Genomic DNA, 72,089 nt, shown 5'->3' on the forward strand with positions numbered 1-72,089 from the left:
CCCCGAGATACTTGAACTCCCTCACTGGGGGCACAGACTCAGATTAACGTCATACACATTCTAAATATACAGAATAAACAGATGTATCTGGGGACTTTGTAAACTTCACACCAGTAAATGTCGGACCCAGTTCTGGGTTTTAACTCTGTCATGGTGTTGAAAAGGTTCAGTAAGGATGTCGCCTCGCTGCTTCTCTCCATCAGACGTCGTTCATGTTGAAATGTTTTGTCTACAAGCTGGTGGTTGGGGGGGGGGGGCATGTTGGTGTTGGATTGTCTCTCCACCTCAGCAGAGGTCTGGCTCAGCACCTGCTCTCCTCCCTGGGGGAGGGGGAGGCTGCTAGTGATAGTGACGGAGGAGGGGGGGGCTGCGAGGCCAAAGGGTGTCTCTTTGTGTAGTGATGGGGGGGGGAGGACCGTCTGTATGAATGTGTGAGGAGATGTGACTGTACAGGCTGCTGATGCAGGAACAGACAAAAGCACTCAAAGTGGTTTAGATATACTGATTATAAGCATGACCCTCCCCCCCCCCTCGTATGTCTGTGTACTGATGCTGGTTTCTTTTGTGCTGACGGAGCGTCAGAGAGGACGATGTTAGAGGGACACAAACTCATAAAAAAGGCAATTTGTGCAAAAATAATCAAATAAATAAATGCCTGGAATTACTAGTTTTGTGAAACTCTTAAATATTAAAATGTATTAAATAAGGTAGGTTTCATTTTAACATTTGGGGGGTACACATGAAGCGGAGGTCGAGAGGTCCTCTCCCAGGAAAATGTGAGCGTCAAACTCTTCTTTTCCTGCGTTCTGATGGATTTGTATACGCACTGATTTGTGCCTTTTTTTTGCATCAATTTATGGAGGAAATATTTATGTTAAAGAAAGCACTAAAAGCAGGTGAGAGGTGAGAGGCCTTCTGGATATGTTACCTCTGTTGAGTCAACACATGGAGGCATGATTTATGAGTCTTCCCTCATCTATTGTGTCTTTTCTTTAAAAAATGTGATAATTGACCCTTCCTAAGTCCCGCCCCTTTTCATCCTGTGCTCCAATAACAGTTGAGCGAGCTCCGAACCCGGCAGAACCTCGGACTACTTTCCTCTTTCCCGTTATACTTAAAGGTAGGGTGGACGATGTTGTAAAGCTAGCATCATGTGAAAGTACCATCGCCTCAGGAGTGTAACTACTTCACAGACACAGAGCGGAGAGAGGAGACATTAAAATCTAATTTATCTATTCTACTATACCGGTTACATTAATAACACAAGTTTAAGCTGAGCCTCATTGTTGCTGTGCGAATTGGTCCAGAGCTGCAATCAGAGTTGAGAGTTTTCAGTGGCCAACAGTTTGTGTTTTTTAGGTGGAGTTATATGAGCTGAACAACGAGGTATTCATGAGTGTGTTCCAATCCACATACTTCCAGAAGTACACTTCAATGTAGTGCACTTTGTACTCACTTGAGTAGTGCGTACATTTCAGCGGGGTAGGGTCGTCTCAAATCGAATACTCTGTGGCGCACTGACCGGAAATGACGATCGCAACATTTGAGCGCGGCTCGCTACCCGCCAAAATATCTTCTGAAAAAAAATGAAAGCAAAGTGGAAATTACGTTTCCAACGTCGTCGCCTACGATGTGTCCTCCTGTTGGCTGAAAATGCACCGGTATGTTTACGTAATGTTTTTTTCTGTTATCAACGTCTGTTTGAATAGTGGGCCTGGCTCCGCCCCTTCCGCTACGTAGCCAAGATGGAGGCAGTTCAGTGTGGAAAGTGTCCAGCGTTCCACACTCAACGATCTGACCGTTAGAGTACAACATCCGGGTACTTTGAGTGCACTGCATTTGCCGTACTTCCCAATTGGAACGCACTATGCACTCAAAATAATGAGTATGTAGTACAGAAGTATGCGGATTGGAACACACCCCATGTTTCAGAAAGCTAGTTCAAGTTAGTTAACTCTGAGATGAGAGAAAGTCCCTCCTCAGGATCAGTCAACTCAGAGTTCAGGCTCGGAGTTTGTTAAACCTGCTCTCTGTACTTTTAAAGTGCAGCGTTACAGGTATTGGTCTCAGTACCGAGCCTACCTGCAGCTCTGCACGCTCTCTGCACCCAAGAGATAGTTCCAGCACACTCAGTAGCCGTCCTGCTCCTAAAACTCCAAACTGGTGTTTCCTGTTCCGTTTCAATTAAACAATCAAGATCCAACGTGTTAATGAGCCACAGAGCCGACCCGGCTGTTAACCCCGGCCTCTGGTCTTCATGCTAAACTAGACCTTCCTTAAAGATTCCTTGTTATTCGTTAGAGGTTCTGAGTGTTGCCAGATCTGATCACAGAACCTCCTCTCAGGATGGAGGCCCACTACAGTCTGTTATGTAAGAACTGGTGCTGGAACACGTGTGGGATCGGACCTCGCTGTACAGTTATAACGCTACAGATGGAACGGGGACTTGAATCTTCATCTTTATGAATTAATTCAGATGACTCCAGCCTCCTCCAGCTCTCTCCTCTCTCTCCTCTCTCCTCTCTCACTGATGCTCTGTTTCCAGAGCTGAGTGAAAATGGATGCATTGATTTTCTATGGCAGAGGGATGCTTGGTTACTGATGGTGGAGCTCTGCCATGAACAGCAGCTCTGAGCTGTGATTGGAGCAGGCTGCTCGCTGCTCCGCTCCCATTGGCTGCTTCCACTAAATACACCATCCTCATTACATACAGAGCTCCTCCCAGCTGGGCAAGAGGAGGGGGAGCCACAGGGCGTGTACCAGGGAGGGTGAGCCCTGTGCGCTGTCTTACAGGCTGGGTGTTTCACCCTATCTGTTGTTGTACCAGACCCAGGATGTTGGTGGTAGAGAACATGTAAAGTATGCATGCAGGTCAGAGACAGATAATGCTCAAGCCTTGTGGGTATTGAAATGGGGAGCATGGGAAACCTTTTATACATACATACATACATACATACATACATATGTATATGCATTATAAATACCGCTGGAGTACCTGTGGGCCACCATGTTCTGATGTATCACTCATTGTTTGATATCTCTACAGTTGATACTAGTACACAAGAATATTTACATATTGTACATCACTGTAACATTATATATATATATATATATATATATATATATATATATATATATATATAATTATTTGGACATATTATTTAGGACATATTAATTAATATAATATTAAATCATATTTTGTTAATATAACAAATATATTAATTAAATATATAATATATATATTTAATTAATATATTTGGATATATATTATTGGCAGCAGACTCCAGAAAACAAAGGCCTGCTTCTTTAAACAATAGTTATAATATATATATACATATATCTATATATATATATATATATATATATATATATATATATATATAGATATATGTATATATATTATAACTATTATTTATTTTCTGGAGTCTGCTGCCAAAATAATTATAGACTTTTACAGTGTTTAGTGATTAATTATAATAAATTCAAATATTGATCAATTCAAAAACGTTATGATACATCAATTCAATTTGCCTTTACATGCTGCATTAATACATTCAAAGTAAATAACAATAACAGAAATATCAATTAATTAGCCAGTAAATTAGCTAACAGGAGCTCTGATTGACCAGCTCAGGAGGTCCTGTTGGGACTCAATTTAATTAACTTACTTTATCATTAAGGTGGCACACTTCTTTTTTTTAAAGTCTATCAGTCTGAATTGATTATGATTAAACTACTACATCCAGACACATTTTGCAGTTTGTTTTTCTGGCTATTCTGACTCCTCTGCACAGCGGATATGGTCTTGGAAAAATAAAATATAATAGAATCTGAACCTATAACGTTCAATTACTGGCTTCTTTTCTGGTGCTTTCACGGTCTTCCTCCATCTGCTGAGGGGAACCGTGCACAGATAGCCTCCTGCTGTGTGTGTGTGTGTGTGTGTGTGTGTGTGTGTGTGTGTGTGTCTGTCAGACAGCGCTGAGGGCAGAGAAAGCCCTCCGTGCATCGCCTGCTGCTGGTTCCTCCACATTGTTAAAGCCTCCTGGTTCCGCTCAGGAACCTCCACTGGGTTGATCTGAGGCTCGGGTACCAACACAGACCGCTGAGCATCACCATCTGTTCTTCTGCTTCTTCTTCTTCTGCTCGGAACACAACACAGGGTGAGTGATGATGAGGAGGATGATGGTGATGGTGATGGTGATGGTGATGGTGATGGTGATGGTGATGGTGATGATGCTCATCACACTATTTGTTGACATATTTTCTCATTCAGCGCCATTTGCAGACAGGTATCTCACCGTTCCTCCTCCGGACTGTGTTATTGTTCCTGTGAGACGCTGCTCTCATTCTGACTGTTAGAATAAAGCGTTTCTGAGTCTTCATCATGTGAACCGAGCCGCTGCTGCTCATCTCTTTGTAAACAGACATATTATATATATATTTATATATCTTATTCTAACACAATGCATGCAGGATGTATTGAAACGATGCATTGTGGCTGTAACGTTGTAGATGATTCTGGTGTATTAGTCATAATAATCATCATAACGCGCTCCTCTAACGTGCAGTCAGCTCTGATGGAGCAGCAGCTGTTAGTCTGTTCATCTGTTTATCAGCTCAGCATCAGATAGAAGCATCTTCATATAGAAGCTTCATCATATAGAAGCTTCATCATATAGAAGCTTCATCATATAGAAGCAGCATCATATAGAAGCATCTTCATATAGAAGCTTCATCATATAGAAGTTTCATCAGATAGAAGCAGCATCATATAGAAGCAGCATCATATAGAAGCATCTTCATATAGAAGCTTCATCATATAGAAGCTTCATCATATAGAAGCTTCATCATATAGAAGCTTCATCATATAGAAGCTTCATCATATAGAAGCAGCATCATATAGAAGCAGCATCATATAGAAGCATCTTCATATAGAAGCTTCATCATATAGAAGCAGCATCATATAGAAGCAGCATCATATAGAAGCATCTTCATATAGAAGCTTCATCATATAGAAGCTTCATCATATAGAAGCTTCATCATATAGAAGCTTCATCATATAGAAGCAGCATCATATAGAAGCTTCATCATATAGAAGCTTCATCAAATAGAAGCTTCATCATATAGAAGCTTCATCAAATAGAAGCTTCATCATATAGAAGCAGCATCATATAGAAGCAGCATCATATAGAAGCTTCATCATATAGAAGCAGCATCATATAGAAGCTTCATCATATAGAAGCTTCATCATATAGAAGCAGCATCATATAGAAGCTTCATCATATAGAAGCTTCATCAAATAGAAGCTTCATCATATAGAAGCAGCATCATATAGAAGCAGCATCATATAGAAGCTTCATCATATAGAAGCAGCATCATATAGAAGCTTCATCATATAGAAGCTTCATCATATAGAAGCTTCATCATATAGAAGCATCATCATATAGAAGCTTCATCATATAGAAGCTTCATCATATAGAAGCTTCATCATATAGAAGCATCATCATATAGAAGCAGCATCATATAGAAGCATCATCATATAGAAGCTTCATCATATAGAAGCTTCATCATATAGAAGCAGCATCATATAGAAGCTTCATCATATAGAAGCTTCATCATATAGAAGCTTCATCATATAGAAGCAGCATCATATAGAAGCATCATCATATAGAAGCATCTTCATATAGAAGCTTCATCATATAGAAGCTTCATCATATAGAAGCATCATCATATAGAAGCAGCATCATATAGAAGCATCATCATATAGAAGCAGCATCATATAGAAGCTTCATCATATAGAAGCAGCATCATATAGAAGCTTCATCATATAGAAGCTTCATCATATAGAAGCATCTTCAGATAGAAGCAGCATCATATAGAAGCATCATCATATAGAAGCAGCATCATATAGAAGCTTCATCATATAGAAGCTTCATCATATAGAAGCTTCATCATATAGAAGCTTCATCAAATAGAAGCTTCATCATATAGAAGCAGCATCATATAGAAGCTTCATCATATAGAAGCAGCATCATATAGAAGCATCTTCATATAGAAGCATCATCATATAGAAGCTTTATCATATAGAAGCAGCATCATATAGAAGCTTCATCATATAGAAGCAGCATCATATAGAAGCATCATCATATAGAAGCATCTTCATATAGAAGCATCATCATATAGAAGCTTCATCATATAGAAGCTTCATCATATAGAAGCATCATCATATAGAAGCAGCATCATATAGAAGCTTCATCATATAGAAGCAGCATCATATAGAAGCTTCATCATATAGAAGCAGCATCATATAGAAGTATTATCATATAGAAGCTTCATCATATAGAAGCTTCATCATATAGAAGCTTCATCATTTAGAAGCATCATCATATAGAAGTTTCATCATATAGAAGCTTCATCATATAGAAGCATCTTCATATAGAAGCATCATCATATAGAAGCAGCATCATATAGAAGCAGCATTATATAGAAGCTTCATCATATAGAAGCATCATCATATAGAAGCAGCATCATATAGAAGCTTCATCATATAGAAGCAGCATCATATAGAAGCTTCATCATATAGAAGCAGCATCATATAGAAGTATTATCATATAGAAGCTTCATCATATAGAAGCTTCATCATATAGAAGCAGCATCATATAGAAGCTTCATCATATAGAAGCAGCATCATATAGAAGCTTCATCATATAGAAGCAGCATCATATAGAAGTATTATCATATAGAAGCTTCATCATATAGAAGCTTCATCAAATAGAAGCTTCATCATTTAGAAGCATCATCATATAGAAGTTTCATCATATAGAAGCTTCATCATATAGAAGCATCTTCATATAGAAGCATCATCATATAGAAGCAGCATCATATAGAAGCAGCATTATATAGAAGCTTCATCATATAGAAGCAGCATCATATAGAGGCTTCATCTTCATATAGAAGCAGCATCATATAGAAGCAGCATCATATAGAAGCTTCATCATATAGAAGCAGCATCATATAGAGGCTTCATCTTCATATAGAAGCAGCATCATATAGAAGCAGCATCATATAGAGGCTTCATCTTCATATAGAAGCAGCATCATATAGAAGCAGCATCATATAGAAGCTTCATCATATAGCAGATCTTTGTGCAGGTTTGAAATAGGAGGTGATAAATGAGCTGCCTGTGACTGAACGAGACTCAGGAGACGCTCGGAGACTTCCCCTGGTCTCTTTATTAACTGGCTTCTTTTAAATATAGATTTCATGACGTAGATTAGTCCCAGCCGGTCGACTCTATGTAGATCTGGCCTTGCTGAAGGTTCAGGCCTGATTTCAGACAGGAAGCTAGATAGTAAGTAAGAAATGTCAATAATAACTCCAGCGTTGATGTGTTTCATCACATCATTTACTGAATACCTCTTTAAAACGTAGCTTTGTGTTTACTATACTTGCTTTACTTGCTTGCATAAAGCATCACCGTGGATTTATCCATTAATGTGTGTTTTTGCTCTTATTTAAACTCTTTAACCTGCAGTTTGTTTTAACTCCTCTAAAATCATCTAATTCCTCTCCGTTTGACACTATTATATTTATATTATATTTATATTATATTTATACTATATTTATATTATATTTATACTATATCTTTATTATGTTTATATTATATTTATATTATATTTATATTATATTTATACTATATCTTTATTATGTTTATATTATATTTATATTATATTTATACTATATCTTTATTATGTTTATATTATATTTATATTATATTTATATTATATGTATATTATATTTATACGGCTCATTCTTCTCAGGCAGCAACATTTCTGTCCCCATCAATTACTTCTACTACTTATTTAAAATGTGTCAACGAATGAATTATGAATTATAGATTACAGACTTCTTTATCACATAAACATGGAATAATGCACATTAAAAGAAAAAACATGTTTCCAGTGCAAGCAAATCAAATTCCAGAAGAACTATGAGCTATAAAATACTATATATATATAATTGTTTTGTTTTTTACAACTGTACTGTGTGTCCCTGAAGTAGTTTGTTTCTCGCCTTCCAAAAAAAGGACTACTATTCCCTTGAGACCATTTTCAGGAAGAGACCTCATATTTTTGGAGGGAACTGAAAGGAGTAACGGAGGGCGAGCGTTTCATGATGTCAGAGGTCTTATTGACATTTTAATGTTTGTAATTAGAAAGGTGTCAAATAAAAAAATAATAATAATTAGGTATAAAAGAATGTTAAGATTGTGAATTAATAATTTAATAAATTTGACAGGTCCAAAATGAATGTCTTATCTCTGCAGAAGATATCTGACGATCGCTCCCCACTTCCACCAAGGCTCGTGAGCCGATAGTAAAACAACGTTGGTGTCTCTGGATCGTCAGTTAGTGCAGAAAAAAACGTATAAATGGCTGAGATTGACGATGCCTGGCAACGACTTGTTGTGAAGTGAATGCAATGGAACGGGGGGAGAATGTGACATCTAGTGGCTGAATGTGATCAATGTTATCAATAGCACCTTTAATCTGTTTGTCAGCCTGTTATTATGACGGAAGTTAGTCTGGAAAATGTGAAAACAACACATTTGATATCAAAGTTCTGCAGCTAGTTAAACCTGGATCACTCACAGAGCTGAGGCAAACTTATAGACCAACCTACCCATAACTATTATTATTATAATGCCTGAGATCGGACAGTTAAACACGTCACTCTTCTTAGTACAAAAAACCTGAAAATCAATCTTTTTCCCCCCAAAAGTTATGAGGCCCAAATGTTGCTGCGTACCAGGAATGAGCCTCCAATGATGTTCACATGATGTAATATTCAAACACAATAAGACTCCAGACTCTTATTGACGTATAACTTTCTTTTACATGGAAATACTCTCTATGTCTTGTGCATGGTTTTATTCCGGGGATCTTTCCTGGAGCTGAAGGGGAAATTGAGGGAAAACTATTGGAGACGTCCTTCCTACTGAGCGGTCGTGTCCCAGTAGCCTATTTATGTATTTTACAGCTGATCTAAGGCCAGTTAGTTCTGATATCCTTCAAGCAGACCTTCCTGAAACCCAGAGACAATAGCATGTTGGTTCAACATTCATATTTAGTTAAGAGACTTCATCTGGAAGCATTAATGCTTTTCTGTGTGTATGTACAGTACACTATGTCTTCACATCATGTATTACATAAATACTGTCTGTTGTATTGCACTTCTTGAAAGTATTTCCATACGTCTAAATTTACAAAATAAAGTAATTTCTGACATAAATATTCCTTCTCAGCCCTCAAATCCGAGAACCCACCGTCCAGCCTCTGTAGCCGTTTACTCCAAAAATCAAATATGGATTTTACTTGATCATCTTAAAGCTGCAGAAGGCTGTCAAATATGATTAAAATGATTAGTTGTTTTTATAAAACGATTACTATATCGTGACAGTAGTACATGAAACAAGCAATCTGAATAAAATCATGTTCCTCCGGTGTCTTCCGGTGTCCTCCGGTGTCCTCCGGTGTCCTCCGGTGTCTTCCGGTGTCCTCCGGTGTCCTCCGGTGTCCTCCGGTGCTCCTAATGTCCTAAAATACGGTCAAACTAGGCAGCACTGATCAAATATAAATCAATATTCTGTTACGTTAATGTCTATTTCTCTCCTCAGATGTTCTCAGAATCATCTTGTAGTGCACGGTTTAGCTGGAAAATGAGAACGTTTGTGACCCGACACCAAGCCCCGCCCACCAGCCGGAGCTCAGCCAATAGGAACGCTCTGTCTCTCTGAAATGACCTCTGATTGGTCAAAGTCTCCCGTCACGGGCTAGATGTTCTAAAGCCTGAAAACAGAGCCATGAGGAGGAGCAGAAGTCTAGTTTTCCCTCAGAACACTTGAATTACAATATGCTGAAAGGTTATTATGGGATGTTTGCCCAATGATGCCAAAAATATACTGACTACTGCAGGTTTAAATATGAAAAAGAGTCTTACTCAATTTCCTGTTGTGTCATGCTGGTCTCTGTTACCTGCCAGTAAGTCCAAACTGAAATACAACAAACTAAAGCTGTAACTGACTGTCGGATTATAACCAACAACGATCATACAGACGTAGACATTCTGGTGTAGAAGCTGATCTGAATGCCTCATTTCAATCAGTGAGGACTTTCTCATTGGTTTTGCATGTTTTAGTCTATTTACTATTTCACATATATATTTCATTACTGTTGACCCTTCACCATATTCATATGTTTATGAATGTGTTTTTGTGTTTCCATTCATTTAACAAAGACTTAAAATGAACCTGTGTGAGGTCACATGAGGACGATGCTGTTCCTTTAAGTCGTGCTGTTGTGTGGTGATACAGCACATATTGCTATGAGTGAGCACTTCAAGCAGCGTTCCTAGTAAACGGTTGTATCAGACGGATGTGACTGTCGGTTTGAATTAGAGGACAACGATGGTCTGATCTACATCTCTTGGACCTCTTACGCCTTCAGTGTGATGGCATCATGTGTGTCCCCTGAGGGGAGTGTGAAGATGATCTAATGTGAGATAGCAGAGGCCTACTGGGCTTCACTCTTCTTCTGGTGAAGCACTAATGTCCAACTCCTCAGTACACCGTACTCTCCTGCTGCGGTCCAATAGTCCTTTTCTCTCAGGAAGGTTCCTAACGGACTGAAATGACCCTCTCAGTATCTCAGTAGCAGCCGTGATGAGAGCTGTAAATGTTAAGGAAAGGAACTTCAATGCTTCCTTTACTATCTCCTTTAGGACATACTGGAGCATCCTTTACCAAAGGAAAGGAGCTTCAATGCTTCCTTTATTATCTCCTTTAGCAGAGGACACACTGGAGCATCCTTTACCAAAGGAAAGGAGAGAATAACATCCCACAATGCCTTGCAACCGCAGCATTTAAAGCGAAGCAGCCCGTCACTGAAGGAGCTATTTAAGAACACACGGAGGGAGCAGCACCTTTTGTAGTCCGTCTTCAGAACATTGTAGTTTCACCACGGCAGACTGACGTCACTAACATCCGCCGCCGTCGCATCATAATGACGGAGCTTCTAGTGAAAGAGCAGTCAGGTTCTCTGAACACCACGTTGTCTTTTTCTGAGTCCTTCTGAAGTCTCCTTCTCATCTTTCCTTGACCTCATGACGTTTTCCATCCAGGTTAGGACGTCAGTTATTGACTACTCGAACGCAGCCCCAGTCTTGTTTCACTATCGTTTGTTTGTATAGTTTTTATAGGAGTGACTGTGAAGTAAACACATCAGCTCTGAGCATGCCTGGAAATGACAGCGTGATGCATTTAAATGAGAGAATTGTGGTACTCTCCTCCTCTAACATGGCTGTTTGTGCACCGTGATATTTAGTTGCAGATTTAGTTTAAACATGGCAAATGTGATTACTTTAATATGTCAGAATGCAAACCGTTCCCTAAACCTGCCCAACCCTAAAACCTTTCAGTGTGTTTTGTCTTTAATTAGATACTATTAAGTGTCTCTGAGCTGTGTAGGTCTTGATATTGATCACTTCCATCACCGTCCCTGATTCCTCCGACCTCTTTAACCCCCGTAGGCCCTGAGGGGTGTGACCTCATACCGGCCTCTCCTGGGACTCAGCTGTTGTTGTTTTAGGGCTTTGTTTCTTCACTTTGTGTCTTTCATGAAACATTCCCACCTCTGAGTTGATGTAGGCCAGCTCACAGTTTTCTGGGTTGTTTCCTGAGCTCGTGCCAGCAGAGCGGTCCTGTGTGGATCCAGCGGTTGACTGATAGACATCCAGCTTCCTCCGTCCTCCACATCAGCACACACAGCAGCCTTTAATCCCACACAGGGCCCGATTAATTTTAAAGCCGCTTTCCGTCCTTAAGCTCACTTTCAGCACTCTGACACAAACAAGCTACCACGCAGCCAGAAATACAGATATACTGTACGCTTAAGTGTGCGTTTACTTTTTACAAATGCATTTTGTTTGCATTTTATTTGAACCTTTGAACCGAACCGTCTCCGAGAGTCTATCTGGAATCTTAGAACTGTTTGGCCTTCATCACATGATGTCATCACGTCACTGGTTGGATGTTTTGAGTTTCAGAACGTCGTCTGAATGTTAACTGAAAGAAACCAGAAGTGTGTCCCGTATGGTCTGTGGTGTGTTTGTATAGCAGCTGGGTAGCATCTCTGACCTCTGACCTCTGACCCCACCGCAGCTTTAGTGTAAAAACCATGTTTGACCTTTAGAACGTCCTCCAGCAGCCGAGCAGTGAACCTCTCCAGGCTATAAAATGCAGATGTTGACCTCTCATTGGTCGGGATCTGTGTGTGTCCACTAGCCACTTCAGTCAGCGTGTCTCTCTGTCCAGATATCGGGACAATGTCTTCAGATTGTCCTAGAGTAACGGTCCCCAGAGGAGAAGTACTTCTACTACCACTGATAAGCCTCATATATCCAGTGTGATGACGCTGCCTCCAGAGGTCACACATGTGTTCTTATGTTTGCGGTGGTCCGCACCTTATGGTGTGATGATGTGATGATGTGGGTTATGAATATTCTGCCTCTCTCCTCATCAGTAGAGCCTCTGGATAGGACTGACAGACCGTTCAATATTTTTGGATATCATATGAGAAAAATATGATAAAATCAACACTGAGTACAACAGAATCAGAAAAATGTCTGAAAAAATTCTGAAAAAAAATGTGAAAAAAAGTTTGTTACTATACGAAGCATCAAGTTGTAAGTCAAAGACTAGTGTGTAGGATAAAGGGGGATCTATTGGCAGAAATGAAATATCATATTTTTACCTCCTCTAATTTAATATTTTTGTTTTCACCGGCGTTGGTTTGTTTGTCGGTCTGTTAGTAGGATTACTCCTGTCCTCTCAAGTCGGTGATGGATTTGATTGAAAGGGGGGGCGGGGGGCGGGGGGCGGGGGGGGGGGGGGGGGGGGGGCACAATGAACAATCCATTAGATTTTAGTGACGATCCGGATCATGATCATGATCTGATTGCTATCAGCCTGAGCGTTAAGACCACAGAGTATAACACATGCACAGTGTAACTGATGACACGTTGATGACGCGTGACCCCGCCTCCTTCTAAGAGCAGAGAGATACACATATTCTAAGCTTCAAGTCTACTGTTTTATGTTTTATGTGCAGAACTACAGTGATTGTGTGTTGGGCTCTGAGCGCTGCCAAAACACAGGTGACCCACACTTAATACTGTACCTGAACGCATCCTGTGTAGACACTGCTGGGGGGGCCGTGTAGAGGAACTAGGAGTTCAGTGTGGGACAGCTTCTCTGCAGGGGTTCTGGACTGTAATATAACTTACTAACCCACGCTGAGTCCATTTTAACCTTGTGAATGTAGTGTGTTCTAGTTAAGGTGTAATAATGTGTTAAATAAAACAGGCCTTGAACTACAATGTTTCTGTGTTTCCCGCCTGTATGTGCAGTCTTCATGCAGTTCAGCTGAATAGTTGGTCACGTCCTCACAGTCTCTTGTTTGAAGGCAGAGGAACGACCCACACAGCTCATTGTTCTGAATTAGCTCCACCTTTTCCGTCTCTGTACGCCGGCACATCCAGAACACTGTACCACATCGCTGTGGAACTGGAGACATCTGAACTGACAGTCTTCGCTCCTGTCGTCTTGATTTAGAACGATATTAACCTGTCAGAAGTGTAAATGCTAAATGGACTTGTATTTATATCCTTTCTAGTCTTGTGACCACTCACTTTACACTACATGTCAGCATTCACTCACACATTCATACACTGAGCCGACCTGCCCGTCAGGATCTGATCTAAACACTCATTCACACACCGATGTGTTTTTGTATCACTTATATCTCTTCTACCTGCATTTGTTTTGTATATTTTCCTTTTGTCAATAGAAAGTCAGAAGAGTAGGGATGAATGTGTAGACTTTGTCACCGTGCTGGTTTTATTCTAACAGACGGGCTGGTTTCACTGCTGCGGTGCGTCTCAGGACTGAAAAGCTGCAGACTCTCTGGTTCTGTGAGACACCTGCTACTAACTGCTGAGTGGACCGTCAGCAGAGAACCTGAACTATACCTGTCTGTATGTTTGTTCTCGTTCCCCTCCTCGGTACACCTGGAGCCGCGGAGCCCACGCTCTCTCTCCTCTCTGCCCCGTCAGCAGTTGTGCGGCTGTGCCAGCATCCACTCAGCACTGCAGGCTGCCAGCAGCCTCTGAAACTTCACGTGGTGGCGAGCTGTGATTCTGTTCAGCCTCAATCTGCCAGCACACCTCAAAGTGTTGGATCAGGTGCCGTAAGCACATAAAAACATTTTAGGCTACACAGAATACTATAACGGTGTTGAGATTGTGCAGCTCAACCTCTACACCTTCAGGTTTCAGTACGCTTCACTCGGTCATACAGCGTGTTGTTGGACCACAACACCAACATGTCTGAGTGTCGTGTTGTTCCAGCCGCCCACTTCCACTACTGAGTGCAGGCCTCAGGATGTAAATGTGAGCAGACAGCTCTCATATGGCCACATTAACCACAAGCCAAGTCCCGTTGCTGGTGTGAGGGGGATGATGGGAAACGGAGCAACTGATCATGACAGGCAGACGAGACGATGCGTGTTTGAGAAGCCCGGCGGCTGCTGGAGTTAAAGTGTCGCCATTAGTGCCAAGTGAGAGGGAGACGGTTGTCTTTACCTCGTGGCGGTAGAGACACACGAGACAAAACCGGAGGGAAAGAACTTATCACTGACTTCTGGACATTTTCTAATCGTCATAGTGTGACGTGAAGAAGGTCTATTCGTGATCTTTTTATGTGCTTTTTCAATAATGGAAGTTATTTTTACACTAAAAAACACAAGCTGTGCTGTGATCATGTTAGTTGGATGTTTTTATAATAAATGCTTTCTGGATGAAGTTGATCTGAGCACTAGAAGGCTGTATTCACATTCATCTGCTGATGTCTCTCTGTGCTCGTCTTAAAGGTCCCATATCGTGTTCATTTTCAGGTTCATGTTTGTATTTTGTGTTTCTACTAGAACATGTTTTCATGCTTTAATGTTCAAACAACACATTATTTTCCTCATACTGTCTGTCTGAATATACCTGTATTCACCCTCTTGTCTGAAACGCTCCGTTTTAGTACATTTCAACGGAATTGCGTTGCTAGGCAACAGCTTGGGTCCATGTTTACTTCCTGTCAGCTGATGTCATTAATATCCACTGCAACAGGAAATAAACTGGGACACATTTAGAATGTTTACATTTAATGTAATGGTCTAAATATTGTATATTTGTGACATCACAAATGGACAGAAATCTTAACGGCTTGTTTCAAACGCACAACTTCTGAATACGGGCTGTGTGTGTTTCTCTGTATAGTGCGTGTTTTGATAGTTTCACAGTATTTATATATATCACTTAAACCTGCTTTGTAATATAAAAGACATGAAAATCTCACTTTTTACAATATGGGACCTTTAAATCTCAGTTTAATGTGTGTGTGTACGAGCAGGACTTTGTGACATCACAAATGGTTAGAAAGCCATTGGTGGTCCGGTGGTATTTGGACCTCGCCACACAAGTGTGATGTGGAAACTAGAAGCCTGCAGTGCACATACAGTACACAACATAGGACCAGCCTGGAGCTTTAAAGTTTATTCTTTAACCTTGAGAACATAACTCAGGTTCACTTATTAGCTTTTTCTAGAACTTTCAATCACATTCCTCAGTCACAGCCAGTCCTTTCTGCATGATCACTGTGTTGCATGAAGTGCTGAGCAGTCTCCTAAATATGACGTTCCCATACAACCAAACTGTTCGGCCAATTACGTTTCGAGGGAGACACATTTTCTCCCAGATTATGTTTGTTTTTGACGTATCACAAACATGTTTCTCATGATGGTCTGCGGAGGTCGGGGTGGAAGGACGGGTCAAACAAACACGAGACGTTCACCAGGAGGCCGCTGTTTGTGTCCCGTGTGGAAACAAATCTCAACCGCTGACTCTAGTTTACGTCCGTAGTTTAAATAAAGTAACAAACAGTTATTTTAAGCCAAACCGTGATGTTTTTACTGAACATAACCAACATAACGTGTTTAAAACTGTGACTGTAATCTGGGACAAAATACGTTTCCCTCTAAACGTAACAACCGGGTGTCGTCGCTGTAGCTTTGGTAGTATTCTAGTCTGCCGTTAGTTGTCGATTCGATCCCCGCCTTAAAGCCTTAAAGCAAGACGCTGATCCCCAAAAAACAATTCCTGGTTCCTCCAAACCTCCGTGTGTCGAGAGATTTAAAACAAGACACTAAAAGTTAGTCTCGAAAATGTGAGTACCTTCAAATCTGCAGCATAAAATGAGACGTTTCTCGCTCACACAGTTGAGTTGAACATCTGCTCAAATGTCCAGTTTTCTAGAATTTAACATTGTTACTCACTTTAAAATCAGCATCATGATTCACTAGAACCAGACTGTGTTTTGGCCTCTAATGATATAGCATTAACTCGTCTGATCTGGATTAACACATACTATACAGGTTTCTGTGTTTTTAAACCCCGATTCCGTCCTCTATCTATCTCTACAGCCGTTGCCATGACAACAGACGAGGCGGAGAGTCACCAGAAGAAGCCGAGGCAGCAGGAGGAAGCCCGCCAGGACGCCAGGCCGCCCTCACCGGAGGAGGAGCAGCTCCGGCCTCGCAACCGCAACTCCGCCGGCCGCGGCCTCTCCCGCCTCTTCTCCTCCTTCCTGAAGAGGCGCTCGCAGTGCGAGAGCGAGGCGGGAGAGAAGGACAACAAGGAGGAAGAAGAAGAAGCTAAGGCGCCCATCGCCGACCCTGAACCTGAGCTGAGGGCAGAGGGAGAGGTCGCCCTGGACCAGCACTCAGTCAGCAGCGCGGAGGCTCAGGTCAGCCTCTACATCTAAAGCCCTTCTGTCTGTTTAATCAATGACTTCCTATCATTCACACATCGGTAACAATTCATATGCTAATTATGAGTATTTCACATCAATATCTGACAGGATGACATGATGAAGGGATGACATGTTAGACGTAAACAGACACACACAGAGAGAGAGACTGCTGTTTCCCAGTTTAGTAAACTGGTTTTATTTTACTGTACATGTACAGAATAGATTATTGAAAGCCAAGTGGAGCAACACGTCTACACAGGAGGACACGTTATTAAGAGAGCGTAGACTGCTTTGTAATTAAAATGTCTCCATCAGGCCGTCCAGGTGGAGAAGAAAGAAGTGGAGGAGGAGGAGGAGGAGGGTGGAAAGGACAAAGAGAACGCCAAGGAGAAAGGAGAGGAGGCCACCCTGGAGAAGGAGGACAAGGAGAAGGAGAAGGAGGAGGAGGAGAAGGAGAAGGAGAAGGAGAAGGAGAAGGAGTCTGGTCCTGAAGGAGGCAGTAAGAAAGAGGAAGAGGAGGAGGAGGAGGAGGAGGAGGAGGAGAAGATGACAGAGGAGGAGGCCAAAGCTCCCAGAGCTCCACGCCGACCCAAGACCATGCAGATCAAAGTCACCCTGCTGGACGACGCTCTGTACGAGTGTGAGCTGGACGTAAGAGCACTTTTATTATATCAACATAATCATATTAACATGTCGTGAATATGCTCATATACAGCTTATTCAGCAGTTAGTTAGACACCAGGTTTATGCTTCATTTAATCGGGATGCAACTTACGATTGTTTTGGGCGATGGGTTATTTGTCCAGTATACATGGACATGTGGTCCACCACATGATCTGAAATATGAAACTTCAATAGGAGAATAGTAATATAATAAATAGTAATAGTAAATATAATAATAGTGATCTATTGGAGCTCAAACGACCAGCCTTAATGCATCTTCAACAGAACACCTCCATCATCATCAAGCCGGCAGACAAAGCTGGTTTAATGTTTAGTTAGAGAGGCTCCGGTCCCGACTCAGACCGGTCCGAGGAGAGGACCGGTCCTCACCTCGGACCGGTCCTCCCCTCGGACCGGTCCTCCCCTCGGACCGGTCCTCCCCTCAGACCGGTCCTCCTGCTTCAGTCTGAACCTGACAGCTGTTAAACCGTCCTGTGGGAGAAGTTCTGTTCTCTGAGCCATCTGCTCAGTCATGTTCAGTAACAGGAGGAATACATCGTCTCGTATGTGATGACAGGTTGTTGAATGTTTGATTATTCAGTGTCTTGTTCGCTGTGTGTGTGTGTGTGTGTGTGTGTGTGTGTGTGTGTGTGTGTGTGTGTGTGCGTGCGCGTGTGTGCGTGCGTGTGTGTGCGTGTGCGTGTGTGTGTGTCAGAAACATGCAAAAGGCCAGGAGCTGTTCATGAAGGTGTGTGACCACCTCAACCTGCTGGAGAAGGACTACTACGGCCTGGTCGTCTGGGAGACGGGCACCATGAAGGTGAGCTGGATCTGATATATCATCATTAGGTGGTTTTATAGTATTTGATTAAAACAGTCTGCTCTTCATATGTTAACGTCATCGATGGTTAGACGAGACTGTGGCCCTCAGTGTTGATGATATCAAACCTCACTTTCTTCATCAGGTTTGGATGGACCTCACCAAGGAGATCCGCCGGCAGGTACAAGGTGAGCAGAACTTTACCACAGGTACACCCTCTGTTCTCATTCTCATGGTTTTATATTTAAACATGTTTAGAGTTATTTCATCACACCTTCCTTTTCTTCTTCAAGGTGCCAGCTATAATTTCATCTTTAATGTGAAGTTCTATCCGCCGGACCCGGCCCAGCTGTCTGAAGACATTACGAGGTACCGCACTACTATCTACTAACATCATATTACTGCATCAGCAGCTGGACAGGATGTCTCTCTCCAGATGAGAGGATATGATAGGAAGACATTGCATGGGGTATTCACTGATGGTGTAATTTGTGTGCGAGCCCAAACGTATTACCAAAATAAAACAAGTGCCAAAATGATCATCAGTAAAGTCAAACATTAAAACAATAAATGTGTGCAATTTATGCAACTTATAACTGGGATGGTGAACTTATATTTCCATGTTTCCTTTTTGTCGTAATTTGACCTTTTTTTTTTTTATACTTTATTTTTTCCCTTTTTTTTCGAGGTTGTTTTCATATATGCAATTTACAGTTCATAATTACAATAGTTTATAAACCAATTTTTAAGTAGTTGAGCTTAGAAACAAACACAAGAAGTACACTAGAGAAAACAACATCAGCATTCAAAGTTGAAATAACATTTAAAAAAACAATAGAATAAAAACATTTATTATTATTATTATTATTATTATTATTATTATTATTATTATTATTATTATTATTAATAATAATAATAATAATAATAATAATAATAAATTAAATAAACAAATAAGTTAAAAACAACAACGTTTGACCTTTGTGAAATAGTTGTGGTTCTATATTATTTTCATATTTAAAGGTAACTTATTCCAGTTCCTGGCTCTACTGAACCTAAAGGAACTAGTTCCCACTTTGGTGTTAAACCACTAGAAGTCAGCAGCACTGGCTCTATAGCCTGGTGGGCATGAGATGAAATATATGTTTTATAAAAAGCAGTTCATTAACTTGGACAGACTCGTCCAGGTTGATTAAATGTGAGATCAAAATGAACCTCTATGAATCAGACATTACAGAGGCATGTGCAGATGAACGGAGTATGAAAGTCTTGACGTTTGATTAGCAGTTTGATAATATATAATAATCTGGAGTTCCATAATAAAGTACATGTGATCCCTATCTGTGCGTTGCAGGTACTACCTGTGTCTCCAGCTGAGGAAGGACATCCTGCAGGGACGCCTCCCCTGCTCCTTCGTCACCCTGTCCCTGCTGGGCTCCTACGCCCTGCAGTCGGAGCTGGGCGAGTACGACCCGGAGGTGCACGGCAACGAGTACACCAAGGATATGAAGATGGCCCAGGGTCAGACCAAGGAGCTGGAGGACAAGATGATGGAGCTGCACCGTACATACAGGTCAGAGTGGATGCTTTCACAGTCTTCACCTAGAATCCACCAGCTCAGTGGATCTGCAAAACAATTCAGTTACAAGTCAAACCCTGAATTCAAAATGTCACATAAGTAAAAGTACATAAATATTGTATGTAAAATGCAATGAAGTATTTAAAGTAAAAGTACTAATGATGATAGTGCAGCTGCCTCTTAAGTGTTTTAAAGTAGTGTAACTATAGTAATTATAAAAATGTGTACTAAATTACAGCACTTAAGTAAATGCACTTTACTTTTACTTTTGACCGCTCCACTTAACAGAACTAACTCCATGTAATTATTGATATATTATGTATAAACTACACATAAACTGCATTACAAGGGAACGCTTAAACGAAAGATTTCCCTGCTCTCCATTCCTGATAACCTATAAATAACAACACTTCCAAACTGTTCCCTTTCTTTGAGTGTAAGAAGTACAACTACATTCTGAAAACGTTCACAGTTAATGAATAATCCATTCACATAACAGATGACGGGCAGCCCGAGACGTCTCGCTGATCTCTCGGATATGACAGAAAACAGACAATAATTAATTAATCTTCAGTTGTCCCGACAAGTTCTTGTATTTTTTGCCATAATGAGTCTGATAGTGGCTCTGAATATTATATTCCTTGAGCACTGAAAGGTGCTGTGAACACACCAAGCACTCCTTTACCTCTGTGGAGAAATAGGAACTGGTCCATTTCTCTTGGAAAACCCGACACTCTGTGTCCACTTTCTGTTTTCCACCGATATCTCCTGCATGAACAGGAGCCTAAACGCTTCACAGTGTTGTGTCATGTAGCCTGTACAGAAGCATGTGGGATCTATAATAGTAATAGCATTTTCACACTTTGCAAAGTCATCCAGTGGGCCGGTTCTGGACCCTTTGGCGGGCCGGTTCTGGACCCTTTGGCGGGCCGGTTCTGGCCTCGTAGGTTTGACACCCCTGATTTAAACCGTCCTTTATCCTGTTCCGGTTGTCTTCAATGTAAACGATTACAGTATTATTATCACAGCATCTCCACAGTCACAGTAACTAAAGAGTTGGTGGGTTTCCTGTTGTTGTGGTGTTGTTGTGGTTCTGGCAGGTCGATGAGTCCGGCCCAGGCAGACATGATGTTCCTGGAGAACGCCAAAAAACTCTCCATGTACGGCGTGGACCTCCACCAGGCCAAGGTGAGCACCGGAGCTACGACTCCTCAGCTGCTCGTCTAAACGCTTGAAAATGTGCCTTTATAAAGTGAATCATCTTTGTGTTTTCCGTGACTGGATGATTTCAGATTCTTCATAGATCAGGTAGAACATATAACACACTTTAATCTGGGTGTGATTCAGTGACTAATGCTTCATGAAAACCAGCAGCAGAGATGTACAAACATAATAATGTGTTTAAGCTTTGTCTGTTCGTATTGTTGATGCCGTGCATCAGAGAAGCACGCCTGGTCTGAAAACAGGAAGACATGTGACTTGTGAGGTTTTACAGCTGAAATCAGGTCAATCTGTTTACATCAGAGTAGAAGGATTTAACCGCATATGGAGGGAGGACTTTTAGAGGACGATACTGCCCCCCCGTGGACGACGGTGAGCAGCACAGGAAGCTGCATCAGCCATTATCACTAGTAGTAGTACATACAGTAGTAAACACTTCAAACACACTATTAGGAGAGGACACAGAGGAACATGATTTTTTTTCAGATTACCTGTCTTGTGCACTGCTGTCAGGATATAATGACTGTTTTACCGCTGCAGCTTTAAGACACTTCGTACCACTTGTCATTCGTTTAAGATCTTTATATCTTAGTTGTCCACAGAAGCTCTTAGCTCTCTGAAGTGTGCATCCTGTTGACATGTTAATGGGAATGGTTGTGTCTCTCTGGGTGTCTCCGTCAGGATCTGGACGGTGTGGACATCATGCTGGGGGTCTGCTCCAGCGGTCTGATGGTTTACAAAGACAAGCTGAGGATCAACCGGTTCCCCTGGCCCAAAGTCCTGAAGGTCTCGTACAAACGCAGCAGCTTCTTCATCAAGATCAGACCGTCCGAGGTACCGAACGTCTTCATGTTCATCAACACTGAACTCACCCTGACCACGAGTGAAACCATGAAGAGAAGTTCATTAGTCATCTTTGTTTAGCAGGTTTGTGTTTCTTGTTTCAGGTGGAACATTATGAGAGTGCGATTGGCTTCAAACTACCCAACTACAAGGCGGCCAAGAAGCTGTGGAAAGTGTGTGTAGAACATCACACCTTCTTCAGGTAGAGTATAAGTTAGTTAGTTCACATGCTTGTAGAGTGTTTTAGTTGAAAGAGCTGCTCGCTTGCTGCCTGACTCAGAGTCAGATCAGAGATCAGTATCAGTGACCTTTGTCTTCAGGCTGACCTCCACTGAGATGGCCACCACTCCCAGGAAGTTCCTGGCATTGGGCTCTAAGTTCCGCTACAGCGGTCGGACTCAGGCTCAGACCAGACAGGCCAGCTCTCTGATCGACAGACCGGCTCCTCTGTTCCAGCGCTCCTCCAGCAAGAGGAACTCCCGCAGCCTGGATGGAGGTACGTTGTTCCACATCATGACGACGCCGTGTAACTAGTGTTCATTTAGAGTGTCCTCAGGAATGTCTGCTGCATGTCTGCAATCACAGGAGTCTGTCTGAATCCAACACTCACATTCATATACACCGATCAGCCATAACATTCAGACCACTGACAGGTGAAGTGAATAACATGGATTATCTGGTTACCATGGCAACTGGCAGTGGGGGGGGGGGGTATATTAGACAGCAAGTGAACATGTGTTGGAAGCAGAAGAAATGGGCCAGCGTGAGGATGTGAGCGACTTTGACGAGGGCCAGATAGTGCTGGCTAGACGACCGGGTCAGAGCATCTCCAGAACTGCAGCTCTTGTGGGATGTTCCCGGTCTGCAGTGGTCACGACCGACCAAAAGTGGTCCAAGGAAGGAGAACCGGTGAACCGGCGACAGGGTCAGACCCGAGGCTCATTGATGCACATGGGGAGTGAAGGCTGGCCCGTGTTGTCTGATCCAATAGAAGAGCTACTGGAGCTCAAACTGGTTCATGTCCAACCTGAGTGAAACCAAAAGTATAAAGTGCCAGAAGGCTTTACTCCGACGGTCAAAGGCCTCATTCAGACCAATAATAATGGCCTGAATGCTGAATACTCATGGCTTGTATTAAAACACTGTCTTTATTAAAGTACCGGTACTAATGAAACGGGGTATCGTACCGTTTTTAACGTCAGGGTATCGCGATACCTTTCTAGTATCGGTATACCGTACAGCACTAGAGGGGATTATATAGCACATCTAGCTGGAACTGAAGGGCATCTCACGCATCAGACAACAGCATGCAGAAACCCACAGAGAGAAGATGGGCCGAACATACTTCATGGTCTCAGTTAACTTCTTGACTTTAACCTTTAGAGAACATTAAAGTTGTTTTGATCCCACATCCCTGCAGGTCATACTTTGGTTTTTAAAGTGAGACCGTGGTCTCTCCTCTCTGTCCGTTCCAGCCATGGCGTCCACTCCCGACAATAGATCCACTCGTCCGGTCAGCGCCCCCGTTATGTCGCCGGTATCTCCCGGGGAGGCGTCTCCCTTGCCGCTGCTAACCACCCTGCATCGCTCCCACCACCGCGACGGCTCCACGCCCAGAGGCCACCGCTCTGCAGGCAGGAAGGCAGAGCTGAAGGCAGAGAGTCAGCAGGCGGAGTACACCAAGAGCCACAGCCCCAGACCGGAGTCCACTCCAGAGATCAAGGTAGTGGACGCACTTCTTTACGTCACCACGTGTGTTTTAGGGACCAGCAAGTCTTTTTAAAGAGGGGAGGTTACATTAATATTAATAAAGAAACAGGGAGTCCCACTGGTCAGATTATGACAATACACAGTTGTCCTATGTATGCGTATCCTTAACTGTTCCTGTGTGAGAGACATCAGTGTACAGCAACATTTAAGGAGTGCACCAGACTTGTTTAGTGGAATGTTTAGGCCTCTGGTTGTGCTCTGAACTGATCCTGATGTGTGAGCTTTGTCTGTGCTACCAGACGGTGGCGAGGAGAGAGCGGAGGCACTCCCCCTCCGTGACCACCGCCAACGGGGAAAGAGAGAAAAAGAGCCAGGTTTGTTTGCTTGACGCATGATCCGACAGAACCGGTGTCGGAACCAGCTGACAAAAACTAGAAAGAATAAAGCTGTACGATACTGTGCAGTGTCTACTGTATGCAATATTTAAGAAATGATACGTAGAAAAATATAGTGGCAAAAACATTTAGCAAAACAGGGACACAAAACACACACTTTGTCTTTGAAGGTAAAAAATTCTGTATGATACATAAACTAGATATATAGACCATAAATGATCATATAGTGGCCAAGACTCAAGACTCCTCCATGTTAACCTGTATACATGTTATACTGATAAACTACTGATACTGAGAGTCAGTATAATGTATATTTCCACAGTTCAAAAACACAGTGATGTCATTTTCTTTGCTGTTTTTTTCTTTTTTATCGTTGTTAAACTACCGTCAACGTGACGCAGCACTTTCTACACACATTTTTCACATTAAAAGCCTTCCAGTGACTCCGAGGGTTTATAATCTGTCTCTTGCCTAGTAGGAGTCGGCCATACGGATAAAATATTAATATCATTTCCAGTTGTTGATGGCCAGAAAAAATGTCTGTTTTTAGCAAATCCAGGAAATGTAAAACGTGACGAATCAAAGTACTAACTCGCGTTTATGTAAAATAATATCAAAATCTAATATTGCCAAAAATCTGTCCTGATCATTGATTTAGCAAAATAGCAGTGGTCTAATATAGCCAGAGATATTAAAGGGATAGCTACCATAATATATGAGCAGTATGGTGAAATCTGTGACGTCATGGTAGCGTCATATAACCCACTCCTATTGCCTGGAAAGCTTTTAATGTGAAATATCTGCAGGAAGTGATGAGTTCCATCGACAGCAGCTTAACATCCGGTCAACAGAGCGGTAAAGTAGAATGACTGATGGTCCGTGTCCACAGCCTCCGTGCTTTCCACGCTCCCCATTCATTGTCTATGTAAGCAGCCGCGCAATGCATTCTGGTAGCGTGGCGTCGCGATTCGAGAGACTAGGCGTCACGACGCCCGCTCATCATTTGCATAAAGTTGAGGGCTCGTCTACTTTATGTAAATCACGGGCGTCCGACGCGACTCGAAACTCTCGAGGAACATTTAAACTAAACGTTGTTGATCTAAAATAAAGACAGATTCATCAACATGGATTATTTCTCACCTCAAATGTTTTCAGAAACACATCTCAGTGAACTATTTACGTGAAATAAGAGAAGAAAGTTTCCAAACGAGCCACCAGACTGGTTCCGGTTCGAAAGCTGGGAGCAGCAGCCAACGGCGGGAAAGCGTTCGTCCAATCAGGAGCCGAGTGCCTTGTTTCTAGGGACAGCACACCAAGCGTCCAATGTTGGGAAGCGTCGCGTCCCCTCGCGATAAAAAACGCCCCTGTGGACACGAACCATCAAACTCAGTGAATTTAAACACTCCTAAAGATGATATGAAAATGTCCATTATGCTAAATCTACCATAATAATATATTATAGTACAGATATAATAGCTCATTTGTTTTCTGAGGAACTCACCTTTATGAGTTCATGTCGGTCACTTGGACGTTTAATACTGACTTTGATTTGAGAGTTTACAGCAAACAACTTGAAATGTTTTGATCAGTTTCTGAGTGTTTAGTTTCAGTATCGTTGAGATGGTGAAGCTTTATGTTCCGTCGGTTGTTCACAGTGTTTTTTACTGTATTATAACTGTGTGACTGAACCAGGACGTTAACGTACCGTCACTCTGTCTCTCCTCTGATGGTGGAGTAGCACTCTCCTCAGGACAGAACAAAGACGGAGATGGTGCGAGTGAGGAAGGTTAGCATGCTCCTGAGTGTTCCTGCTGACTCACCCCCCCCCCCACCATCCCTCCATCAGTTACACATGAAGAGACTTTTAATTTGCTTTTCTGTTGTCTGACGGTGCCGTTCAGTGCTTTAATCTCTTGATTGCTTCATGATTTCTGGCTGTTTGTCTTTCTGTGACGGCTCGTACGGTACACGTCCGAGGAGAAATCAATCCATCTGAGTTCTTAGTGGGTCACTGTCTTTCTGTCCTGCAGCAGCTGTTTGACAAAAAAAAGTGTTTTTCTTGTATAAAACGTGGCTTCTCCCTCTCCAGAAGCAAACATGCAGGTATACTGTTTAACATTTGGAGAGTACTTTTGGAGAGTACACACACTCGTGTGTTCATCTCTGTTTAAGAAAAGCCCCGTTTTCTGCTGATTGAATCAGATGTTTCTGTGATTATTGTGACCAATAATGATTGATTCTGCAGTGGCGTTGTGTTTGTGTGTTTGTGTGTGACACACACAGTTTGTAGCTTTGTAGGAACATAGTCAGAATTGGAAAATAAAATAACTATAATTATTATTAAAGAGACTGTTTGTAACTTTCAGAAATGCTTGTTAACAGCGACACCTGTGTCCGTTAAGTCAACTAAAGTCAGCATCCTGTTGCTGGCGCTTGTGCTCGCTCTACATAGACATGAAGGAGCATCACTCAACACAGTGAGGAGACACACGTCAGCTAAAAGTACAATATCACTCTATATTTCAGCTGCTTGGCAGTAATGTTAGCTGACCAGACCAAGGTCTCTCCATGAATCAATGCTGATCCTAGTGTTGGCTTTTCCTGCCTCAGCGTCGGTGCCGGGACTCTGAAGCAGTGAGAAACGTTATCTCCTCCCGAACACAGCCGGAGAGAGCAGGAAGACACCGGCACCCGGTCGGACACGATAATGTTTCTCTCTGCGGAGCCCCGTCACTTCACAAGACACGGGAAACCTCTGTTGGTCTGGAGGAGCTGCAGCAGTTATTTCTGCACAAACGTCCACTGAACATTCACTAGATAGTGTGAGCGCGCTGTCTGAGTGAAGGCAAGAAGGCAGAGGAGGAGAGACTTCAGCCACACGCAGGCGCGCATATGCGAGCGCGCATGTGTCCCGACCCGGTGCATTTATACGCTTAAAAAGTTACAAACAGTCCCTTTAAGCCACCATTTGATGTTCTTATGGTGCAGTTTAGTGACGGGCTGGTAGGATATCCATTGACTGTCTGACTGCTGTTAAATACAGGTCTGCAAGTCAGTAGCATTTATCGTCTATATAGCAAATAGGTGTGTTAACAATAGCCCAATTACTCCATGTGTTTATGTAACGGAGACACTACAGGCTGGTTCATATCACGGTGATAAGCTTAACACAACAGAGTGGAGTATCTAGCAGCTAATGCCACATGAGAGTGAATATTGGACTCAACATTCAGCAGGTGGTAACGTGTGTGAAGAACAGACTGCTTGTCTAATTCACCGTATCAGACTAAAAGGTGACGCTTTGCAGGTTTCAATTGGCTGATAATATCTATCATGATCAATATATTGAAATGTGGACAAAGTGACAAGGGAATGTGATTTTTTTTTTCAAATATGCAACCTCCTGACGTGACGAGCTGCTCGTCCTGCTCGTCCTGCACGCTGCACTGCAGCAGCGTTTGCATGCAGCATGTGACTGCGTGTGTGTGTGTGTGTGTGTGTGTGTGTGTGTGTGTGTATCTGCCTGGCTTCTCATAAACACCACTGATGTGTGTGTGTGTAGCTGACTTCAACACCATTCCCTCCCGCTGAGCTGGGCACATTGGGAACTGCAACCCCATAGCTCTTTTGTTTTGTGTGGTTCATGTGGTCGCCTCGGTCGCTGCTGCTCATTGCAAATCAAATATTCTAATGTTTGAATGAACTCTGCATTATTCCAACCAGCTCTTCCCTTTGTTTCCTGGTTTCCCACAGAAAAGAGCTAAGAAACTTGAGGGTGAAACTATTTATATCAGACATAGCAATTTAATGTTGGAGGTTTGTATCTTCAGTCTTCAGATATATCTGTTGTGGCTGTCACGTTGTTCTGCCTGCATGGCCGCTGTTGGTTTTGTTTTTTGCTTTGACGCCTTCTGTTTCTTTTAATTTCCAGCTTAACCCTAAAGGCTTGGCATGCACTATTTTCCTCTCTGATTCTCATGCAAGTAGCTTCATTTCACTTTGACATTGTCTTTGTCGTTTCATATTTTCATTTTATGAAATATATGATTGGGAAAGATCTCTTTTTTTAAACATAGGTTAACGTTTTAACTGGTACTGTAGCCTGGCTGTTGGTGCTGAAACAAGCTGAGATATGAGCGATCATATCATTGCCTCACTGCGTCGCGCAGTGGCTGCGTGATTCATGCGTCGGGTGTTCACACCGGCTGCGTTTCTGCTGCTGTCAGCTCTTTCTTTCTACATAAAGTTCTCCTTTCATAATGGCCGTTTCATTTCATTATAAATGTCATTTATATTTATGTTAGACAGAGAAAGGTTAAGAAACGTGTGGTAATTAGTAAATAATAGTAATAATCCACCATTAAAACCCCGTACTATATTCATTCATGGAGCTCTACAAGTCACTGCATGTTCTACAACACTGTCCTGCTCATATTTCAGAATAAAAGCCTTGTGTTAACAAATGAAGGAATTCTGTACACAGAAAAAAATGCTTCAGGGCCTTTATTTTGAAATGAAAGCAGGAAGTGTTGATTTAAAATGAAATCTTTACTTGTTTTCATCTCCGTAACAGATTCTACAGATAGAGACATGTAAACTGTAGTAATGTGCTGATATGATGTTAATATACAGTCAATAGATCACCTTCTCTGGCTGTTGTTGCTGTGAACCGTCAAAAATAGGCGAGACCTTGAATCTCTAGCAGAGACGCAGCAGAGACGCAGTGAGGCTGCTCTAACCTGTTAACACGGACGCTGAAATAAAAAGCAACAGGTAACGCAGCCGCCACGCGCTGCTGACGTTCCTGCAGTGAGTGTTACCGACTAGTAAACTGATCACGTGTCTAAAGTTGATGGAGCGCCACTTTAACTATTACATTTTCCATCAGCTGCCGGAGCCACTGTGGAGAGAACCAGACCTTTATTATATTAGAGATCTTTATTTCTATTTTAAAAGTATACTCATGTTTTAGTTTTCTGCTCTTGTTTTAATTTGCTATTGATGCAAACAAACGTGAACTCTTCTGCTATTAAGATCTCAACTTTACAGTCATTTAGCTCTCGCCATCCAAAATCAGATAACTTTAATCTCCAGCGTGCTGATGAACTGATAGCGAGCCCTCAACCAACCAGAAGGATTTGCAGTCCTCTTCCTCTTCTCATTGAAATGGAACGCAGCCATCATGAGCGTTTCCTGCCCTGAAACGGGTCTATTGACAGAGAAGGTTCTTTCCCAGTCATGTACGTCTCAGTGAAGTCACTAACACATTCTGGACTCTGCTGTTGTGTCTTGGTGGTCCTCGTGGTTTCTGGAGACTTCCAGTCTGTTTTCATTTTATTCATTTCATTTTCTACATGAACCGAACTCCCTCACAACGCCTTTACTGTATTTACTGTCTGTCTGTGAACTTCTGCTGCCCCCCCATCACTCTGATCACTGTGCCTGTCTGTGTCGGCTTCCTATCATTTCAGAAGAGAGGGATGACGTGTTATCACAGCTTGGAGACATTCTGTATAATGCTGCATTAATTAGCTAATATATTTTGAATCAAAGGACTACATGTAATGCAAAAGGGGTTACTCAATGTGACAACCCCACAGGGATTATTATTATTATGATTATAACGTTAACAGTCTCTGCAGCTCTGCAGAGTTTCTTGGCGTCTTGAAGCTCAGTTTGTGTTCTGGGTGAAACCTCGGCTGCTATGTGTGTGTGACATTTCAGCCCTCTCTTCATGTGTCTGTTCTGGATGTGTTTGCTCAACTCAGCCTGCCATTAAACAGTCGTTTACATCAGCAGTAGTTTCCACTACTCGGTGTCCACTATCACACTGCTGTTCCTCATGGCTGGACGTGATTAAAACATCACTCAGACGTTTTGGGAAATAGTCATCAAACTCTGAAGAGTTCTGTATGTCCAGGATGTGTTACGCCTAGCTTCATTTAATCATTGTTAAGATGTTTGATCATTAATAAAAGCAAAAGAATACATTTATGATTCCATGAGGAAAAAAGAGGAAGTCTGCTCATTGAATACTGCAAACGTCCGATGTTTTCTCTTCACCATGCAGGCCAACGCCCGTGTGAATATAGAGCAGGCTGTACACAGAGACCTCGAGGATTGTTGGCACCCTGAGTGAAAATGAACAAACGAGATGCGAAAAAAAAAAATGTCTTTCTTGTTTATCTTCATGATCTTTCATGCAAAATATTCAAAATAATCAAACCTTTAAAGGGACTATTTGTAACTTTCAGAAATGCTTGTTAGCAGCGACACCTGTGGCCGTGAAATCAACGAAAGTCAGCGTCGCGCTTGTGCTCGCTCTACATTGACATGAGCGAGCATCGCTCAACACAGTGAGGAGACACACGTCAGCTAAAAGCACAGTATCACTCTATATTTCAGCTGCTTGGCAGTAATGTTAGCTGATCAGACCAAGGTCTCTCCATGAATCAATGCTGATCCTAGTGTTGGCTTTTCCTGCCTCAGCGCAGGCTGAGGCAACGGGGCTCCGCAGCGAGAAACTCTTCTCCCTCCACCCGCAGCCGGATCGAACAGGGGAGACGCCGGAGTTTTGGTCGGAGACGATAACGTTTCTCTCTGCGGAGTCCCGTCACTTCACAAGACACGGGAAACCTCTGTTGGTCTGGAGGAGCTGCAGCAGTTATTTCTGCACAAACGTCCACTGAACATTCACTAGATATTCTCAGAGCTAAACTAACTCTTCTGCAGTGTGGAGTGAGCAGCATGCACGTGAGAGGTGGAGCGAGTACGCAAGAACGCGCGCTCTGTCTGAGTGAAGGCAGGCAGGCAGAGGAGACGAGGCTCCGGCCACACGCGAGCGCGTATATGCGAACGCGCATGTGTCCCGACCCGGTACATTTATACGCTTAAAAAGTCACAAACAGTCCCTTTAAATGAAGTAACATAATTGAGAGAAACATTAAATTTTTTATCATGAAACTAATATTTTTTCTGAAAAATATGTTATTGGCACCCGTTCATTTCAGATTCTGTACAGCCTCCCCTCGCCAAGATAACAGTCTTCTCCTATAATGAGGTTTTCTAACACGATCGTGGTCCTGCTGGAAGGTCCAACCACGGCCCGTTTTCAGGCTGTTTAGGTTTTCATTTACTATCTGCTAGTATTTGATGGAGTCCATGACACCATGTGTTCTGACAAGATGTGCAGGGCCTTTGGAAGAAAAACAGACGCTGTAGCCTAAACAGTATAAACTTATATTCAAGTTCATCTTGACCTTGGAAACAGCACAAAGCACAACGTGCACATCTACGTATGTTGTGATTTTACATAAACAGCCTTCAGCCTCTTACTTTCTTACACTTTTTGGGAGCTTGCAGTATTCAGTGTACGGACTACCTCCCCTTTTCCTTTGTCAGACGTGCACGCCGTTCCCCTTCTTTGCTTTAGTTCCGTCAGACTCGTTCACCATTATGCAGGTTTTCACACCAGACAACACTTCCTGTGTTCTGTGTCGTTAAACATCTCCTCTTGCTCTCTGTGAGCGTTCTCAGTAACCTCTAATCAGGAGACATCCTCTGCTGCTTGATCTCTCTTATCGTGACCCAGACGAGGGAGATTTAGAAATGGCTGCTGGGCTGAAATATGGATCAGAGATCACAGGAGACAGATGATGACTCCTCCCAGCGCAGTCTGGTGTCTGAAAAACATCTTCCATGACCTCAGTGTGTCATTGGGAATAGGCCGGCTCATTCCAGCTACATGCTTTTGAAATAACACAAGCCATATTGAAAGACATATTCCAATCTGTATGATTCATTACTTTTGGCTATTTATCACCTTTCTTTACTCATGTAAATGTTTATTTTCCACGTGGTCCTATTCGTTCTTTTCCCTCCTCCTTTCTTTCACATCTTATTCAATCATTTATAACATCCTATTACTCATTGATTCCCTCCCCATCTATACCTCTTCTGACTCTCACGTTCTCGTTGAAGGACCTGGATAAGACTCAGACTGGGATCATGCGTCACCACACGAGCATCAGCGAGCTGAAGAGGAGTTTCATGGAGTCGGTGCCTGAGCCTCGGCAGAGCGAGTGGGACAAGCGTCTGTCCACCAACTCACCTTTCCGCACGGCGAGCATCAACGGCCAGCTGCAGCCAGCGGTGAGTCCAGCAACCTGTGGAGGAGAAACACTGCAGCAGTACTGTTGATTACTCTCTCAGTAGACATGGTTTTATACCACAGTCACATCATCCACATAGACTCTTGTTGTTGTTGATTCATGTGATTAGAGCAGCTTGCTACACACAGCCCAGTTCTATCTCTGTGCTGGAAACACACACACAGATGAAACTGATCATCTCATCTGACCCTACTGGAGGTAACCTGTCAGACTGATCCTTTAAACCAAAGTCTCTCCTGCATAACTGAGTTGTAGTTTGAGTACGGCGGCTCAGTAAACCTGAACCAACTCTTGGTTTAAACTTTGTATGCTAGCCAACTATAACCAGCAGGTCTTTCACTACTAACGGCAGCTTCAGCTCGACTTATAGGAAGTTAAACACTTTGACTGGGACAGGAATTAAATTAGACATCAAGCCAACAGTAGGAGCTAGAGCCAGTTTGTGTCTCATGTATGTTATTATCATGCCTCTACAGATCCCTCCGATACCACGGAGTATCTGAGGGGGAGAAAAAATTTTAGATTTCGAGAATAAAGTCATAACTTTACGAGAACAAAGTAATTTCCCCATCAGGTCTGTGTGGTTTTTTCTTCAGAATAAACTCAGTTTGTTGCTCAGTCTCTTCCAGGTCCTGATACTGATGATAATGTGCTGCTGATGAGCTGATGAGTATTTTATTATTTGTGAAAACTAAACTAAAGTACAACTTCACAAGATGCTCCACGTTCCTCATTTTCACACTATTTCCCCTCTAAAATAACACGTACAATTACTACTTTATAATATTATGACTTTATTCTCGAAATTCTCAGATGAATTTTTCTTCCTCAATGTGGCCCTAATACTCCGTCGTCCTCTGAGGGTCATATGGAAGGAAAGAATAATAGGCTACATTTGACACCTGTTATTAGTGTGCTTTAAGTTAGTCGGTATGCCAATTAAATACTCTACTACTTAACATTTTTTTATAATTATAATTCCCTGTTTTTATTGCACATTCCAAAGTGGCAGGATAAAGACATGTTTGGCGATTACAGCATTAAATTGTGTAACTCAGTTTAATTCATGCACACAGATTCCTAAACTGAGCCAATCCGTATACTCCGTTTATTAATTTGGTTTAGTAATCTGTGCTCACAGATTGTCTTTGATTTATCCCTGACATGCTAAATGTTGTGTATAATGTTGTCAGTTACATTCGTCCATAATGTTGTTAAATGATCTTCTGGGTTTTTCATAACTCTGTCGGATGCTGAGCTCTAAGACTCATTACATTACGATCATTCAGCAGATACAATGAGTGCATTCAGACTCAATAGGAACAAGAGCTAGTATCAAATGTTCCCTCAACCCAGAGCTCCAGGAAGCAACCAGAAGCTCTCATCTGGGCGACTGCAGCGGCCTGCAGGTTCACTGTGAGTCAGGAAGAAGTTAGTGATGATTTCATTAAAGCCCTTCAACAAGTCAAGTAGTTCAGAGGGCTTCACAGTCGGCCTCGTTCTATTTCTATAACGTCACAGGAAAAGCACAAGTGTAAATAATCTGTCACGTCGTCCTGGGACACTTGAACAGAACAGCGCTGTTGGGAACGGGTAGGAGCACGTCTGCTTATTAGCAAATATCAAAGATAGTTATTAATATCAATAAAATTATCAATATTTATAAAATTATCAACTGATATTTATCATAAAAGAGCACCAAAACGATGAAGGTGCAGCAGCTCAGAAAGGCATTAACATGGCTATCAGAAGTTATTAGTAATATATATTAAAATAATTATTGATTATATTGAATAATATGATTTAATTTACATTAAATCCCCTCAAGGCACCACTCCTTCTTATTAAAGAAAAAAAAAACTATCACTTTGGAACTAAATTAATTATTAAATTAATAACTAAATTCACCAGCTGGTAAAGGTTGAAGGATTTTGGAATTCTTTGCATCGCAGCGGTTGGCAGTATTTACTCCTGTACAACATTAAATATTGTATATGCAAGTATATGCATGTATGTATTCCAAAAAGCATTTATTTACAAGATAATAAAGGTGATATTAATCTAATTAAATAACCAAACTAAACAAATCAAAGCACACGTTTGTTTAAGAACAGGCACTATCTCACCATAATATCAAATTAAATAATAAATATTCACATTTGATTTTAACTCCATAAGACAGAACCTGAAGATTTAGAAAAATATGAAAGCCTTTCAAGAAGTGCGTTTTATACCAAACTACTTAAATGACTCAAATGAGCACACAGTCATCGTCTCAGTTGACTAGTTTAGTTATCAGGTGTCATCATGTACTGGATATTCCCACTATTCTAAATGTTAATAATCACCTGGACCTCCACGGATCCTCCACTGAGTGGTGCTGTTGGCTTTCTCCATCTCATCCCACTGCTTTCACACACTGAGCTGCAGCCACAGAGACACTTCTTCATAGATATTGTTTTCATATTTGCTGATGTGAAGACGGCATGCGTGTGTGTGTGTGTGTGTGCAGGGGAGGATGTCCACAGTACCTGCGCACAGAGTAGATGGTGGCGTGTCCGAGGTAAAGGTGCTCGAATCTGGTTCTTTCTGACATGTAGGCTGCAGTAGATCAACAACCTTCCAGCATCTCTTTATGAGCATTATAAAGAATGGAGGCTATGTGGCCGACTATTAACCGGCAGCTCTCCAACGTCACCGGATTGTGCTTGGCTGCAAACCCAAAGGCTTCAGTATGCTTCAAACCAGCGACTCTGTAGAAACTGTCGTCGGAACATAAGTGTGTATATACTTATGCTGAATGGCAACGAGCTTGCAGCCATAAAGAGGGACGAGACACGATGACATGTTCTGTACAAACGGGACGAGGGTGCACACGTTCATGTGTTGTATTCGGCTGTTAACATGAAATGTGACGGAGTCCTGCGTACTGTCTCACCTGCACACACCCGTCCAGTCGCTTCGTGAAGCGGGCGTGACTGTCGGTTTTGGAATAGGTATAAAAATGTGAAGGTGTAGGGGGGGAGGCGGTTTAAGCAGCGGTCAACAATCTGATAAGCACTTTGTTTGAAGCATACTGGCAACTTTGTGTCCCAGATCCTCCCGTCCCCTTTAACCCCCTCACCGCTGCCTTCACTCTCTGATTGGCTGCTGCCAGCTTTGTCATCTTGCTTGATCTGCCGATCCGTCCCATGGCTGGGTTAATCCTGACAATGTATTTGCATGACTGGTGTTGCCTGATATATGATCAGTGAAATACTGAAGAGCAAAATGAAGAGAAGAAAAGAAGCTGATGATGAGTAGCCAGAGCACTGACCCTCCCTCCTCCTCCCTCCTCCTCCCTCCTCCTCATCTGTCTCACCCTCCACTCCTCCCTCTATCTATCCCTCCCTGGATGTCTTTATGTCTTTTTCTGTGTCTCTGTCTTTGTGCCTCTGCCAACTCTGTCTTCATCATCTTCATCTTTTAAAGTCTGGGCCAGTCTCCCCAGTCAGATCCCCTCCTCCTCCACCTCCATCCTCCCCTCCTCCTCCTCTTCCTCCTCCTCCTCCACCTCCATCCTCCCCTCCTCCTCCTCTTCCTCCTCCTCCTCCTCCTCCATCCTGTCCTCCGCGTTCAGACAATGACACTGAAGGTCAGAGAGGATCTCAGTCCTCCGATCCGCCGGCGTTTCCCTCCGGCTCTCGGCTCTCCTCCACCCACAACTTGAAGACACAGTTTCTATCCCAGACATGAGGTCCTGCACAATAACTCATTTTTTAATACTCAATAAATCCAGCCATAACAGCACTTTTTTAGCTGAAAGCCTGAGGCACAATTTTAGTAATTTCATATTATTGCTGAGTGCTAGGAATTATGATGACACCTATAATAGATGTAGTCTCCATTGCATCATCCGCCAGTTTAAAATTCCCAGATTCTCCCTGAGCCAGTAGATTCCTGCCGGCTAAAAGCAGATCTTGCCTTCGGTGCAGTACTACCCCCCCCACCCATTGTGTGCAGCGCAGAATTACCTTAAAACGTGTTTCATGTTAAGCTCCCCAGAGGTTGCATCTTTCCTATTCCCATCATAGAGCAGATTTATTTATTAATCCTCAGTACACTCCTCTTCCACTCCTTCCTTCCTTCCTTCCTTCCTTCCTTCCTTCCCTCCCTCCCTACTTATCATCTTCATATAAACTACAGAATCCTTCATGTCTGTTTTCCTGTCAGAGGAGCTCAGTGCCTGCTCATTCTCTGATTCATGTTTGGGTTTGAATGTTTAATGAACAGCTGATAATCCTCCTCCTCCTTCAGATACGGTTGTTTACTTACAGTGGAAACAAATGATGGTCAAATTATTACAAATAGCAGTAGCCTAGTAATTCACCCTTTACTATGTGGTGCCTTCAAATGAAACTGGTGAGCTCGTGTTTACAACACGGGAAGCCGTGTACACGATATGTGTGGCGTTCAAGTGGTTAAGTTGTGAGAACACCGGAATATCAACATTTTCCATTTATAAAATTACGAAGAAAAACAATATATGCCTAAAATTACAATATATTAACTTATTATGTACCGAAAAAATGAGTTCCGCCATTTCTGTCAACGTCAACAAACACGTCAGAAGTCGTGAACTCTGAAATTTCAGAAACTTTCCACTTCCGAGGTCGTGAATACGACATGAGGGGGCGTTCATATAGGCCCGACTCGTAAACACGGTAAACATGGTAAACACGTTAAACACGTTAAACATGGTAAATACGGTAAACACGTTAAACACGTTAAACATGGTAAACACGTTAAACACGTTAAACATGGTAAATACGGTAAACACGTTAAACACGGTAAATACGGTAAACACGTTAAACGCATTAAACACGTTAAACATGGTAAATACGTTAAACACGTTAAACACGTTAAACACGTTAAACACGTTAAACACGTTAAACACGGTAAACACGTTAAACACGATAAACATGTTAAACACGTTAAACACGATAAACATGTTAAACACGTTAAACACGATAAACATGCTAAACACGGTAAACACGTTAAACACGATAAACACGGTAAACACGTTAAACACGTTAAACACGATAAACATGTTAAACACGTTAAACACGATAAACATGTTAAACACGGTAAACACGTTAAACACGATAAACACGGTAAACACGTTAAACACGATAAACATGTTAAACACGTTAAACACGATAAACATGTTAAACATGTTAAACACGTTAAACACGATAAACATGTTAAACACGGTAAACACGTTAAACACGATAAACACGGTAAACACGTTAAACACGATAAACATGTTAAACACGTTAAACACGATAAACATGTTAAACACGGTAAACACGTTAAACACGATAAACACGGTAAACACGTTAAACACGATAAACATGTTAAACACGTTAAACACGATAAACATGTTAAACATGTTAAACACGTTAAACACGATAAACATGTTAAACACGGTAAACACGTTAAACGCGACCCCATTTGAAGGCACCACATGTTACCCGCTCCCCTTAGTTACCGTTGCTACCCCCGTCAAGCTCTCCATTCTAGTGCTGCTTGTACGCATGTTACCATGATAACAGCAGCAGATTTACCGCCTTCACAGAGGCAGACCAAAGTAGGCCAGGTTAGTTTTATCAGCTCCAGCGAGCTCATTAATGAACTCTTAACTGTGAGCGTTCAGCAAGCTTCAATAAGAGGAATGGATAGTCAGAGATTCCTCCGCGGACCACCGGTGGTACGTGTGCCACCGTTTGAGAACCGCTGGTTTAGATACTCTGGCTTGTTCACAACCTGTCTGATCTGGATCATGATTTCTTGCCCTGTCAGACTTTGTTGTGCGATGTCACCGTGTTCTCAGATCCTGGCATTACTTTGGGGAGTACAATGTTTTATGATAAAAATGACAGCCAAAGCTACGGGAATAAAATCCAAACTGATATAAACCAGAGTTTCCCTCTAAGTGACGTCTTTCTCAACCGTCTCTTCGGTGCATCTTAAGGCGATAAGTGAATCCTGAAAATCCTCTTTCCGTTGTAGTCGTTGTGTAACTATGAAAATAAACTATGACACTACTGTCACAGTTCTAACCACACACAAGTAGAACCAGACTTCTACAGGTTCATATTCAGACAGTGAGCCACGCAGCATCTTAACGCTGTCATAATGGGAGATTGAGCTCACTTGACCTTCCCAGAGCTAACCGATGGCGTAACTGTCTGTTCACGTTAACGCTCTTCTGTCAGACAACAAACAACTTACTTTAACAGCTGCAGGGGACATCTTGTAAAACCATGTCCCCTGTCCCTTCCATGCTCCATACCCAACCCTCCCACCCCCCCTGTATCTTCCCTCCAACCTCCTCTTCCTCCATCCCCTCCCTCATCCTTCTATCTTCCGTCTCCTGTCAGTTGACCATATCCCACTTGTCTGTTCATTGTTATCTGTCTCTCTTGGTCTGCCGCTGCCGAGCACAGCGAGGGAGGCAGACTCTGTTCGGACACAAGGTAAGAAGAGCGTGTAGTCTGTCCCCGGCGCCGCTGGGATCGCCGCTGTACAGACATGACTGCCTGCTGGAAGAAGATGAGGAGGACAGTGAGGTTGATTGGGTTGATGATGATGATGATGAGGAGGAGGAGGAAGAGGAGGAAGAACAAGCCTGCGGTCACACTCTAAAGGTGGCTATCAATGTGCCAGATGAAAGGAGGAGCTTGGTTAACCCGTGTGAGCTAAACCCGGCCAGGCTCAAGCATACCCGGATGTCTTTCTTTCTGTCGGGGCTGCTGGTGATGGCCCTGACCATGCTGTGGCTGGCCTTCATTTAACACCAAGAGTCCCTGAACATTGAACCCACGGTGCCCTCGGCCAGTTACAGACTGCTTCATTCCAGTGCTGTTCTGTCCTTCCACCTTCTGTTCTATACTCAGTTACCTTTCTTACCTTCCGTGCACCTCAGTTCAGTCTCAAAGGGCCACACTCAGAGATCAGTTTCAGTCTTTAAAGCGAGCCTATGTAACTTTTGCTGAACAGCGGCCACTGTGGCCACAAGTAGCCGTTGACCCTCACTAAGCTCCGCCCCCAGCTTAGTTACTGTTGCTACGCCTATCAAGCTTTTTAACGATGATAACGGTGGCAGATTTATCAGTGAACATTTGTAGTAATTTTTGAGACGGCGGGTCCTTTTTAACGGAAAACATCCATTTCTCTATAAACTGTCCCAGAAAGATCTGATCTGCTAGCTGACTAAAGTAACTTTAGCTGAGGTGGATTGATTGACCGCCTCAAGTCAGCATCCTAACCAGAGGCCTGTACTACGGAGCCTTTTCAACATACCCAGTATCTTCTCCTTATCTGGCTTAAAGGCAGGGTTGACGATGTTCTCCAGTATCTCCAGTATATCTGTTCTATTGGTTGAAATGGTCTTTACACCCCGACAGCGATCCATTACTGATGAGCTCTGAAAAAGGACCGTTAAAGAGCCGTCATCTGTAGCTGCTGTAATCCTGTAAAAATGTCTACCAATCACTGCCTCGCGGTCCGCTCGAAAAGAACCAATCAGATGCCTCCCTGCCTCCCTGCTCGTTCTCTACCCTTGGCGTGCACCAGCCTGAACTCAAAGCGCGTCGCCACCGCACGTTTCCTGGAGAATGGAAGAGAAAACTCAGCCCTGGTCATGAGGTAGCGTTGTTGAGTTGAGGTCCTCTCTCCGCTCTGTGGCGGTGAAGTAGTTACGATGCGGCGCTGCTCGTGCACAAACGCTTTCACGCTGCGCAGTCCTACGACGGTCGTTATCAACTCTGTAAATCAACCCAGAGTTTCTCAGTCTGGCTACGAGCGCGTTCACTTGAACGGGGCGGTGTTTACAGCCTACGACCAATCGCAAACATGGACAAGTCTACCATCAGCAGAGCGGCACTTTTTACAAACCAAGAGTCAACTATAATATTAGACAAATACCAAGAAGTAAGACTAACCAGACTAAAATGAATACAGTTGAAGCTGCCAAATGCAGGAAGAAGCTGGCAAAAGATCTCAGGTAGGGGAATCTCAACTTTTAGGGACCTAATGTAAGACTGTAACTTCAAAATCCTTAAATGAAGTCAGACATTTTATTTGTAAGAGAACAAAGTGCTATTTCCTTTCTCAAAAGTTACATCGTCTCGCTTAAAGAAATCAGCAAACTGTGTTCTCGTATATGAAACGTGATCATACAACCTTCATGTTTGCATTCTGCAGGATGAGATGATGACAGAGTTGTTACTACTAACTTTCATTTAGTGTTTGCATTGTACATATTTCCTCCTTCTCTTCTGCTAGAGTAGGTTTCCTGTGTCCTACAGCGATGTAGTAAACTGCATGTTGAATTTCAAATTATAGTATACAAAGATCTGACTTTGGGACATTTCTGCAGCCCCCGGACGACATTCAGACAAACATGAAGAAACATTAATAGTGAGTGAGTTGACCAAAGCTTTCCGACTGTTAGGACTCTGTGTGGTCGTGACAGACGTGCTTTAGGGTTAATGAGTGTTAATGTTGGACCAAGTCTCAGCAGACAATCAGGCCAAGAGTTAAGTTAAGAATTCATTAGTGGAGAAAAAGGAATTACTCAGGAATGCATCACAGCAATTTTATACTTTTTTTCCAGTAACACGTAGAGGATATAAATATTGATTCTGACTTTATAAGCCCTGATCCATGATATGGCCAACGATGGAGACACAACTATGATGTGATGCTGGGATGATGATATGAAGAGGATAAGAACATTCAACTGTAGTTTAATTACTGAGCTCATCTAAATCTTTGAAGGACACAGATAACAAGACAGATTTGGAAATGCAGCACAACTGTAACAACCCAGTTGTAATTCTGACATATTCCAGAGGTTGTTTTAGAGCCTAACGGGAGCAGTGTTGGTTGCATGACTGATGGAGGTATTCTTTGTTTGCCGAGCTACAATATGCAACTTTTCCCTTTGGCTCAGACTCGGTTTAGACTCCTCTCGGAGTCAGCGTTTAGAACAACAACATTTCGGACTGTTCTGGCTATCAGCGGATCCCATCGCTCAACTCAGCCCATCCAATTGTGATTGAATATTAACTCAGAGTATTAACGGATCCACGATAAAGATGTTCAGACCAAACAAGAAGCGAGCACCGTGCGTTATTCACTCAAATTTGACTGCTGTATTATTTTATTCACCTCAAACAGCCGATGTAGTGATGGTACATGTTGACTGTGGCTTGTGCCGGCTCACAATCAGGCGGCTAATCACAGAACTCATCAGGAACTCCAGTTCTTCTGGTATTTTCTTCTAGTCTCCCTTATCAATTCAAGTCAATTTTATTTGTAGAGCCCAAAATCACAAATTTGCCTCGGGGGGCTTTACAATCTGTACAGGATACGACACCCTCTGTCTTTTACACCACAACCCTCTCATCAGATAAGGAAAAACTTAACCAAGAAAAAAAACCTTTTAACAGGAGACACTGTTAGAAACCTCAGGAAGAGCAACAGATAGAGCCAGAGCAACACGACCTCCTCTCCACACCAGATAGATAGAGCCAGAGCAACACGACCTCCTCTCCACGCCAACCAGATAGAGCCAGAGCAACACGACCTCCTCTCCACACTAGATAGATAGAGCCAGAGCAACACGACCTCCTCTCCACGCCAACCAGATAGAGCCAGAGCAACACGACCTCCTCTCCACGCCAACCAGATAGAGCCAGAGCAACACGACCTCCTCTCCACACCAGATAGATAGAGCCAGAGCAACACGACCTCCTCTCCACGCCAACCAGATAGAGCCAGAGCAACACGACCTCCTCTCCACGCCAACCAGATAAAGCCAGAGCAACACGACCTCCTCTCCACACCAGATAGATAGAGCCAGAGCAACACGACCTCCTCTCCACGCCAACCAGATAGAGCCAGAGCAACACGACCTCCTCTCCACACCAGATAGATAGAGCCAGAGCAACACGACCTCCTCTCCACGCCAACCAGATAGAGCCAGAGCAACACGACCTCCTCTCCACGCCAACCAGATAGAGCCAGAGCAACACGACCTCCTCTCCACACCAGATAGATAGAGCCAGAGCAACACGACCTCCTCTCCACGCCAACCAGATAGAGCCAGTGCAACACGACCTCCTCTCCACACCAGATAGATAGAGCCAGAGCAACACGACCTCCTCTCCACGCCAACCAGATAGAGCCAGAGCAACACGACCTCCTCTCCACGTCAGATAGATAGAGCCAAAGCAACACAACCTCCTCTCCACGCCAACCAGATAGAGCCAGAGCAACACGACCTCCTCTCCACGTCAGATAGATAGAGCCAAAGCAACACAACCTCCTCTCCACGCCAACCAGATAGAGCCAGAGCAACACAACCTCCTCTCCACACCAGATAGATAGAGCCAGAGCAACACGACCTCCTCTCCACGCCAACCAGATAGAGACAGAGCAACACGACCTCCTCTCCACACCAGATAGATAGAGCCAGAGCAACACGACCTCCTCTCCACGCCAACCAGATAGAGCCAGAGCAACACGACCTCCTCTCCACGTCAGATAGATAGAGCCAGAGCAACACGACCTCCTCTCCACCATGGAACCTAGAGAGAGGACCAGATTTTAGTTTTTAATTCACAGTTGTTCAGTAACGTAATCGATGTCATCCATACCAATAAGCTCCCGTCTTTGTCCCTTCCGTCTTTGTATGTTTATGAAGTAGATTCTTAAAGAAGCAGGATGAGCGCGTTGTTCACTCAGCTTTCAGTTTACTTTGAATGCACTTCTTCACCGCATCTAAAATGTGCATCGTATCCTGTGGGAACTCACCTTAATAATTCACATACAGTCCCTAAATGACCAGTGTAACCGGTGAAACGTAATCTCCCAAAATGCAAATTACTATCTGTGACCAGAGAGACCTTCTCCTGGAGCGACGCTGACATGAACGCCTTGATATGGTGACAGGAGGCAGTGAGATGGAGGAGTAACTGCAACACTAGAATAACTGTAGTCACTCTCTCCAGCAGAGAGCAGTAGCAGGCTGCCTTTATGCTTTATGCTTTACATTTAGATTTTGATGCTAGTGCTGGCAAAGCAATGAACATACATTTATTTTGCAAGTTTGATTCTCACCGGGAACATGGTACATTACCTCCAGATGCTCACACTCTGAAGTCCTATACACTGACGAAAGGCTCTTCTCCCGTCTACTCGGCTTTTGTTACTGCCAGTCATCAAAATGGAGCATTGCAGTGTAAACAGTGTTACAGTAGAGTTCTGTCTGACGAACGTTAAGCAGTGCAGGTTGTGACTGACTGACTCTGGGGCTCACCATAGCTGTATACGCTCCCTGCTGAGACAGTTCAGTACTAGAAACCCGGATACTCAACCGGCCTGCTGCTGTAACAGCTCTCATATATATTCACTTATACTATATATACTATTCACATATTCACTGCCCTTTATTCCGGTACCTGTCAAACTGCTGCCCGTATGCCAAAGAATACTGAAGACACGGAGTCAGACAGTTGGCTCAGTGCTTGTTAACCTGTGGATAAGACTGTGTTTCTGCTGTCTGCAGACCTGGGAGTCACTGCTGCTGCAGTTTGGTTGATAATTAATCATTAGTTATAGTATTACTAAGTGATATAAGTAGTTTTATTGCCTTTTGCAAGGTCATTTCTTATTTCCGTGTCCGCTGATACCAGGGTTGATTACATTATGGACAGTTACAGTATATTCAACACCTCTTTTTGTTTGCCGTCCCCCTGCTGTGCGAGTCCCGTTAACTGCAATTTTGCAATATTTGACATTTACAGTGTGACATTTTTTAATGTTCAATGCCGTTGTTTTTCAAATGATTTCTTTCTACAGTTTGTGCACGTGGCAACCTAGTTATGGTCAGAGTTAGGTCACTATAGCACTGGGTAAAGATTAGGGAAAGACAGCCTGTTCTCATTCCCAGGGCATCAAATACCGAGGCTTTGTCACGGCCTTCGCCGTTCGGTACCACCCCACATTGTACCCTTTAACGCTGGTATGAAATGCACAGGGCTTTCGTCCAAGAGACTGATGTATGTGTCCTCTGCGTTAAGTTTCACTTTCACGTTACAGCTGTTCGTTCGTATCCCGTGTTCACGACGTTCAGTGTCTTTGTTGCCTAATCGTAAAGTCGACAAGGAGCGTGGCGAGTTGGGATGAGAAGAAGTGTGGGAAGAGCGTGGTTATGGTTTAAACTACTGGATTGCATCAGGACACAAACTACAGTCTACAGAAAGTTGAATGTACGACGGTTTACATAACTATAGCAGCAAGCAGAAGTTTGTACAGCGTAGTAAACCAGGAACTGCCTGTAACTGAATGTGGCCTTTGACACAACTAAACTGTCCAATATAATCTGTGTCTTCAGTCAACATAGTCCACGAAGTTTCTATCCAATATGCTCTCTATCTCTATTGGTGTTTTTGTTTTAACCAGTTTTTGTCAGGGCTGTAAGGGACAGATATTAAACCTCAGTTTGATAAATGTATCCGTGGAACCAAGTAGCAAAGACTCCTAAAACAGTACTGAAAGTTGGCATTGGATATACAGTAGATGGTCGTATTCGAGATCTTGTTTCTTTTTCTTTGATCAGATATTTCCTGATTTAAATAACAATTTTTCCAGTTTTACACTTTTTATCTAAGACAAAGTTCTAGTATCGCTGCTCGTATTTAACATTTAACATTTGTGAACTTTGGCTTCTAAACTAAAGTATCAAAGAAAGTATTGTTTTGGTATCAGCACCAAAACCCAGGTTATTGTCTTAAATGTACAACCTAGTCCTGCTTACAATAAAGGCTCTCTTGGCTATATTTTCACAGACTCCCCTCAACTATTGACCCGGGCGTTGCCTAATTTGGCAAGTAGCAGATCTGGTGTCACATGACAGACGCTGCTATTCTCATTCTGCTAATAGTAGCTATATTCAATGTGAAAAGTTGCATATTTAGCTATATATTTAATGTTTGTCCAGCCTGATTAACGACGGGGTTACAGCACATTTGGTAAAGTTTTGTCGTGGTCCATTTGTTAACGTTGGAAGTTACTGTATGTTGATGTTCCACTAAGATCTTTAATTTGATCTCCCTTTCACACCTGATTATTTTCCTGCTGTGTGACTTCCACAATTTCAAGGCTCAGAACCAAACGTTTCTTTAATTTCCTGAGAAATGTTTTAAAAGATCTCTTATTATTGTACATGAAGTAAGTTTCAGTCCACCGACAGTCCACTTTGTATCAGTTAGTTGACTTCACTTTATTTGCATCACTAAACAATCTTCTAAGAACTCATTACCATATCTATTGTGAATTCTTGAGCATTATTTCCACAGTATAGATGATGTTTCAAATGATGACTAGACATGTTGACCATTTGCTCACTTTGACAACGTATGACTGGATCTAAATGAACTCTGGGAAAGTATAATGTTTACCCTTTGAAATGTTGGTGGGATTAACAGAATACAAGCTGTAATGTGTCTTTACTACTTTTACTACATTGCTATTTAAACTAAATATGTCCATAACATACTGTGCATGTTCAGTAAATGTGTTCAGCTCATCTGTACGACCTGCTAATGATTCAGTGTCATTGGATTTTTGGGATAATTCTGAATCTATACGCCTGTACTTTTCACTGTGATACTAAAACAAACTAAAACGTTGTTTTTCATTGTCTACTGATTGACTTTCTCTTTCTTAGTATGTTGTGGATTTTCCAATGTTAATTTAAAGCTACAGTAAGATTGTTATAGGGACCATGAAATAATAAATCCGTCAAATCTGACATGTACATTTAAATATGTAGAGTACAATTAGCCCTGTCTCCTAGAAGTTACCTTCCCATACAACTAAACTGCATCTTCAATTATGTTTGGAGAGAAAAGCATTTTGTCTTTGACGTATCACAAATACGTTTGTAATGACGTAGTTCAACTAACGGCGTGCAGAACAGGTGACGCATTATATCAAGTGACCGTTAATGAAAGTTGCGTGGTATAATAATGAGTATAACAAACACTGGACTTTCCCCCAGGAGACGGCTGTTCGCGTCCCGCGTGACACTAAAAGTCAGCGTTCACTTATTTTAAATAACGTAACAAACAGTCATTTTAAGCCAGACAATGGCTTAAAGACAGTTTTTCTACAAAAAACAATCAATTACCTTATTAGAAATTATATTTAAAAATGATTGACTACTCCTCCATCATTGAAAAATCCAGATCCAATAAATACGCAAACAATTTTAATGTCTAAATTTTAACTGCCGGACACCAGAACTCACCTACTTCACTGAGAACTCTGTTCCTGTTCCTCTGTTTCCCGCATCACACTTCATCGCTAAATTGCGTATTGGATCATGTTCCAAACGAGTTGTGATGTCATAAAATCATCCCGTACGTACTCACCTTGAACTGAGATTTAAGGTGAGCACAGAGGAACTTTCCCTCTTCAGCAGATGAAAGTGAAAACTCTGCACCGACATCATTCTGCACAGTGAAGCTCAAACATACATATGAAGTAACAGGAAGATAAAACAAAGTTCTGACTGGAGGGGACTTCAGTGATCGTTTCATAGTTTAGGAACACATCCAGCAGGATTCTGGCTGGGTCTGTTGTTTTGGGAAACTACATGAACAACTCCTGAAGTAATATTGCCATCTAGTAATAATAAGCACCATATTGCAAGACAGAAGCAATGCACAATAAAAAACAATGGTACTGAAAGACAGAAGTAATGAATGAGCTTTCTCCATCTGACCACCTGTCTCACCTAAACTCTGAAGAGCTGCAGATACAGTAATAAAGAATGTGAGGCTTCTCCTGCGCCTGTTCAGTAAAACCTCACCTTAACGCATCATCCACACGCGTCAGGAGCGCGTGGCGGCTGCGTGACTGAGGTGTCGGGTGTTCACACCAGCTGCGTTTTTGCTGCTGCTGTCAGCTGTTTCTTTCTACATAGAGTTCTCCTTTCATAATGGCCGTTTCATTTCATTATAAATGTCATTTATATTTATTTTAGACAGAGAAAGGTTCAGAAACATGTGGTAATTTGTAAATAATAGTAATAATCCACAATTAAAACCCCGTACTATATTCATTCATGGAGCTCTGCAAGTCACTGCATGTTCTACAACACTTTCCGGCACATATTTCAGAATAAAAGCCTCATGTTAACAAATTAAGGAATTCTGTCCACAGAAAAAAATGGTTGAGGGCTTTTATTTTGAAATGAAAGCAGGAAGTGTTGATTTAAAAACAAGTCTTTACTTTTTTTTTTTATCTCCGTAAAGTTTTCTACAGATGTTTAGACATGTGAACTGTAGTAATGTTGCTGGTATGATGTCAATATACAGTCAATAGATCACCTTCACTGGCTGTTGCTGCTGTGAACCGCGCAGCTCGCGTCAAAAATAGGCGAGACCTCGAATCTTGAAGAAGAGACGCAGCGTCTCACGCCGTGTCAGTGTGGCTGCTCTAACCTGTTAACGAGACGCCGAAATAAAAAACAACAGGTAATGCAGCCGCCACGCGCTGCTGATGTTCCCGGTGTGGCCGAGGCATAACTCTGGTGACCGCTAGATATAAAGTTAGCGACCTATCCCTAATGTTTCACTGCCTAGGTAATGAATATAATGAATGGCCACTGATGAGTGCACCTCTCCATCTCAATATGAGATCAGGTTCATCCCTGTGTGAAATAAACTCATTCTAAGTATAAGAACGTTGCAACAGTAACCTAAGTTTCCCATGTATATTATATCTACAGTATATGTATATATGTATTTTGTATGGAGTTAGCTGCTGACTGTTTATCTGATCCCTCCAGTCTCCTGTGCTAAAGACCCAGACAATCACCATCTCAGACATCACCAACTCCCTGAGAGGAAGTGTGACCTACAAGGACATCCCCTTAGTTCACACTGAGACCAAGACCATCACATACGAGTCAGCACAGGTGAGGGGAATTCTGGGAATCGTTAAGAATCTACAGGCCTTGATTAAAAGTCTTGTATACTATGCAGATATTTGTACAGATGTTCACTGTAGAGGACGGTCCCGGCCTGACAGTCTGAGTCTGACTCTGACAATCTGTTGAAATCAGGCTAAGCTCACTAGGCTAGGTCTTACACTTTGTTCCATCAATGGCTCCTTTAAGGCCTTATAGTTGCCACACAGTGGGCGGCTGTGGCTCAGGAGGTTGAGCGGGTCATCCACTAATCTCAGGGTTCGGTGGTTCGATCCCCAGCTCCTCCTGAACCCCTTGTATGGTAGCTTGCTGCAATTGGTATACGAGTGTGAATGGGTGAATGAGAGACAAATTGTAAAGCACTTTGGATAAAAGTGCTCTGTAAACGGTAATATTGGTATTACACCTGAGTTTCAGTACCAATACCAAAACAGTACTTTTTTGGTGCTTTACTAAACATGATTTGTTTTCACTAATTTTATTTTAAAAAAGCCAAAGTTCTCAAATATTTAAGTAATTTAAACACGAGCAGTCGTACAATAATTTAATCTGAATAAAACAGTCTATAATTAGAAGCTTTTGATTTAAATGAGAAAATGTCGGAGTGAAGGATGAGTAAAGAAGAAGAACTATTTGACCGGACGTGCGATGCTTCATTTTGGTCGGTAGACGAAACAAGTTTTGAGGTTGAATACGCAGCTCTGGTTCCATGTAGGACTAGAATGTCTTTAAAAGTCTTGAAATAAAAAAAAAGAAAGACTAACCTAATTCATTTGAGGTTCTTGTGTAACCCTTAAAAGGTGTCTCTCCCACAGCCAGTGGACAGTCTGGCAGAGAGGGACTCAGGAGTGCTGCTGAGTGCCCAGACCATCACCTCAGAGACCATCAGCACCACCACCACCACCCAGATCACCAAGGTCTGCTCACCTCACTAACAGCCCCACAGTCAGTCAATACAGATCAATGCAGTCATTTACCCCCATGCTGTGATGGATCCCTATCCCTAACTCAATCACTATTGACCCTTCACAACAAGGAACTGCTGGAGAGTGACTGAGGGAAGTGTAAATGACGTGAACGTGACTAGAATGAGAATGTCATGCCCTAGTTACCTGATGAGCCGTTGTTCCACTCACCTCCAATTCCTTTCATTGGTGTATGTGAAAATCTGAAACATAATTCTGAGTTTTTGTCCATATTAGTAAATAAACTCATGTAAACAACTCAGATCTTTTATTGCAATCTGTTTTTTGAGGCAACAATACACTTGAGATGTTTATGACTGATGTTTTGTCGGTTCTATTTCATTCTTTCTGAACGCCAGACGGCGGTGCTTTAGCACTGGATATCTCCATCTTGCATATATTAGCAGGTTGAGTCATTATACCAACAAAGTCACCTGTGACCATGTGATGACTTAGTATAAAACCCTAACATCGTCACGCAATCTGTTCCTTCTATATTCTCGCAATTGAAGAAGCTGATAGCAGGTCAATTCGGTTCATCGCTTGTAGCCTCGTTACCTGAAGGTTGGTGTTTCGTTTTTTCATCATTGCTACGGGGGTTGTAAGACGGATGAACCCCTATCAATCCATCGCCATCAAAATCTAATGGATTGTTCATTGTGCTACACCCCACCCCTCCAAAACATGTAATATAAATCCATCGCAAACTTTAGGAGTAATCCTGCTAACAGACAAACAAACAAACATGCCAACGTAAAAAATAGTGAAATGAATGTACAGCAGTAGATACACATTTGTTTTTTAATATGGACATGAAAACCCAGCAACATGTCTCAGCTACTCAGAAACATCGATGAAAGACACTCTATTCAAAACTGCATGAGGAGGGAAAGACCTGAGGCAAAGACACTGTGTGAGGTGAAAGGAACAGGTGCATGTTGGTGTTGGCCAGCTCCAATCCTCTTCTCATGTTAACAACCTTGCAGAGCTCGGACCTTTAGAATAGAAACTAAACCAGAATCAGGAATGTCTGGTTGCCATTCATCGTCCATCTTAACAAAGATGTTCCTCGCATCAGCAGCACGCCACTCTCCTGTGACTGGCCCTACTACAGAAACATCAAGTGAACTGTGCATGTTAATGTGCATCTAGAATTTAGGCAAATATTAAGAGTCCCTCGCTGTTTTGGATATTATGCACATTACAACATTGGTGGATCTCTAAGACGTGGTTAATACGAGTCTGCTGATGCCGCCGGTTGAATCTGGTACAACCAGCACAGAAATGCCAGTTTCAGTGTGACACTCTGCCAGTCTAGTTGTTTTACTCTATAGTTCTTAAATAAGACATCGCTTTACCTACATAACTAATGTGTGTTATTCATACATCAATGTTCCTTTGCATCGTCCTCCAAAACTCTCACCCTCTATCGGGGAGGGACATCAAACTTGTCTTCCAGGGTGATCAACGCCAGGTCTTCTCTGGCTTCACTGCCAATGTGGATTTTCTGTTGTCATCCAAAATTTAGAGGGATAACAAAGATGGATTTTGATTTTTGCATGTTTTCCCTGCTTATATTTGAGCTTGTGTCACGTCTCTGTTGTAGACGGTGAAAGGAGGGATCTCTGAGACTCGCATTGAGAAGAGAATCGTCATCACTGGAGACACTGAGATTGATCACGACAAGGTGAGGAATAGAAATGATGGAATAGAAAGTACCGTTTCATGTCTCACTGTTCCCACTAACTGATATTGTAATAATGTTGTTTTCTTCAGAGCTCTGCAGGTGGTTTCATTGTGTTGTGTACCTGTTAGTGAAGCTGGAATAATTTGTGGGCTTAATTTGCCTCACAGAGCAACTGTGTTCATATATCAAGTAAATCTGTTCTGCATGCGAGTCACTTTAATTAAACTCATTAATCGTGTTCTACTCAACACGCCTGGTCTGTTGTTCTTCCTCCGCAGGCTTTGGCTCAGGCCATTAAAGAGGCGAAAGAGCAGCACCCAGACATGTCTGTTACCAAAGTGGTCGTACACCAGGAGACAGAGATCAGCCCGGAGTAACACCGACTGATCCTTTGGAAGGTGAGTGACCATCATCACCCACAAACACCATCAGCCATCACCCACCATCACCCATCATCATCATTATTATAACTGCAGTATCAACATCCATATCCACCTGGCTGCTCCTCTTGGAGCTGCTGGACGTGATGCTTGGACCCCACCTCTCTCTCTCTCTCTCTCTCTCTCTCTCTCTCTCTCTCTCTCTCTCTCTCTCTCTCTCTCTCTCTCTCTCTCTCTCGCTGAGTACACACAGGTTGTCCTTGCAAACTCATTGAAAACAGTAGTGCACATTTGGGCACATCCAGTTTTCTTAATAAATCTGTATAGTAACAGCCTGTTTCAACATGAAACGCGGTGCTTCAGCTGCATGAGGAGGTACTGGATGTTCTATAATGGTGCCCATGTGGCTTCACTGTGACCTGGTTTATGTGGTAGCAGAGGGTCCAGGCTGGGAGTCTGGTGCCATTTAGCCGGTCGGTCGACAGCCTGGTATGTAAACACAGCGGCACCAACTTCCAGTCTGAACCTCAGTGCTGTCTGACGGACCAGGAAGGCATAGTGATGAGCAAATCTGCCAAAGTAAAAGTTGAAAAGTAATAGTGATAGTCTATGTAGTCCTACGGTGCACGCAGGAGGAAAACAATAGAGGCTAAATGAACAACACAAGACCGCTACAGTCACCCAGAACTGTTGACCGCCCGCATGATTGTATGATTTTTACATCCATTCATCACGTGATCGGGCTCAAGCACGTACACATCAACACAACGTTGAGTCCAAGCCAGAGCCTTACGAGACAAAGGTGGAGCTGAGACAGAGCGCACTAAAGGGATGAAAAACCTGCATGAAAATCCAGATCTATTCCTGAGATAGGAACATGGGTAGCAGTCTGTTGTCAATGTGGAACCACTATTACTGTTCCAAGAACACGTTTAGCCAAGAACACTCCAAATGATCAGCAGTGACGGTGGAAGGATGTGAGCCAAACCTACAGCTGTTAGCATTTTTATTCTTGTGTTACCAAAGTTTTGATGATAATTAAACAATAAATTAACAATTTAACTTCAAATATGTGGATTCAACTCAAGTTGAACTTGTCAATTTCAGCGTTCCAGAGAGGCCTTCTGTGAGCCTGTTAGCAAACTGTAATGGTACGTGTCCACGGCCTCCGTCCTTTCCACGCTTCCCATTCATTGTCTATGTGAGCAGCCGTGCAATGCATTCTGGTAGCGTGGCGGCGCGATTCGAGAGACGGAGGGCACGGCGGCCGCTCCTCATTTGCATAAAATTGAGGTCAAGTCTACTTTATGCAAATCACGGGCGTCCGACGCGACTCGCCGCCTCTCCAAACTCTCTAGAATCTTTTAAATAAACGTTGATCTAAAATAAAGACAGATTCAGCAACATGGATTATTTCTCTCCTCAGATGTTGTCAGAAACATCTCAGTGAACTATTTTCATGAAATAAGAGAAGAAAGTTTCCAAACGAGTCTCCATGTTGTTTCTGGTTTGAAAGCTGGAGCAGCAGCTCACGGAGGGAAAGCGTTCATCCAATCAGGAGTCCAGTGTGTTGTGTCTAGTGGCGGCCCAACAAGCGTCCAACGCTGGGAAGCGGAGGTCCCATCGCGATAAAAAAACGCCCTGGTGGACACGTACCATAACGCCACTCTTCAGCAGTGGAGGTCAGAAAGCCAGAGCTACCGTAGAGTCAGCACATGATGGTGAAAACAGCTTCACATAGAGGATTTGATCAGCTCTGCCCTGAGGAAACAGCTCTCCACTGTTCTATCATGGGAACTGTCTGTCCTGAGAAACCTGAGGTTAGAATTAAAGTAGAATTACAAGTGCAATTTCAAAATTGGAAAAATACTTCTGAAACCACCAAGTTCTCTTCTGTATTCTTCTGAGAGGAGCTTTGTAAAGAGGCCGATGGGACGAGTACTGTGAGACACATCTCTCTCTGTTTTACTGGCATGTTCAATCAACTTCAATGTGTTTACATCAGAGAGAAGCCTGAGAACCTCACCCCCCCCCCCCCTAAACGCTAACCACTACATCTTCTATCTGACTTATTCCACATGTTCATTACACGGCTCTACATGCAGAAACATTTCCTCTGAACTCTGTAACTTCAGGCTCGGAGATGTGAATCATCCTGTGGAGTTATAGAGTGAGGGGGGGTTTGTTGTTCATTGTTTTGGGGACATGTCAGTTATTTCATTCTGGTCTGAACTCACACTGGACGTACTGTTTGAGTGAATCCAAACAGTACGTCCTCCTCTCGTCCTGATAAATTCAGTATAATGTTAATTTCCACAGCTCGAATTCCATCAGTACAACTACATCTCATACTCAAACACGCTCTTCTCTGACGAGAGTACTGTTTTCAATCACTCATTCTTTCCTAGTCTCTTATTTTGATGTTTTATAACCGTTAAACTGCCGTCAATGTAAGTCAACACCTCCCCCAGAAATGGTTTCACATTAAAAGCCTTTTAATCCTTCCCCTTCCTGCGAGGCTTTTAATGTGAAACATGTGCAGGAAGTGTTGAGTTTGCAGCAATTTAGTAAATTAAAACATTACTTCTAGTAAAAGTAAAAATGTTTTTAGCAGAGTGAGTATCACATGATCCTTCTGTTGTGCTGTGGAAATAGCCATTATACATAATTTACCATGTGAACAATAATATACTGTATCACAGGTTATTCCACCGCGTCTAAAGTCTTTTTTACCAGGAGACTCACAGTGAAGTAAATAAATGGTAAATGGACTTGCATTTATAAAGCTCCTTTCTAGTCTTCCGACCACTCCAACACACTTTATTTCAGATTTCATTGCAACCATCATTATCATCATTTACAATATTATCATTATCAAATCTTCTTTGTTTTTGTTTTTATTTATTGGTGAAGAGACGTGAGAAAATAAAATACACGGTGACATACGTACATAAAATAGAAGACAGACATTAAGATAAACGATGATGTATGTGATGATATGATCAGAGCTGGGGAGTAAAGTTTAGTAGTCGGGTATGTTTGGGTATGTGTGTGTAATAACCATCATAATAATTCAGGTTATATTTATATTTAAACAGCGATGAGGAGCGGGGCCGAGGTGTTAAAATCCACTAAAACTATCTTTCTCTTCTTTCCTCTCTCCGGCCATCTGTCCATCTCCCAATCTCCCAATCCTTCCACCTCAGTCCTCCCAGCTGCCCCTACTCTCCCCCTCACTTGTGTTTCCATCACACCATTTTAGCGCAGCACTCCCCCCCCCCCCTCCAGCCGTCACGTCCAACTGCACTGCCTTCAACACGAACCCACCGGACCCCATCAGAGAGGGAACGAGCTTCGATGTTGAACTATGAACTTTAACCTCCGTGAGCGTGGAGTTTGACCCGAAGGAGACGGAGTCGCCAAATTCCCAAGACTTCCCTCCCGGTATTCCCCACAATCCCCTCTTGTTCCCTTAAAGATCAACTTGCTGGACTGATAAGAAAAGAAAACTTTTTTAAAGAGAGAGAAAATGAAATAAAGTACAGCATGATGTGGATTTACTCCTCTCCTATTTGTCTGGAGAGTTTAAGAAAATTTTCAAGGGCATTTGGTCTTTTAATCTTGAGATTACTGGTACTTTATTTTTCTACGGCTTTTCTTACCATCACAATTGGTTATCAATAACTTGGAAGTGTTTTTTAACCGTGTGTTCCAAACAGCGTTAACAAAAGGGATTGTGGGTGATTTTTCTTTGGATCGTACTCATCGGGACTCAAACGGTCCCTCTCAAATTTTGATCATAAGTTTGGTGTCATGTTCTTGTACAGTAAATATTTTATTTTCCCTCTCAATGTGAAAAAATATTTTTTCAATTTCTGTATAAAAAAAAAAAAAGATGAATTTTATCAAATCACGGGGGGGCGATTACTCCTTTCACCCTCCTGAAGTTCTGACTTAATCATTGATCGGGTGATCGTTACATCTTTTGATTGCTTTAGTTGTTCTTGTTCTTGTTCTTGTTGTTGTAGTGCTCGTGTCACTAGAACAGGTCAACAGCAGTGTACTGATGTGACCTTTACTTTATTTATTCCCACCTCTGTCTTCTGTTTGTGTGTTTATGTTTTAGATCTCCTCAGCGCCGCTGTGTGTAACTTCATGGTTTTGTATTGAGAGCGTTCCAGACACAGTGTTAGTCATTTCTACTGAGCATGACATCAGCGTCTACAATATCTCCTCATATGTTTCACATTTCTACTTTTCTACCAAATGGGCAGTGTGTACTCGTCCAGAGAGAGGGAGTTCAACATGACAGCGGTTAATTAGAGGTCATTAGATCACTGTCTGCCTGATGAAAGTGAAGAGTAGAACACAGGATGATGGCTGCCTCATTGAACTGTAAAAGCTTTGATTTGCATCATCTCGCTCTATCTGAGCCTTTCACATTCACACTATTGCAACTGTCACGTCACACATTAACAAGGTTATCTGGTTAATGCGGCTGATTACATTCATTAATTACACCAGTTCTTAACATACAGTGAGTGAATGTGAGAAGTCAGACGACAGTTTATTCAGATTATCTAAAGTTATGTTCCAGTTTATGATGCTGAATTTAAAACCAGTTAAAGGGACTATTTGTAACTTTCAGAAATGCTTCTTAACAGCGACACCTGTGGCCGTGAAATCAACGAAAGTCAGCGTCGGGCTCGCGCTTGCTCGCTCTAAATAGACATGAAGGAGCATCGCTCAAAACAGTGAGGCGACACACGTCAGCTAAAACTTCAATATCACTCTATATTTCAGCTGCTTGGCAGTAATGTTAGCTGACCAGACGAAGGTCTCTCCATGAATCAATGCTGATACTGTGTTTGCTTCTCCTGCCTCAGCGCAGGCTTCAGCAGCGGGGCTCTGCAGTGAGAAACTCGTCTCCCTCCGCCCGCAGCCGGAGAGAGCAGGGAGACACCGGCACCCGTTCGGTAACGAGACGATAACGTTTCTCTCTGCGGAGTCCCGTCACTTCACAAGACACGGGAAACCTCTGTTGGTCTGGAGGAGCTGCAGCAGTTATTTCTGCACAAACGTCCACTGTACATTCACTAGATATTCTCAGAGCTAAACTAACTCTTCTGCAGTGTGGAGTGAGCGCGCGTTCACGTCTAGAGGTGGAGCGAGTACGCGAGAACGCGCGCTCTGTCTGAGTGAAGGCAAGCAGGCAGAGGAGCGGGGACGCCGGCCACACGCGAGCGCGCATATGCGAGCGTGCATGTGTCCCGACCCGCTACATTTATACGCTTAAAAAAGTTACAAACAGTCCCTTTAAAAGATGAGCATATGACATAAGACGTTATTATCCCTTGTTATAAAATGTTAATTGTAACCTGGAGTGGCAGAGATGATATTATTTTTATAGACAGCGAACAGAAGAAGACCCAGGATAGACCCTTTTGGGTTGCCGTTACTAACTTTAAGAGCATTTGATTTGGAGACAAATTCACGACTGTTTGACTTCTTCCTGAGAGGTTGTTCAAATCTTTTAACGGACTGCTCATCTGAAACTAAAAAGGATATTGTTTTTTTCAGTTGAAAAGAAAATATTCAATAGAAAAGTGTAGCACAATGTTGATGATTGTCCAGGACACTGACAGGATAATGTATTACAATGAATGTTGCTGGATACCTTAACCTGTTATTGACTAATTGAGTTCATACAAACACACTGTAACATTACATTTTTGATATTAAAACAGAATATAACCTCCTCCTTATTACACACTGCCCATTCAAATCAGACACATATAGTTTATATTTTGTCAATTTTTAAACATGATGCTTTTTTAGAACACAATATTCTGTACAGCCCGACGTGTTGTTCTTTCACTGTGCCGTCATCTTCATCTTCATCATCACGTTCTCCCTTTTTCTGCTTGGAAACAAGCAGGCTGACATTTCTAAGTTCTTTCTTAATTGTGAACCCTCACTTCACCATCACAGGAAGACATAATAAAAGAGCACCATGCACAGAATAAACACAAATGTAGACTTTGTATTTGATCAAGTTTTGTGTCCAGCTAGTGTCCTCAGTTCTGATTAGGATTTCACTGTTTATATTTCTCTTATGCAGAACAAGTGTCATTTTCACTGTACAGATGTAGTAGTTTTAATCCCAACCATGTATTTCTTTCCTAAACCAAACTATAGTGGTTTTGTTGCCTAATCCTAAAGTGAAGACAAGATTAACTTTAGTGATTTTGAAACTGAAAATAAAGTGACGCCAAGGGCGTGACAAAGCTGCGGTATGCGACGAGTTGGGATGAGAAGGTATTGAAGGAATGAAAGAGGGAGAATGTGTTTGCACAATCAAACAAGTCTGCCACATGGTACGTTAATCAGAGTATGCAAAGCTGCATGTAAACGGAGGAAGACTTTTTTTCTTCCGACATTTTTTTTTTGTTGACATTTTTCAGACTTTTGTTTTTTGACATTTTTTTTTACATCTTTCAGACTTTTTTTCGACTTTTTTTTCCGACTTTTTTCGACTTTTTTTCTTCCGACATTTTTTTGACATTTTTCAGACTTTTTTTTCTACTTTTTTTCTTCCGACATTTTTTTTGACATTTTTCAGACCTTTTTTTCGACTTTATTTCTTCCGGATTAGGAATATTGTCTTTTTCAGAATAAGGGCAAAAAACTGAATATTTTGTGCAGGTAAACATAGTCACTGCTGCACAGCTGCATTTTCCCCGTTACAACGTGTAACGTCGTGAGGACATTAGTGTCTGCAGGAATAGCATGTGATCTCCTCTGCATCCCACATAGGGTCAGTCTCTAATATCATTCAGTCTTTGTCAACAACAGTCTATTCATAAGCTTATTTTCATCAAGCGTTCCCAGAACATGCTGCTGCCTTCCTACTGTTAGACAGGACAGGTCTAGATGAGGTGTTGCTGGGTGTTTCCATCACACCACTGTTACCACCTCGATTAGCCCATGTGAGACTTTGTGCCTCCGGCTCCGCTGGATGTCCGACAACATTCAGATGGATTACTGGACATGTTGCCCAGGGCCTTTCTGAAATGAACAGATAGAGGAGGGTTTGCACAAATAAATCATTCACTATGGTAGTGGGCAATATTTATTCAGCAAGTGACCAGATCTGCTGGGTTGTGGTTTATTCCAACCAACCTCCAGGGTCATACAGCCGGGGGCTTTTTGTCTTCCAGCCCATACAGAGGACACGGAGGCAAAGTTACATGCATTATATACTTTACTGTGTAATCTGCATATATTTGGGTAGGCACGTCCTGATTGGCCGACTGCGCTTGTGCAAATTTTATGTGGCCGAATGCGTGCTCGTGATCGTAGTGTGTCTGTAGAGGGCTCCGCCTGTGCCTCCATACATGCTATACTCAACTGGTGGACATACTTCAATTCATATTCAATACGGAGCAGGTTCTCTTTTGTATGTGTTTCTTATATTTCACTGTAACTCTTGCAAAGTCCTAATCCTCTCTCAGCCTATGACTCCTCCCCTCCTGTCACATGTAACCTGTTTTGATGCTTTCCAAACACAGGCTCCATCATTTCCTCTCTTCCGTCTAACACTGTGTCCTTGTCTACTCTTCCTCCCTCCTCCTCCCGCGATTTCTCTCCTTCCCGCTGGCTGCTGCTGTCCTGTGCTGTAATTAGGATTGACATATTCCCTGGAGCTGTGCTGTTTGTCTCTGTGATTGACCACAGTGTCCTGCAGTCACCCCATACTGTCCTCACTTTGACAACTTACACCAGTCAGCACAACTAGTATACAGCTTACTTATCGCTGCCATGAGCAAATTCTCCCCTTTTCACCATGATAAAGCTGCTTTAATAGTTTTGATCACTGAAGTGGGCTTTGCAGGACCAGCACTGAAGTGGGCTTTATAGGACCAGCACTGAAGTGGGCTTTGCAGGACCAGCACTGAAGTGGGCTTTACAGGGCCAGCATTGGCCTTTTTGAGGCACCACCCACCACTTGCCTAGGGTAAGAGCCATGAGGATCATGAGTCACAAAATGACACATTTTATTTATTGATATAACAGTTGTGGTATACGTATTAGTTTTTTGTCTAAAAACACATTTATGGTTTTAGATAAACATGCTAACGTCAACAGGCAAACTGTCTGCTAAATAAACAGAAACTAAAACAACATAAAATGGCAAAACTTACAGCTTGGAGCTCTGAAGGTGGGTCCCAGACAGCCGGTTCAAATCCATCCTGAGCTTCAGTTGGAAGTGAATCCTGCTGTGTACTGACCCTCGTTGAGAGAGAGTTTTCCTGTCGTTCACATTCCATGTAATCAATCCACCGGGTCTTCACGTCCTCAGATGATGGGAGTACATGAAGACTTTTCTGTTGGTTCTTGCAGCCAACAACAGAACGAGTAGCGTGCTTTGCTCATGCTGTGTTAGCAGGTCCGTGATGGCGAAGAAATCACAATAGCGGACAGCGAGAGATTCAGCAGCGACTGCGTGGGCGGGGTCACCTAACAAGAGGTTGTTCTGCCGTTCCACCAGGAACCATCGGACAAGTCGGATCTGCTCGTTTATACACGATGGCGCAGGAGAAAAAGAGTGAGGATGTTTTTTTTCTGACACGTTGGGGGTCTGCAGCCAAACCAGGGAGACAGATTCATGTTTGCATTTTGCACAATGTGTGACCTTTAATTTGCTCATTGAGTTCAGGTACATTTCCACAATTCAGTTTCAGATTGGGTAAAAACCTCAACTTCTTCCTTTGCCTCTGAAAGAGTCATTATTCAGACAACTACAAGAGGTCCACGACAGGAAAATATACACATAGGTGTATATATTGGGGCCAACCACCCAACCACCCCGCCACTCCTTCAGACTGCCAACATGACTACAAATGGGACTAAATGGTGATATTATGAGGCCCTGCACGAAACCAAATTCTTCTCTTCCTGTCTGCTAGGAATGGTTTCATAATGTCACGGTGTCTCCAGTGTGCTTCTATGTTCCTGTATGTTCCTCTGGGACTGTAGCCCGCCTCTTTCTGCTGGCTGTGTGGTAGAGGTGATCTGCTCCTGGCTATGACTGTCGCAGCCCACCGTCATCATGACCCCTCGTCTCTCGTGTATCATTAACCAAACCCCCCTACATACGGGGCTCTGCCAGTCTCTGCTGTCAGTCGGGCTTCGTCACGGGACACAACATTGAAGTAGCGTTGAGCCACTGACTCTTGTTGTCATTCAAACAGTGAAGTCCATTTTGCATGAAACGTCCCCTTCTCACCCTCCTCCGTAATCCAGCCTGCAGGACAGAGTAGCTCCCTAGACCTTAAGAAATGCACGGTGGGATAGTGCTGAAAATAGCAACCGCGACGCATGACAGGATGCAGTAGGTGACATCATGTGCTCCAGTCTGTAACACTGCCAACAGTCTGTGCACAGTTTGGTAAGGCTCTGTGCTCATGCTTTAGTTTCTATTGGCACAGTATTATCTTAATATATGATTTATCAAATGTAAATGAAAAGGTTTTACAAATGTAGCCCTGGTTGAAATTCATTTAGATATCAGAATGCAAATAGTTTTAAAAAAGAAACCGGGCTAAATGTTTTAAAAAGATACAAATATGGTTTAAAACATTAAGAGTCCAAATTTTATATTTCATTTAAATGAGCATAGTTTGTTTGTTTTGTAAATGATCCAACACGTATAGTCAGCCTTACAGTCTTGTCTGAACAGCGCATTAGACACCGACCCGCAATGATTTATACGTGTAAGAAGTTACAAACAGCCCTTTTAATATTGGCTGGTATTTTTATTTTCATAAGTGAATTAAATTCATTGCTACTTTATTATTTTTTTTGCACATATTTTAATAAATACCCAAAGCTTAGGAGTTTTGGATACATACACTTTTATTGTATTTCTTTAATCTTATTGGAGGCACCGCTCTTCATTTTTGCATTTCAGAATAAGAGAACAGAAGTTGTGAAATTCATTACAGCTTACAAGTACAAGTAATAGCGCCACTTAATTAGAAACAGACCGCTATGAGCTGGCTGGAGCTCTCTAGAGACCGGTCTGTAGACGAGGGGCTTCTATTTCCTCGTTGACGGATAGTTTGTTTAAATATCACAACACAAATGTCCGTTATAGATTAACAGGAACAGGAACATGTGTTTATCTGCCTTTCTGGAGTTGAAAAGCTCCACAATCGCCCGCGGGCGTAGCTTACTGATGCTCACAGAGCAGCTCCTGGTTTAAAGACTCCAGCCTCATCTAGCATACTGCAAAACACATCACTTTAACCGTTTCATACTGCATACTACTGAGGAACGCAGTATGCAGTATGCAGTACATGTTCTTATACGGCATGTTCCAAGGTTCTTGACTTAATGAGTGTAATGTTGTTACTGATAGTGATGATAGCGGCCCAAACTATGAAAACTAGAGCCATGAAATGATTGGACGGGCTTTTACAGTCCTGCGACAGCCACAGATACCAGATCTGATTTATTGATTGCTGTCAGAATGTAAAGAGAATTTCTACAAATATAACAAACGTGTTATATTTGATTACATACATGTTCTTTCCAGACCACATGTTGAGCTAACCGAGGTAAACACGGGTGTTTTTGAATTGAGTTAAACAAGACAAGAACTATTTATTTCCAAATTTCCATTCAAAGTTTACCAATTAGCTCACTTCCTTCTGAGAAACAGTGTTTTACTTTTCACTTTTCAACGTCATCCACTGAGGTTTAGCTGAACCAAACTGATTACACAATTCTTTAAAACTCCAATCCCCACATTATCACCTCTGTTCTCTCTCCCACTGCTGGCCTCCACCCAACGCTGCTATACTGCCAGGTGAATCATTACTTCAAATGTCTGCAACACGCTGGTAGCTTAGATTAGTTTCCATCTCTCTTATCCTCCGTCCTCTCAGCCTACAAACACACTGAGAACATAGACTTTCATTCCTGGCAACCCAATCCGCGGTGAAGACGACAACAGAGGAAATTAAGGACCGTATTGGTTCATGTTTATTTCAATAAGAGCTCTTCCACACATCTGTCATTTCTCTCCATGCGTGTGTCCCACAGTATGAAAATCCCTCCGCTCTCCTGTCACATTTAGCCTCGGCAAAACCAGATAAGTGGTCACACTCTGTTTACTGCAATATAAAGCTGCAGCTGGCGCATGAGATACAGCGAGAGCTGACACACCTCCGGCCCTCTGCAGCACCGAATGTCTGAATGTACAGCAGCTAAACGCTCTGCATGTAAACCTCAACTCACTGGTTTCATTTAATTACCACACGGCTTTCTGAGTCTTTGCGCGGGTGGAATGGCTAAAGTGCCGTGTGTGTGTGTGTGTGTGTGTGTGTCTGCCGCCTGGTGTTTTACTTCCTCTCTGCCCATTGGCAGTGCCGTGGAACAGATTGTCAGCTTTGCATCACTGCTTCAATAATGCAGCATTTGCAGTATGTATTTTTATCAGTAGCAAAAGAAACTCTGGCTCTGCAGATCTCATGATGTGAACAGAGCCTGAAACTGCACCAGCGGAGGAAGTACATGGTTCCAACAACAACATGCTCAGAATCATAGATACAAGATGGTGTGACGTGTATTCAGCATTAGCCAGTGAATATAAATAGCCCTGGTTCACTGAAAAGCTCAAGTCATACTGGTCATGGTCATACTAGAAGTATTCAGATCCTTTACTTAAAGGTTCTATATGCAACAATTTACATGTTTTAATCACTTTATATTGCCAATGTGTGAACGGATTGTAACGTAATTTAAAAACTGAGACCTTCCCCGACTTTCTCGGCTGCTTATAGTAGCCTGTATGCGTGCTTCCAAGCGCCTCGCCTCTCTTCAGCTCGCCTAAAGCGCCAACAGTGTGCAGCTAATATAACAAAATACTGTCTGGAGTGCTTCAGCTAAGGTTGGCCAGCTTGCTGTAACTTACAGTAGCTATGCAGCGTGGATCTGCTTTGTTGCTTCATAACGTTAGCTGATAAAGTAATTTGCAAGTTAGTTAGCATCATGGAGCCAATGGTCCGAATAAAATATAGGAACATTACAGAACATTGTGTAAGAGATAATGTCCGACGAGCTGTCCATTATCAGGAAGTAATGGACGACGTGGAGAGACGTCAGGATGCTGACTGCAGTTCACTAAACGGCCACAGGAGTCGTTGATAACAAGGATCTTCTGAAAGTTACATACAGTACCTTTAAGTTGCAGTAATGTAGTATACCGTAAAAATAAGAGTTGAGAAAACTAATTTCAAGGCTGTTAATTCTCTGCTAATTGACTTTGAGTTGAAGTAACTCAAACCTGTACATTGTAAACCAGAGTCAAGTCTACATCATCATGAGCTACACCAGAGGGGGTGTACTACCAACCAAGATGAATGTGTTGGCGAGGTATGTTGGGCCTAATGGTTCGTGTCCACAGGGGCGTTTTTTATCGGGACGCGCCGCTTCCCAGCATTGGACGCTTGGTGTGCTGTCCCTAGAAACAAGGCACTCGGCTCCTGATTGGACGAACGCTTTCCCGCCGTTGGCTGCTGCTCCCAGCTTTCAAACCGGAACCAGTCTGGAGGCTCGTTTGGAAACTTTCTTCTCTTATTTCACAAAAATAGTTCACTGAAATGTGTTTCTGAAAACATTTGAGGCGAGAAATAATCCATGTTGATGAATCTGTCTTTATTTTGGATCAACAACGTTTATTTTAAAAGATTCTCGGGAGTTTGGAGAGGCGGCGAGTCGCGTCGGACGCCCGTGATTTACATAAAGTAGATGAGCCCTCAACTTTATGCAAATGAGGAGCGGCCGTCGTGACGCTCCGTTTCTCGAATCGCGCCGCCACACTAGAATGCATTGCGCGGCTGCTTACATAGACAAGGAATGGGGAGCGTGGAAAGCACGGAGCCTGTGGACACGTACCATAAAGCCAGAGTTTTAAGCTCTCTTTTAACCTGGCTAGATCGCCATGGTAACTGATGCTGCACACTAAACCTGCTCCAGAGTTTCAGATTGAAACTCTGAACGTTGAGTGGACTGGAGTGTTTTCGTAGTTCCAACAACTCCAGCAGATTGACAGGTCTTTTCTCGAGCTGATCACGTCATGTCCATTTCAGGAGTCACATTTTCCCAGTTAAACATTCATTCATATGCAATAAATTATTTAAAGGGTAACTTTTGGTATTTTTTTTCAACTTGGACCCTATTTGGACCCATGTTTTCTTGTCTAAGTGACTAATAAGGACAACGATTGGTCGAGTATAGAGGGGAGGGGTTACGCTGTAACAATCAGCTGCGGAACGAGCTGCGAGGTGAAGTGAGCAGCGTCAACAATGTAACGTTAAGTGGGCATGTCAAGACAGACTTTTGTCGTCCCCCAACCAATAAAGATTTAAGAATATCAGAATTATCAGAGGGTGATTTGTTCTGTCCAACACTGTGGACTGTAAAGACCCTCCAGAACTGCCAGTGAGACATTTAGTCCAGATTACAGTTGGACATGTCGTGTGTTGTATTTGGCGAAACTCAAACAGCCTTCAGTCGAGCTTTTCTAGCTGTTCTCGCTAGTAATCCACTAATCCGAGAGGCTCGGTCTGCAGCATAATAACGTCTCGTATTGTCACATCATTCCCTCTTTAGGGAGCGGAGCGTTAGCTGAATCTGAAACTCGAAGCATTATACGGCTCAAATGGCATCTGTGAACAGAAGCAGTTGCAGTTTCTGACAAATCTGAATATTGAGTCTTATTATGAGTTCCCCCTCACGACATGAATAAATGAAAAGCAATCCATTCTCAGAGCCCTCTGGGAAATTAAACCAAGCACTCAACGACGCAATAAATCGGCGTCCTGTTTGATGACCTCGCAGCAACACCGACGCAAGACTTCTGAGAGGTTATTAGTTAATTACCGAGGCGACGTCGGCTTGAGAGAAACATTTGACTCTATAATGTTGCAGAACCAGACTGGGTTTTGTCCACAAAGTGTCTCTGTGCATCCATTTGTCAGCATTAATAGTGTGTGTCTATGTATCCAGTATTCTCCTGTGTGTGTGTGTGTCCACGTGGTGAGATGGTGTTTTTCATTTCCTCCCACCTGAGAGCTCAGAAGCAGCAGGTAGTGTTTTAAAGTCTAAATAAAAGCAGAACTGACCCAAAACCCCCGATCTACACCGGACAGAAGGTGTAGATCGGGCTTATGGTTTCAAATGGAGAGAACCCAGCAGTTTTATACCGTGAGTAGGATTACTGATGGAAAAGGTTACTGACGAGTATACACTCAGTTGCCAGTTTATTAGGTACACAGTCTAATACGACAGTCCTGTAGTAAACCTTCATGATCGTTCAGGTTCTGTTAAAACTATTTTTAATGCAGTTTGTTGAGCCGTATTGCATCACACACAGAGAGGTGTTTCTGTTATTTAGCCTTCCCTCATTAATGAGTGGACAAAATAATAGAAACACCTGTCAGTACAACGCAATACAAATGCAACACGTATACACATATGGTTCCAGGGCAAAAATTAGCTGCTGAAACAGGCAGAGGTAAATAAGAACACGCATGATATCCAAATGACCGTTTTAATGCTAATAGCAGCTTTGCGTCTAATCAGTCTACTCTTCCTTACCCAGCATTACATTCTTCTACTACTGGGGTGTACATCGATGTGCATTTTAATGCGTATTTTGGTCTTTTACAGGCGATCAACGAGGTGGAATCGCCCCACGTCCCTGCTGTAAAACGCCCTGCACGTCAGACCCACACCACTGAAATACATCGACCATTAATCAATCAATACATCTGTTAAAATACCATATGTGTGTGTTTATTGCAAATTAGTGTGTTCAATAAACCATTCGTGCATAATATTTATAGTTATAGTTATAGTTACAGATGGGTTTTTACTGACTACTTCTATTGGAGAATTCATATTTCACAGGCGAGAGCCGAGATCTGTCTGCAGTCCTCCAGTCTGCTCTTTCCTTTGCCCTCTCCTGGCCTCAACCAGGCAATTATCTGCAGTGCAAAAACAAAACAATGTCGTGTTCTATACCTAAAGTAATTCCACAATAACTGCATCATTGCCCACCATATGTTTTTTATTTCATCATCTTGTTGCCGCCTTTTGAAATCGTATTACAGATCATAAAGAGCGTTAATGAGCCGTCTCCGTCTCCCTCCCTGTCCTCACTCTGGTTAGCAGAGTAACACACTGAGGGATAATAGTTGGATAGGCTGGGCTGGAGAGAGACTGTATATCAAGCCTCATCGACCGCTGTAGTCAGCTGTACTCGGGGGAAATGTGCAGCCCGAGCAATTCACTTTTGTCTGTAATGAATCAAAGGTATAATTCAGTGGACTGAAATATGTCTGAGTGTAAGTGTAATCTCTAATGTGCTCTCAGCCCTCCTGGCTTTGGGACACGATGAGCTCACTAGTTACAGCAATTTGCATCTTCCTCCTTGTCAGCTTGAGTTATATAAGCCTTTCTCCTGCAATGTGCTGATTCAAACATCTCCTGCTCTCCCTGCCTACTCTTAATTGGCTCGGCAAAGCCTTTTATCAACCCCCGCGGCCTTTGTGCCGAATTACTGTACATAATCACGGCACCGTGTTTTCTGATTAGCTCGAGCTTACAGGTGCATCTCAATAAAGGCTGCTGACGGATGATTCCTGCAGCGGGCCTGGAAGATACCCCAGTGGCTGTTGGAGGTAAACATCTGGATCGCCCTCCTTGTTTTTGTTGCCTCTCATTAATTCAGTTCAAGTGCAGCTCTGCTCTCAGTGAAAATAAATCACCCATCTGTCTTATTTCATTACAGAGTGTCATGTCACTCCTGTCTTCTTCCATCTGTTCCTCAGAGAACCAGCTCTCCGTTTAAACTCCAAACACTCAAAAACACTCTTTGAAGTTTTTAAAGCTTAAATGACTGAGTCTGCCGGCTCCGCTGAGAGCTTCAGGGGGAGACGCATGGTGATTTATTTCCTGTTGTGCTGACACATGAAAGCGTCAGGCTGTCAGAGTCGGTGCGTGGACTCTTATTCTTCCTGCTCAAATTGATTCATTTCAAACACACTTTGTATGGAGTCACTTTGGAAGCGGGAATAATCTCATTGGTTCGGTTGGACCTCGGTGGTTATGTAATGTAACTCTAGCTCTATGAACACAGGTGAAGCCCTCTGCGCTCGATAGGAGAGCGCTCCATGGCTTCTGTGAACTTGACCACTCGTATATACATACTGTAGATGTGTGTTTAAAAGGAGTCATACACACCCTACATCCTATTCAGCATCCACTGCTCCTTGAAAACAGAAGAAAGAAAGATATGGGGCTCTTCTTGGGGTTTCCTCTTCTATTGAAGGCTTTATAGAGTTGTGAGGACCCACTATAGTACTGGACCCCATTTTTGGTGTTGTAACAGCAGAAATACAGCAGCTCATTTTCATGTGGTAGAAGACACTTTCTGGCTGTACTGTGTATAAATATTCCACGGCTGTGTTAAATACTCGATTCTGATTGGTCAATCACAGCGTTCTGTAATTCCTCTATAACAGACCGTTGCTATGTACAACAGACCGTTGCTATGGGCGCAGCTCTGATGTCGGTCTCACAAAATTTTACGATATACTATACTATGACTTTTTTCATGAAAGTTTTCCACAAAAAGTCATAGCGTAGTATGTAAAAAAATGTCATGAAAAAAAGACATAGTCTAGTATGTCGAAAAATGTCATGAAAAAAAAGTCGTATAGTGTGTCGAAAAATGTCTCCTCAGCAGCCCTAAAGCCTTGGCTGATGGATGTTGCTGCTGGCGCCACAACCAGGTGCTCAGAACCCTAACCCTATATTATATACAACCCTAACACGAAACATTACTACCACAGTAAAGTCAAATTTACTACAGTTCCTGTTGCATAACTCCCCCAGTGTTATCTCTGGTAAACCCTGGGAGGAGACGTTGGTCTCACTCCACTGTCGGGCACCGGGCAGCGATGTGAGGGTGGGGATGGAACCCCGCTCTGCCGCAGCCAGAACCGGGAACTTAGCAGCCGAGCCACCAATGCCACACTGAGGACTGTTCTCTTGGTATATTTGACTTGGTCATTAGAAGTTAGACCTGAAAACAGACTGTGTCACATAAGGATCGAACCCACAACCTCCAGTATTCCAACCAGATATCTACACACTGAGCTATTTCACAAGTCATTACATAGTATGTCAAAAAAATAGTACAAAAAACTTAAAGTATAGTATGTTAATTACTATACTATGACTTTTATTCATGACATTTTTTTTTTTATTCGTCAAATTTTGTATTTCTTCGGTAAGTAGCGGTGTAATAAGCGGGATAATGTAAACCTCTGATGCACTTCTATCAGAACCAGCATTAACTCTTTCAGCAGTTTGAGCTCCAGTAGCTCTTCTATTGGATCAGACAAACCAGGCCAGCCTTCGCTCCCCACGTGCATCAATGAGCCTCGGGTCTGACCCTGTCGCCGGTTCACCGGTTCTCCTTCCTTGGACCACTTCTGGTAGGTCCTGACCACTGCAGACCGGGAACATCCCACAAGAGCTGCAGTTCTGGAGATGCTCTGACCCGGTCGTCTAGCCAGCACTATCTGGCCCTCGTCAAAGTCGCTCACATCCTTACGCTGGCCCATTTCTTCTGCTTCCAACACAAAGTTCAAAGTTCAACATGTTCACTTGCTGTCTAATATATCCCCCCCCCCCCCCCCCCCCCCCACTGCCAGGCGCCATGGTAACCAGATAATCAATGTTATTCACTTCACCTGTCAGTGGTCTGAAGGTTATGGCTGATCGGTGTATATTTAGTATTCACACGTGAGATACGGTTCTGTTTCTAATGTCAGGGCAGTAGCATGACTCTCCAACATTTCTGGACTAAACAACACCAAACAATGCAGAGCAGACCGCCATAACAACGCTACACCATAAAGCTCAACATGGCTGTGAGCGTGAAGAAGAAGAAGAAGACGATAGCGAGATGGATCTGGAACCCGGGCTCGCTAAAGCACTTGAACCGATGACCAGTAGGCTAATGACGGCTATTAACGCTAGAGCCGACCCACCGGCTGAAACAGTCCTCTGTCACATTAACGGACTGAAGAGGGCTAGAGACCGACCGGGTGAGGGTGAAGCAAGGACGCTACAGCTGGAAACTACTAATGAGCCACAAGCTACTACAATGCTCTCAAGTCTCTCTCAGACCACGTCGACCAACACAGGAAGGAAACGCAAACTCCACACATACACAGTTCTTAATTGTAACCCTGGACTTTATTGCTGAGGCGACAGTTTTAACCACCGGACCACTACATGGAAGTCAGTATTCTGAAGTAAAACAAAGCTTCCCCAGTTGTAGAGCTGTGGTGTGAAGCCTATTATTGCAGATTCAAATGAAGGCTTCGGTTAAAGTTTGGAGAGATATCAGAGTGTTCACTCAAAGGTGACCTTTATTTGTTTACAGTAAATAAACAGAATAAATCAGAATAGCATTGTTTCACTGTCTCACTGTCTCACTGTAATTGAATGTCGCGTTGCTGCTGTTGGGCCGGGGCTGCAGGACCTGATGAAAGTAAATGAATGACTTTGTGATGCTGTGAGCCGAGCAGCTTCCCTGCGGGAGACGGATCAGAGGACGCTCAGCTGTGGTTATTGTTCACAAGTCCCAGTGCTGCACACAGCCAGCCAGCCCTTCTCACATCACACTGTTCAGTCAGACCACAGTATCACCACCATGTTGCTGCTATATAGACGACTGCAGAGTAGATAATAACCAGCACGACCTCTGCAAATTACAAGGTCGTACGACCACTTTTAATCTAAAACTGCAGCCATGATTTTGAAGCAGACTCATTCCACGATGCTGTGAAAAACCTTCTGTAATACAGTAACACAGAAGCAGCTCTGGGCTCTCTGACAGTAAACCTGCTGCAGTATGCGCGCCGGCTTACTGCAGTACATTTCATGACACATGTTGATATCGCTGCTGTCAAAGATTCCCCACCAGTGTAATCCTCTGGTGTCAGAGAGATGTTGAGCTAATGGTCTTCATGAGGAGGTGAGCAGCAGCCTGTCAGGCGCTGCGTCTCATCTCCTCGCTAACATCCTGCTGAGGAGATGAGTCAGAAGAGACGACGGTCTCTGTCGACTTATTCTCCTCAACATCAAGTTGCATGTTTGATAATGACAATGAATTAATGCTTTCACTTTTCAGCACTAGTGTTCATTGTGTGAGCTATTTTTAGATTTAGTCTCAGTCCTAAAATAAACAGTCAACTACATTTTAGTGTTGTTTGAGTCCTCCTGCTCCATTTATGAGAGAACGTGTCCTAAACACCAGCAGCTCCGTATGATGTCCTCCCGGTCTGTTGCTAGGTGACCGTCCCCGCCCTGGTGAATCTACCTCACTACTGCCGACTACAGTAACAGAGAAATGTTGGCAGGTAAAATCAGAGCAGGGAACTTGTTCTGTTGTTGGCTGTCCTCCCATTAGCTGAGGATGTGAACACCAAGTGGAAGACATGTCCTCACAACAGTAAAAACTCAATGAGGGTCAGTACACAGCAGGATTCACTTCACTTTAAAGGTCCCATATTGTAAAAAGGGAGATGTTCACGTCTTTGTTTATTATAAAGCAGGTTAAAGTGCTTTATAAATACTGTGAAAGTATCAAAATGCTCAATCCACGGAGAAACACACACAGCCCGTATTCAGAAATTGTGCGTTTGAAACAAGCCGTCAGGATGTCTGTCCATTTGTGATGTCACAAATATAAAATATTTAGACCATTTTACATGGTTTTAAACATAAACATTCTAAATGTGTCCCAGTTTATTTCCTGTTGCAGTGGATGTTAAAGACATCAGCTGACAGGAAGTAAACATGGACCCAAGCTGTTGCCTAGCAACGCAATTCCGTTGAAATGCACTAAAACATAACGTTTCAGACAGAGAATGAGGAAAACAACATTAACATTACAGCATGTAAACATGTTTTAGTCCAAATGTAAAATACAAGAATGAAACTTAAAATTAGCATAATATGGGACCTTTAACACACACACACACACACACACAAACACACACACACACACACCTATCCCAGACGTGCTGCTCGCATGTCTACAACAAATAAATATTACAAATCGATCCGCGCATGGTCTGAAATTAACTTTCTTCACTTCACTGTATCAGACAAGTGTTTTATATTATCTGCCACTTTAGAAATCTCTGCACTAAATGAAGGAATAACATTTTAGATCTGATGTCATTCAATGTTTGATATATTTTACACAAAAACATTATATACACGGTAAATTACAGTGTTTGAATCACACCGTGGAGGGAGGGTAGTGTACACAGTACTGTACTTTGTTATTGTCATCTATAGTGGTTATTTGCATAAAAACACACAATTCAAATGATTATGATTATTTAAATATTTGTCTTGATTTGAAGTTGTTATGAAGTTAAACAGGTCATAATTCTCTCTCTAATATCTAGTTTATATTGATGTGAAAACATCTTCAAACACTGGATTTATTCAACTTTCTCACCAAAAACTACATTTTACCAGATTACATTTGAACACATCATGATAACGTTGTAATTTACCTTTCCTGAGCCGACTT

The 72,089-nt window shown here is 42.6% G+C and overlaps 1 protein-coding gene across 16 annotated transcripts; it reads left to right on the plus strand.

The window, feature by feature from the left end:
• The first annotated feature begins 4,005 nt into the window (after positions 1-4,005).
• epb41a (erythrocyte membrane protein band 4.1a) lies at positions 4,006-56,382 on the plus strand. Of its 16 annotated transcripts, none has more exons than XM_074614290.1 (21): positions 4,007-4,163; positions 16,587-16,909; positions 17,231-17,566; positions 18,294-18,398; positions 18,544-18,607; positions 18,692-18,767; positions 19,750-19,968; positions 21,075-21,162; positions 21,877-22,029; positions 22,143-22,240; positions 22,359-22,534; positions 23,514-23,761; positions 24,048-24,122; positions 25,882-25,929; positions 27,897-27,959; positions 32,124-32,294; positions 48,222-48,350; positions 49,163-49,279; positions 50,934-51,014; positions 51,293-51,412; positions 54,601-56,382. In XM_074614290.1, the coding sequence occupies exons 2-20, from the start codon at positions 16,595-16,597 to the stop codon at positions 51,389-51,391; spliced, it is 2,661 nt and encodes an 886-aa protein (XP_074470391.1). In that variant the 5' UTR covers positions 4,007-4,163; positions 16,587-16,594; the 3' UTR covers positions 51,392-51,412; positions 54,601-56,382. The 16 variants fall into 16 exon arrangements, with proteins under 16 accessions (XP_074470399.1, XP_074470406.1, XP_074470391.1 ...); XM_074614292.1 differs by having other exon boundaries at positions 49,178-49,279; XM_074614294.1 differs by having other exon boundaries at positions 18,544-18,586.
• Positions 56,383-72,089: the final 15,707 nt, after the last annotated feature.

The sequence above is a fragment of the Sebastes fasciatus genome, chromosome 17 (genome assembly GCF_043250625.1).
Source record: "Sebastes fasciatus isolate fSebFas1 chromosome 17, fSebFas1.pri, whole genome shotgun sequence".
Lineage (NCBI taxonomy): Eukaryota > Metazoa > Chordata > Actinopteri > Perciformes > Sebastidae > Sebastes > Sebastes fasciatus.

Coding starts and splice junctions, on each gene's coding strand:
- epb41a (XM_074614290.1), top strand. CDS start 16,595: ATGACAACAGACGAGGCGGAGAGTCACCAGAAGAAGCCGAGGCAGCAG. Junction 23,762..24,047: donor AGTCCACTCCAGAGATCAAG/GTAGTGGACGCA, acceptor CTGTGCTACCAG/ACGGTGGCGAGGAGAGAGCG. Junction 51,015..51,292: donor CTGAGATTGATCACGACAAG/GTGAGGAATAGA, acceptor CTTCCTCCGCAG/GCTTTGGCTCAGGCCATTAA.